The sequence below is a fragment of the Brachionichthys hirsutus genome, unplaced genomic scaffold (genome assembly GCF_040956055.1).
Source record: "Brachionichthys hirsutus isolate HB-005 unplaced genomic scaffold, CSIRO-AGI_Bhir_v1 contig_279, whole genome shotgun sequence".
NCBI lineage: Eukaryota > Metazoa > Chordata > Actinopteri > Lophiiformes > Brachionichthyidae > Brachionichthys > Brachionichthys hirsutus.
The window spans coordinates 1-60,027 of record NW_027180631.1 but is presented as its reverse complement, the minus strand read 5'-3'; the positions used below and the strand labels follow the sequence as shown (position 1 = coordinate 60,027).

Here is a 60,027-nt window from a genome sequence, read left to right as displayed (position 1 = left end):
TGGCCCATTCAAATGCTGTTTTCCGACGTCTCCTAGGTGATTTCCATTGAAACAATAACAGCAATCTGATTTAGGATAAATGATGCCTTTGTCTATTGTCTGCAAGAACAACAAGACCCATTGGCAGGGGAACCTCTCTCTGTGGAGCCCTTCCCAGACCTTTTCATGCAAACCCAAACCCATGTGCACAGTGGGGATAGGCTAAAATGCATTATCAGTTCTACGTACCGATGCATCCCCAGATCGTTGCCGAGGTGTGAAAGTAAAGATTCAGATTATTTTTTTTTTTTATTTATTTTTTTTTTTTTTATTTTATTTTATTTTTTCTCTTCTGATTGTGACCGTCACCTGCCCTCTTGGCAGCCTAGCCTATTCCTATTTTATTGATTTTATTACCTGCTTACCACCGTAGAGGGCTGTGCACACCGCAGTGAACATACAACATGAACAAACAAAAAGTGACAAAAACACAGTGTTCTGAGAAGAAAGTGCAATGGATTTATTTGTGCCCCTTAATTCTACCCCTTCCATCCAATCATCACCAAGAGTTGTCCCAATAGACCAGGTTCACATTCGTCTCTAGAGGAAAGTATGGATCACCAAGTTCTCAGATCTGAGAAAAAGAGAGAGAGCATAGTGAGAGCCACAAGCACTGACCCAGCAACCTCCACTAACTCAGAGATCTGTGTGCGGGGTTGACTCTCTAAACGAGTTTTAATAGGTGCTGGAGTGGTGGATCTGGCATGCATGAAACCTCCACCTAAGAACGGGGCAGCCATCCCGGACCCAACAATGGCAACATAAGCCCCCAGATCACCCCAAGCAGCTACAGCAACCCAAGAACGACCACCATGGCCCCACCAGAACCACACGCAGAAGAACCAGTCCAGGGCCCGGGGGGCGACTTACACCAACACAGCCGACGAAACCTAGGCCAGCGCAGCGGCACGGGGCACAGCGGGCCGGCCTGGCGCCCCACCAGCACCCAACACCACGCCCCCCCCCAACCACCCGCCCCCTCCCAGCACCCTCCACCCATCCCACACACCCCCCACAGTCCCCCAGCCCCCCCCACAGTCCAGCCCCCCCCACCCCCACCCCCCACCCCCGCCCCCCACCCCCGCCCCCCGCGCCCCCCCCCGCCCCCTCCCCCCCACCGCACCCCTCCCCCCCACCACCCAACCCACCGCCGAGCTCGGGCAACCCCCCAACCCAGCGAACCAGCGTCTGGGGAACGGGAGTAGACAGTGCAGGGGCTTCAGCCCTATCCGACCCTATACAGCCATTTGGGAGGAGAGTATTATTCCCTGGGATGGAGAGTAGGGAGCAGGAGGCCGGACCACCGTCCCACCCCAAGCCCAGCCCGCTAAGGCCCCACATGCCGCGCCAAGGCCAAAAATAAATAAATTGATTGTGAACCCCCCCCCATACCCTGTCTATATGGCTCCCCAGATCCCAGACCGGGGAACCCTCCCAACACCGTGAATGTGTGGACACCCAGGTGCTATATACACATGTATGTAGTGCGTTAAAATTTGGGGCAGGAGGGGCCAGACGGGGATGCGGAGGAGGGCAACGGCGCACTCCTGCCCTGCGCCCTCCCCCTTATCTCCCCGCCTAGCACCCACGTAACCCCATGTGGTGCATTAAAATGGGGGGGGGGGGTTGCAGAGGGACGCTCGGTGAACGCCCCCCAGCACCAGGCCCCCCAGGTGCATGTCCCTATGTGTATATTTACAAATGTGTTGTGCTAAGGTGGTGAGTTAAGAGGCGCAGCACATGAGGCCCCAGCCAACCAGGCGGGGGGAGGAGGGAGCCCGACCATAGTCCCCAGCCTCACCCATCCCACCCACATGTGTCAGAGGGCCCAACCATGCACAGGGCCTGGATCGAGCGCCGCCCCCGACGCATCCCACCCATCCCCCATAATCAAGCCCCCAGGAAGGAGGGAGCCGCGAGGCCCCGGCGGGAGGCAGGATGCCGGAAGAGGAGATGCGGGGAGAGAGGGGAAGGGGGAGACCACGAGGGGAGAGGAAGGGAGGCGAAGGAGAGGGGAGAGGGGCGAGGGGGAGGCAGGACAGGAGACGAGACCAAGGAGAAGAGGGCGAGCAGGGGACGGGGAGGGTGGAGGAGAGAGGTCAGGGAGGAGGGAGGGGAGGTGAGGGGGCCATGGCCACGCCAGGTCACCAGCCGGACCCCGGCCGCTACTACCAGCAGAGGAGTGACAGACTGCGCCAGCTCAGTGCCATCCCGAACGCATAGGCCAGCACCCCCGCATGGCAGCCTAGCGGAACACCGGCGGCCGCCCGAGACGCATGCGCCACCCAGCAGAGACCCGAGGAGCCGGGTTGCACATATCAAGCCACGGGGACAGCCCCTGAAGAGTTAGCCCAGCATGCCAACAGTCCCGGAGATCAACCATCCTTGTGTGAAGAACATTGAGCTGGAGACTGGAGCTGAAACATAGAAAGTTAGAATGGCTGGGCGACGATGTATTTCTGAGGTCCACTCGGTCCTGGATACAGAAAACAGAAACAAGCAGCATTACCATTTACATCGTTGTGGTGGCTTTCGCTAGCAGGCAGAATCAGGTTGTAATATTTATATTTAATGATTTAATAAAAGGAGACCAGCTTTCTGTAAAATATTTAAAATGTTTTTTATTTATTTTTTTGGAAGCAGAGATTTTCTCCATTGATATGTGTTCTATGAGGAGATTCAACCAATGATTGATGTTTAAAGACTGTTTATTTTTCCAGTTAACGAGGATTGTTTTCTTGGCGATGGCGAGGGCTGCGAGTGTGGGGTGCGTATATTTCTTAGAAATAACGATTTCTGCCAAGTCACCGAGTAGACAAGAGATCGGAGATAAAGGGAACGTACAATCTAAGATGGACGACAGTCTATGTGATACTGCGACCCAGAAATCCTGGACGGGTGAGCACAACCATAGGGCATGGAAATAAGTGTCAGCAGTATTTTGGGAACATTGAGAACAGATGTCAGATTCAGAGAAGCCCATTTTCTTCATCATATATTGAGTAATGTGTGTTCTATGAAGGATCTTATACTGGATGAGTTGAAGATTTCTGTGTTTTGTCATTTTAAATACATTTTCACAGATTTGTGTCCAAAAGTCATGATCTAGGGTTAGTGACAGATCCGTCTCCCATTTTGAGATGGGAAGAAGTAACGTATCTGTGCTTGAGAGGAGTTTATAAATCTTAGAAAGGGTCTTTTTAACTGTCGGGGAAATCTTTGTGACTTCCATAACAAATACAGGTGGCTGAGGCGGGCCCCGGAGCGTTGGAATTCTTTTCTTAATTGTATTCATTACCTGAAGATAGTAAAGGAAATTTCCGCTTCCGAGTTCATATTTTTGGGACAATTTTGTAGATGACATAAACGTATTGTCATGAAAGAGATGATGGAGTTGAGAGATTCCCTTCTGTTCCCACATACCTACATGGAAAGGTTGATTACTAGCCTGAAAGTCAGGGTTATTCCAGATTGGAGAGAACATGCAGGGTTCCAGTTTAGAATTTGTAACTTCTAACGCTTTCCACCAGGCGGACAAGGTGGAAGAAATCATCGGGTTTTTAAAACAGTTATGCCGTTTAATGGTTGTTGTGATAAAGGGGAGATCTGCGAGTCTAATATCCTTGCAGTCCTTCTGTTCCAATTCTAACCAGTAATTAGAGTCTCTATTCGGGTGCATCCATTGTACAAGATATTGTAGCTGGTTAGCCAAGTAATAATTCATAAAATTTGGGGCTTCCAGGCCTCCTTTAGATTTACTCCTCTGAAGGGTAGATAGACTAATTCTTGCTTTTTTATTTTTCCAGTAGAATTTGGTGATGGCTGAATCCAACGACTGGAAGCAGTTGGAAGTTGGTTTAAATGGAATCATTGAAAATAAATAATTTATTTGTGGTAAAATTTTCATTTTGATGGTGGCTATTCTTCCCAAAAGGGATATCGGGAGGTTATTCCAACGCTTCAGATCACTGCTGATTTTATCCAGAAGTGGGGTGAAGTTTAATCGGGTTAACTCAGACAGTTTAGGTGAAATATTAATGCCCAGGTACTTTAAATTGCCCGTAGGAAAGGAGTAGTTTGGGTCCTGGTCTGCAGGGTTCCATGACTTTTCTGTAATGGGAAGTAATGTTGATTTTGTCCAATTGATGGAATAGTCTGAAAGTTGTGAAAATTTAGCTATCAACTTGAATACTTCCTGCAGCGAATCCGAGGGTTCTTGTAAATAAAGCAGGATGTCATCAGCATATAAATTGATTTTGTGTTCTGACACCGCAGTGTTGATTCCCTTAATCCCGTTATTTTGCCGTACTGCTGCTGCTAGGGGTTCAATAAATATTGCAAATAATAAAGGAGAGAGTGGGCAGCCCTGCCTGGTACCTCTCTGCAAGGTGAAGCTCTGTGAGGTAAAGATTCAGATTTAATGACACCTGTTCTTTGTTTAGTATTGAATGTTTCAGGTCTCTTGTGTAGAGCATCATGACATTCCATGCTTCATATGGGTACTTATGTAATATATGAAAACATCTCTCACACCTTCCGGACATGCGGCTCAACAGCCGAGTGAGAAGAAAGGGTGAGGCTGTATCTGCATTTAATTACACAGCTAAATTTGAGACGGATCAGATGAACTGACAGCGGAGGAGGTGATTGTTTTTTTGAAAACCTTCGGACGGAAGTTTTTATAATATGTTTTGCATTTCGTTTGTTGTATAAAGTTGAATAATGCTATTTCGTAAGCTTAATGGAAGATTGGGGTTATTAGCGTTAATCTCTACGTTTCTGTTTCCATCTCTCACAGCAAACACACAATCCCCTGGTGAAGGGAAGCCCATTGCGAGACAGCCTGGAGGTGACAGCCCGCATCAAAGTCCTTCCAAACCCCCCTCGGTGAAGGTGATGAGGGGCTCTGCGTCCGCCATCTGGGCGCGACCTCGGAACCTTGCACTGCACTTTGCTGCACTTTTTCTGCTGTGGACTCTGTTTTGATGCCAGCTCCCTCTGTGAATCTAACCCAACCACACACATGCACACGCACACACACACACACATATAATATACATATCGCTCATAGTAAACTTACTTGTCCTCAACGCGCATGGATGGATGGTAACAATGGGAAAGGAGATGACAACATGTGGAATAGAAGAGGACGATGTTATAGGAGACTGTTTGGGGGCTCAAGCAGGACTTCTTTGTCCTGCACCTCCACCAATGTGGGGGTGTGAACAAGCTAATCACATGCACACTCACTTATAAACATTAGGCCTGCTGCTTCTTCTAGGTATGTGTGTAAATAGACCACCCTTTGTGGTCCAGGATGGGACTGCATCACTTACTTAAAAATGCTTACACCTATACAGACTCACATATGCAATAGAAACACATGTGTCTTCCTTTTTTTATGCTGCTGGTTTGTACTTGTCATTTCAGGATGAAAAAAAACAAAAACAAAAAAAAACACCATCACATTGTTGGCCAACCAGGCAGAAGAATTCAACCCGACTCATTTTCTCTTCGAGCATTAAGGAATGTGTGATGGATTGAGAGATAAAACACAGGTGCATGGCCCAGAACAGAAAATCTGATGTACCTAAATGATGTGCGGCTTGTCAGGGATTAGAATGTAATGAGTTCACTGGTGGAGCACAGGCACACTCGCATGGCTGACGACATTGTGCAAGATAAATTAGGTGCGTACAGTATCTCGCTGTATTTCGGTGAAAGGAGTCGATGGAGTTTGGGATTCAACAAATCGACTGTGCCTGTCTGTTCCACACAGAGAAAATAACGCAAAGGTTTACTTTCTGCAACAAATAATAATAATAAGACTCGAGCCCATGACGTAAATAGACACATTTCCAATGTTTGAAGTCTGTTCACTTCTGATTCTACTAATGTTAACTGTGCATACAGTTGTGTGTGTGCGTGCTTGTTAAATTGCACATTAATGCATGTATAACTAGCAGGTTATCAAAAATTCTATCAAAACTCTAGGAATCTGAAATAAAAGTCAGGCTGCAGATCCCCAACACTTATCCATATACGGCGTAGCATACACAAACATGTACTATATATTTTGTATGAGGTTTTGTCCACGATGCTTGATGTAGCACGAAAAGGTGGCCGTTACCGTAGCCCGATTATTGCCGATCTGTGTGGAGAGTTCATTAAATGAACCCCTTTGGGTGTGTAATTGGATTTAGTTAAATAACTTCTTAGCTTTGTAAACACGTTCAGGAATCAGAATAATTGCATGAGTAATGACATGTACCATACACCAGCAATCTCCTGTTCCATGTTAAGATAATGTGCTTTTTTCAAATGTCCAGAATTGTAATTAGTAGTAATAGTAATTTTAGACAGTAACATTCAAGCTGGGATGAGTTCATCTTCACTGGTTTGCCTGAAAATGTTTCTTCTATTACTACAGTCCTACAGTTTTCATGTACAATACAATTAGATTTGTATGGTGCAGGTTAGGGTTGTAATTGATTGAGGCACCTACTTTTGAAAATAAATCGATCCAACCGGGACAATGACGGCAAAACATTTGGGTGGAAAAAAGGAAAGCTGGATGTTGCCTTGCTATCGTCCTGTACATTCAAAGAGGTTAACGCCGACCGGGAAAGGGTTGAGTAAAGATGATGAACTAATTAGAAGGATAACTTAGCTGGTGAATGCACAATCCCAATTCTTCATACAGAACAAAGTCCGTCGAGAAATGTGTTGCATTCGCCAGTTCAGTTCAGTTCAGCGTGCGCCGCTGAAAGCATCTGCACATATTCCGATCATCGCGTGCATTTGTAGGATTTGTAGCTTAAGCCACTTGAGTTGCAACTGCAACCTGTCTGTATGTCCAGTCATCAATATCAAGATACGTATTTATGCATCTCTAAAACATTTGCAAATCTTAAATCTTGGATTTTAAGACTTTTCATACACAAGATTCTGAATGCATATTTTTAGATTCACACAAAACTCCACACATCGTTCCATGAATATTTGTTACAAATCTTTATTGCATACAGATGGACACATAGTTATGCAACCCTCCCCACAGCTTTGCGCCAATAATGGTGCATGGATATATCATACATTATCTTTAATATCTCTCCAACCATTCTCCTCAGATGGCCTCCCGTTGGTTACTTGTTATTGCTCGTGTGTTGATGTGAATGATTTCCGTGCCGTACTGATACAGGAAAAGTACCGACTGAATGAGGATGAATATAGGGTCGGTGCTTTGGAGCTATACGCCTGATAATGCCTTCGAGCTACTCAACAGCATCCAAGATAAACCGGTCTATATCCTTGCATGGGTCCTTGTACTGTGACACACATCTACCATTGCCTCTATTGTAAACACCTTTCTCTCCTCACTGAAAAATCATTCATTGTTGACGCTGCCTGAGTGGGGGTATAAAGGATATACGGTTGCACAGGTATTGACAGTAAAAATGTGCCACATTTTGCATCCTGTAACCATATTTGTCTTGTTCACATTTCCATGTAATGTTTTTCTCCGACTGGCGATCAATGCACCCACAGATCACTTACAGCCTTTACCATTTTATGTGTATAAATGTACATATAAGTAATTTGCCATTTGTTGTGTCTCATTTCCCTTTTATCTGCATGATGCCTCATTACAGAGCTTTACTTTTCTTGATAGATTATCCTTGAAGTCACCAGACACAGCCATGAACAGCACAGAGTTACTCGAAAATATATTTCTTAAAGTCAAATCCTACCAATGTCGCACTCATGATGCCTTCCGTGCCTCCCAATGTTTCCCCCGATTAATCCTGTCGTAAGCCATGTCAGGGCTTGTTCAGAACTTCCTTGTTCATTTCTTGCACCTGTTTCTTCCGTTAACTATTAACTTCAAAGAAGAAGTGTGGCGCTTTCCATAAAAAAATATGAAAGGACTTAAACGTAGGCTCTTACATGTTTTATGTTGACATCATTCCCATTTCCCCTTTCCTGAAAATAGAATCTCAATTTAGGGTGACAATTTTACATGTGCAGGGATACTTTGAAGCCATTTGTAAAGGTTTAAAAAAGTATGTACTGTCATAAAAATGAAAGGAAATTACAACCAATAACCCATATCCTGTTTGGCACAAACCTCCAGGAACAACTTCCTGCAGAAATCGTTAATGCATTTATGTTTTGCACTGTGATTAATGCATGGATTAAAGAAGCAAGATCAGTAGGTTAGCAAGCTTTAGAGGCTCTCAAAGGCATTTATTATTAATAGTATAAACCACAGATCAAGGATAGCTTCTCCTCGGCTTCAGTCTTTATGGAAATACAGCTCTAATTTCCTCCTGGCTCTGGCTCCATGTTAGAACACAGACTTGAGAATGATGCCGATGTTCTCATCTAACTCAAAGAAGCGAGTGAGCTATTTTCCCGAATTGTTAAACTGTCCTTCAAACCAAGACGGCTTCATAGCCTCTGCTTCCTGTGTCTGGATACTATTTCAAATGATGGTGCGCAATGGAGAATTATGGGGGCATAGACAGAGCGAGCCCTCTTAGTCTGACTTTCTCTCTTTGAATCCAGGAAGCCTTTTGCTAAACATGCCACTCTGTGTCTGCACCAGGAATAGATGCTGAGGGGGGGTTGTGCAGCGTGCAGATGGCATGGAATGGTTTTTGGTGTGGCAAACAGTCAACGGTGATGACAGCGGCCGTCGACAGTGACAGTGTGCTCGCTCAGCTGATGTGCGGCTGACCCGTTGGCTGCTTGTGCAAGGGGGACTTTGCCGATTCATGAGCTGCAACTGCCCTGAACTATTCTGCACAATCAACTACAACGTCAATGGCATTATAAATCCAGCTTAGATGGTCTAGCAGAGCATGAAATGTGGGTTTCTTTGCACTTAATATCAAAGATCTACCTGTTGTTTTACCAGACAATTAATTCCACATGCCAAAAAGGGTGTGAGCGAAACATTAGCTAATGTTTTAGAAATGGACTTGAGAGTATTTTATTGACTCCACAATGATTCTAAAAATATTTCATGGCCATGGATCAGGCGACAGCGGCCCCTCTCAGCGGCTCACCACACCTTCCACTGTTTTAGCCATCAGCCTTGGAGCCCATAACTAAGAACACTTTCTGGCAAACATGTACAATGTCCACTAGCGCTTTCTCACTCTCTTTGTCTCCCTCCCACACACACACCGACACGCACACACACACTTTACCAAACACAGAAATAATCTTGAACACACACACACACACACCGATGATCTCATCCACACACCCTGTCCCCACAGTTGTACACTTCCAATTGCTTGCTGCCTATATTTGATCCTTGGAGTCTATTTCATGCTTGTTGCCGTGAAACTGAGGGACAGGCTGACTGTAGACGAAAGCGGAGACAGTGCAAAGACATTGTGCCTCCTGCTTTGCTTGTGCTGTAATTGCATTTCATTGTCCCAGTCCTTTAATAACCTCCACTGACTGATGCAAAAGAGCCATGGATTAGTTTAAAATATGGACAATAAGGGCATCAAACTCAGATGCTGAAAGGAAGTTTGAAAATACATTTCATCTGGGTTTTCTTTCTTCACTTCTCCTTTTAAAGAAGAATTATATCTTTCAAAGGGGTATGGATGAATCAGTGTATTACGCTTTAGATAAACACACGCACATTGCGAGGAGCAGCGTAACTTAGAATTCAGTTAACTCAGGTCACAGCTGTCTGTGTGGGCTATTTTAAACGAGCGCGTCACACAAGACACAAGTCTGCTCTTGCTTTGGCAAAGACTAGATCTCAAAAGGCATGCTCAGAGAAAGTCACCAAGAAAGAGAAATTGTTATGCATAACTGACTTTTCGAACAGATGTTCGACCTGATTGTGGAGTAGCAGGGTGCCAGCGGTGGGCCAGACCCCTCCAACCGGAGATTGTCTTAACATTTCTGCCTGAGGATCGGTGTAGCAAACTCCAACCATGGGGAAGTAGTTTCTAAACAGCAGACCCGGGTAGATAAGGATTGGTGAACTATTATAACCTTTACATGACATTGAGAGAATTGAAAATGCAAACTTTTGAAAAACACTAGAAAATGGTAGGATAGGATATGATATAAAAACTTGATGTGATCGTGAAGCTTAATGTTGCCCTGCAATTACTGTGGTTTACGTTTATGTGTGAAGTGTGTAAACTACACCGTAGACCGGGATCTCTGGATTTGATGCCTGCAATACATCTCTAAAAATTATAGTAATTAGGTAAAAAATAAGGACATTTTTACCATTATGCTATACATCATTTTCTTTTTTAAAAAAACATTCAAGAAATGAATCTAATTTTCAAAGTTGGTTGATATATTTCAATTGCTACCCGGATTTGATGCTTCATATTTTCAGATGATGGAAAAATGATTGGATGTGAAGCACACAAGGGACCTGCATGGTGAGACAAGAAGTTCATTCCTGGCTTGTGAAAGAAACGGAATTGCTGGGTCAGGATGAGTTGTCATTAGAATATATTGTGCTTTAATAAGGTCGTGCAGAGGGGCTGAACATTAGTCACCATGAAAATCTGGCTGTTAGGAAAACAGATTAACTACGCCGCCACATGACGATGACCAGCTGGGGACGAATCTGGCCTCGCACAAACCCCAATTATCCTGGAGGAGTCTGCATTTTGTGTGTGTGTGTGCGTGTGTGTGAGATTGTGTGTGTAACATGTGTTTAACGCTGGCCAGCATCTCGTGTTGACTTCTCTGTCAGGCTCGCTCTGTTTGGCGTGCTAGAGGCAGTCTCCTTCCTGGTGTCCCAAAGATGGATGAGCACTGGTGTGAATGTTCAACAGCTCCCTTGGGTGCCGTTCCACCTTTCAAACTCTCTCTATCTCTCTCTCTCCTTGTTCTTTCATCTCTATCAGGTTGAACTTGATATGACGATAGTTGCTCTTTGTTTCAGTATTATTCTTAGCCTTTCAAACTTCCTTTTGTTCCATTAGAATTTTCCCCCATGTATACCGGTATTTTTTTTTAAATCTGAATACCGGATATGCATGAACGTTACATTTGGAGCACACATGTTAACTAAATGATTTGTTGGCTTATATGTGCCCAAAGCCTGTTGGCCACATGTTTCTGACCAAGGATGAATGATCTTGCTTGTGGAAAGAAAAATCATTGATTTGCTCTGATTAGGGATTCAGGGATGCCTGCTGCTGTCCAAGAGTGCAGCTCACGAGAGAGGGAAAAATCAATGTTTCAGGGCCTCGTGGCTTTCACACCCATACATCTTCACACTTCCATAACGCATGATCCCTCTCGCTCACACTGTATAGGATTCGGATTAGAGTATTGACACAAAAAACATATTGCAGGCTGTCTTGATTACTGTCAGGGTACAGTAAGTCTATTTCTCCAGTAGCTAATGGTTCTGCTTTTACTATTGGGAGTGGGATGAGAATTGATAAATTGAGCTCCAATCAGTGTGTTGTTGGGAATTTCAATGAATTTGCCTGTTTAGCATGATTAAATGCTAAAAATCAGACGTTTCCACATCCATCCGTTCTCAAAATATAAATTTATCCTCTTTGTGCAAAGCTTAGCGACTTGTTCCATCGAGCTAATAAGTAGCTAGCCTCTCTCTCTCTCCACAAAAGCAGGAAAAGCCATCTATCCATCAAAATCCTGGTAAGGTATCACACATTCTGACCCCTAAATTCTTAATAAGTCAGAGTTTAAATAATTTAGCCACGCCGTACTGTGTGGTATAGTGAAGGAGAAATGGTTCACAGATTTCCCTGATTTTAATGCTGTCCAACAATATCAATGGAGCAAGTCGTTGAGCTGTTTTGTTCCCATGCTGTGGCAGGCATTCATTTAAACTTTCCGCAGCCAATCTGTCTTGTAACAATAGTTCTGACAGTGCAGTGCAATGACCCGTAGTTGCGTTATGATATTAATTACACTCGTTGTAAGCCTTCTGTTATGAGTCAAAAAGTCAAAACTCCTGAGTGAATTCACAGCAAGCAGGATGAGGCAGTGTGGATTTTCACGAAAAAGCAAGAGCACAAGAGGATATGAAGTCAAACTGAAATGACATGGAACATAATATATATACACTGATTCAAATAGAAATAAGTCTGGTAATAATGAGATGGAAAAGATAAGACACGATGGAGATTTAGATTAGATACTAGATTGTGATTTGGATCCGCCTGGGAGCATGAGACCGTGTGAGGGTTGGCTTGTTGATTTCTGCTCTTGCACAGCTGCGGAAGCACTGATTGACCGAACGAGGCACACCTGTTCCACATCTTCCCCGATCAGTTCCTCCCTAACCTTGACTCTTTTAACAGTTCACTGCCAGATTATCCTCTCAGATGTGACAGTAGCTTCTCTCTTTTCACTCTCGGCTGAGGCAAACACACATTTCACAAGTTTGCTGCTGTATTTAAATTACATTCCCATTTAGAAGGCATTTTTTGTACCAGTCATGAGACTAACATAATTTTTCTTTCCTGCTTTGGGCTACTGGAAGTGTGCATGCATCATTCCATTTTTCCATAAAATCCAACCAGAGGCAAGCTGCTTCTCACCAGACACATTTGCAGGCTAGAGTTGTTTCACAATTTGCTTTACAATCTCATATGAATGGGAAGCTGACAGAACCAGCTGCCTGAATGACAATTTCCCCATCAGCAGCTTCGCTCTGACCGGCGAGGGAAAAAGGCTTCAGATGGAAACCGGTGGCAAAGCAGTGCAGCTTACATAAGTGGGTTATCTCAAATTGAAAACAATTTCTTGAGAAAGTTGGATAAAATATTTTTGTGCTTGCACAGTTCTGAGCCAACAGTGATGTATTTCACTTTTGGTGCAATATCTCATTAAAAGAAATTGGATAAATGTGAGGAGGTGGAGTATGATAAAGTGCTTCTGCAAAGGGGAGGCCTGAGAGGAATGTGGAAGGAATGTCTGGATATTCTGAAGTGGTAGTGGGAAAATAATGAAGAAGTCATTGTGGGGGGGCTGAGAAACACACAGTCACTGGGCTTCCCACTGTTTCCAGGGTCCACATGAAGGGAATGGCTGCCAATCTGGATGAGTGTAGACTTAGCTTGAGTTAGCCGACTCTGGCATATTTTCGTCCAATCTTAATTTCTGTTATGATGGCAAGGTCAATTTTGAAGGTCATTCTGGGAAAATGTTCTCACCAAAACCTTTTTTTTTTTCAGCAACAGGCACGTAATTTACCACTGTGAATTTAATGATTACATTGATTCATGTATTAAAAGACAAGGACATAATTACTGGCCTGAGAGTTGGTCATGAGAGGTCATCTGAGACTTGCAGTTTTTTTGTCCTCGCCACTCATAAGCTAATGAGTTTTCACGGCAAGACGAGGCGAGTTAATTCATCCTCTAAGACAAATGATAAATAGAGGTGGTGAGGCATTTATAAGAGAACAGCATGCGGGAAAATGAACAGGGTAATTGGATGGAGTTGGTGCAGGAATGAGAAAATGTTACTGCCAGATGGACGCAGAGTTTGCCATTGTATAGACAAAGGGATGAGACAAAGTTCTGTGTTTGGCACAATTATTCAAGTGGACTTCTGGGGGCGTGAGGCGCTATGCTGGACCACAAGGGGCATGAAGCTCAGCCATAACTTTCTGACGACGACAGACCTCTCAGGTCAAAAATCAGACCATCGGCTTCCAAAGCAAGTGTGACGCAACAATACTATATTAGCTTATCTCTGCTCTTGTTTCGTCGCCGGATGACCGAGATTAGTTTGTTTTCTAGCAAGTGTATTTTTTCCTTTAATCAAAGCAAGTATGTAAAATCAAACAATCACACCTTTCTTTATGTGTTCAATCTTTTACCGAAACAAAATTTGAAGCAAAAAAAAGCTGCACAGACTTGGTCCCTTGCAAATCTTCTGTAGTTTGAGGTGCTTTTGTACATCTGATGATATTTCTCCTCGTTTGGAGTCAATTGGAATGAGGCAGAACCCCCATAGAGAAATATAAACTGGATATCACGGGAAGCGTTTTTCCTAAATGTGAGCATATTGCTTATGACTACAGCACCAGGAATAGGACCAAGGATAGGACCCTGTTGGTCATGAGTAGTTCTCGCCTCCTTTTTTTACACCCCTCCTTTGTCTCCGGCACAATCCACTATGAATGTGAAATCTCTCCCCACTACTTTCTTCCCCAACTCACTTTTCTGTCATTCCCCTCATGTCATCCATCATCATATTCTCTCCTTCCTTATCTTGCCTCAGAAGTCCGCCCCCTCCTCCCACTTTGCTCTGCTATTTCTCATTTTTCCTCTACAATATGATCTGTCAACCCTTTCCAGTCAACATCAAAATGTCTCCTGTCATCATTTGTCTCTGGCGACTGGGGAGGGCTTTGTGTGCATGGAGATATGCAGATTTGCAAAGGCTGCCTTTGCACAGACAGGGAGATGCTCTCAGTAAATGTGACCAGAGATGAAGCGGCGCTGCAAAATGGCTAAGAAGCAAACGAGACAGATGATTTAAGCTTTGGTTGCGTGGCTTTATCAACGGGAAAAGGTCGGCAAGGCTAAAGTGTTCTCACAGGGCAGAACAGTAACCAGTGTGTGTGTTCACAAGAGACAAAATAGCAACCACCATCAGAAGACAAGAGATGCTGAAGGAGGAAGGGAAGAGAGAAACCCAATAAGTATAGCGTGCACACATTCTAGCACATTCAGCATGGTTGTGCTGAACTCGGGCTACATTAAAAATAGACAGAATCAATGTTATCTGCACCAGCGAAGGAAGAGGAAACGGTGATCTCCCTCTAAATGCTGATTTCATCTGTTGAAACTGCACACTGCTAAGTGCATGGAGACCGAGCTGAGGCCTGGCAGTGGGTGTTTGTCTTATCCCGATGTGCACTGTGAAGGTTTATTAACTCATTATTTAAATGTGAGAACAGTGTTTGTTTTGAGTAGAAGTAAAGGTTATTCAGTTGAATTAAAAGTATATCAAATCCATGAAATGAAATTAATTTGTTAAAACATTCACACCCATGGGCAATTTAGAGTATTTGGAAGGTGGGAGGAAGCTGGAGAGGTTGGAGAGATCCCACACCGGCGTGGGCTGCGCGCGCTGATACTCTGAAGTTCAAGAAAAATAATTCAGTGGAACAAACTGGATTGAATTCTCCAGAGATTGAAATGCAATAAAAGCAAATGAGTCATAATGACTAACTTCAGAGTAGATTTAATTAATGTGAAATTAGTGACTTGAAGTTCTTGGGAGAATTAAATCTTTCAGCATACTTTTATGTGCTGTTAGGTTTTATAGCGATACCCTTCTCTTTATGCCGCAAATGTCTTTAAAAAATCATACCTTGAGATGTAAAGTATGAAAAATGACAGCGATGAACCATTTTAAAATAACGGCATAAGCAAATAAAAGAACGAAAGACGATTTGCTTTGCTATACGGAGATTGTTTTTGATACCTGTGGAAGTTAGATGTTCTGTGAACACAAAAATATCTAACTTCCATATCTGATAACTGCACTAACGATTCATATTTATTACACCAAAAAAATGTTTTGCCATAAATAATGATGTATGGATTTATATTTTCTGCGGTGACAATAAATTCCATTTTATTTTATTTTTGTATTAACTTAAATTCAACACAGCCTCATGTTTCAGGAAAAGAGCAAACACAAGAAAGCGCTGGAGCCTGGTTTAACAGCAGGGAATATATGTAATCAGCATTAATTAGCCAGTTCTGCTAAAGTGTATTGATGCTGATGAGTTGCTGTTATGATTAGCTTCACCTGTATAATTTTCTACAGAGTACATTAGTAAAATACTATTTCCTGTGTTTTTCCTGATGCCTTCTAAGCACAGAAACACAATGATCACTATGCATGTTTGCGGTTCTTGTGCAGAACTATTCAAACAAGTAATATTTGGAAGGAGAATGAGAAATAATTGATCCCTGCAGGGAAATTGTGGAGAATATTGTGTTAGTGTATTTGAAGGTGAAGGACATATTAATTATTCAAATGCTTTTGCACCCAGTGTTTCCCCTCGGATTCCCCATCTCTTTATTCATGTGTTTGGACAGCGATTATTCTCTCTCACACACACACACAAACGTATATTATTATCTACAGGTATGGAGCATAATTATAAAGATGCAAGCAATCGTGTCTTTTTTCACAGCATCTGTTCAAACTTAGTTTGAAGTTTAGTTTTCCAGTTGGTTCCCATGCAGCTGTGTGGAAACCGCTGTTAAGTGTCCCCACAGAGTCTGGGTGTATACTTTCTAATGATGAAATTTATGTCACATATATCTTAGCCTCGACGCAGATGTAGAATATATGATTCCTATCAAATAGTCCCACCCATTTTGTCTATTATGAAGCTTTAGGGGGACATAGCCTGATTTTTTTATTTTATATTTATCATCTAATAAACCAAGTTTTGTTTGGACAAATATTTAAACTTCAAAAGTCTAAGAAGAATAACTTATGTTGTAAATGTGCTACATAGTCTTGATGCAAAATGGAAACATTCAAACACTTATACAGTATACCTTTATCAGGTATATTCACCATATCACTCAAAAGTACAATTGACCCTTGCTTAGCGCCATCCCTTTAATTCAGAATGGCCAATCAAAGCATAGCATTGACCAGCTCAGTCTGGTAAGTTTATACTTCTGCGACCATACTACTTTAAATCCATGCTAGAGCTGACATGTTGATGGACTAGCAGTGGCCAACTGCAAAGGGGTGGGGCTTAGCAAATGGTCTCATTGAATTCTCCGGCACCCTTACAATTGCTCAGGGGCCCCCAATTTGCAGACATATTCTTAAATATGCAGAAATAACACATTTATATACCAACAAAATGTTATTGTTTTTATATTTTTGACAAACGTGCATAAATCTAGCCTTCCTTTAAAGAGAAGACTGTTGCTGAGCATTCACAGAGAAAAGCCTTTGTTACAATTAAATTTGTTTCAAGCCGTCTTCTTTACAGCTAAGTGTATGTTTTCCCAAAGCAGTGGTAAACATGTATACTCAGTATTTCTGTATAGAAACAATGTAATTTTCACTATAAAATCTCGTCGCACCCTGAACATTCTCACCACATAATTGCAGCATCTGTCCACTAAACTGACAATTGCTCAGTTATACGAACTCTCAACCATGCACTCTCCCCTCTTTTTTTGCTGCCACTCTAACCCCCCGAACACACACACACAACCTCACCCTCCCACCCCTTCCAACATCCTGCTGCTCATTAGAAGGCCTTTCATGGTCAGAACCAATAAAACTTCAATAGAAGACAGCTTGAAGAAAACATGGCTGTTCTGTGGCTTTACTGAGCGTTAATTGCACGATCCCCATACCAGACAGTCGAGGGCCAATCGGTTGCATCCATCAGAGCTGCCGACCTGGCCACATGTGTGCCACAGTCAGACACATAAACTCACATCATCCGCACACACACACACACACATATGCATGAAGGTCATGGGCATAGAAACCCATATATAATACAGACAGACACATTATCACACACACCCTTTGAGGTTTGTCGGCTTATTAGCCTCTGGCCACGTGTGCTTAACTCTGCCCAGTGTTTCCCCATTGCAATAAAAATGTGAAGCAATAGTGATTCAGATGATCAGAAAATGCCGTCTGCCTGCTGCTGCTACATTACACAATTCCCCAACTTCCAAAAGATAACAGCAATTGTGCCAACTCCTTTGCAAATAAACATGCACAGGCAGCGATGAGATGCTGTGAACGGAGATGTGATTAATTCTTCAGAGCTGTAATAATGGGAGGAAAGTGTAGTCATTTGTTATGGTGTCATGTAGTTGTAGAGTTTATCACTAATAACACATTAATTATTATTATTGATATAATGGCAACATGTCCTAATGTATTCATAAACAATGTCGGTATTCATAAATAGAATGATCAGGATGCAGGAAGTAGCTGCTTCCTCTTCTGTTTTTTTTTCCATCTTTCTCTCACAGCGTATGACTTTTTTTTGTCTGCCACGGGACAGCTGGTTATTTCTGTCTGCGTTACAGTTTTTTTCCTTCTTCATGTGTCGCCGCGATAATGTGAAGTGGTATCTTCGTCCACGAGCAAACCTTAAAAAGCATCTCCCACAGGAGTGACCCAAATACCGCCTGATTCCGTTTCACACCCAGAGATGACTAATGGCACATTATTTCACATGAGAACACTGCATGGTTTGCCTGTGTGTGTGCGTGTGTGTGTGTTGCTCCATCATATACACTCTAAACCAATTATCCAACAGCAGAATATTTCTGCAGGTCTCTGATATCACAGGAAACAAAAAAGACATGTTCTCTTTTTATCTGGACTTGTATGTAAGTACATTATTGACGTCATCTGGGTACATTTCTTGTCTGTGCTATTAAACAACACACACGTTCAAGGATTGAACGCATTCAACAGGTGACAGCTGAACAAGCGCACAGGTACGGACTTGTCCTTTAATTACACGGTGAGGACTGACACGATGTTGGGACCTCAAAGTGAAGAAAGAAGTGGGACGTCACTGTCTTGGACTGGAGAGTGGGTTATCAAGGGACCTATCGGCCACTCCCACGGTTCACCTGTAACACCTGGCTGGTGAAGACCATGCAAGCTGTCAGGACGCGTTCAGGGCGCATTTCCCCTCGGATCTAAAACACTTCATGAAATGCAAAGCGTGGCTCATTCAGGACCGATAAATGAAAACGACAATAAATAAAATCATGTTACACAGTTGTCTAACGTTATTCTGAAATGCGTCTAAAAATAACATTTAGATGAGACTGAGTGAAACAGAAACGGCATGGAGAAAAGAGAAACCTCTCGCTCTCTCCTCTCCAGTTTGCTCCCTCTTACTCCCTCCTTCCGTTCCTCATCATCCTCTTCCTCCCCCCCCATTCCGCACAGTGGCAGCGATAGTGTGGCATCGTCCCGGGAAGCCTGACTTGGAAACAAGCTTGCAGTGGCTGCCTGTGCCGTCTCTCCTCCCTCAGATCCCCTCGGGTCCAACATAGCCGGTAGGCGCACGGCTGCAGAACCTGGGCGCGCAGCGTCGGCGTAACACACACACTGCTATTTTCTGAGATCACTTAAATAATTTATTCTGAAAATGTCACACCTAATTCTTTCATTTTGTGTTTTCTCTATCTGTAGATGAACCACAACAACAACAACAACAACCAGCGTATAGTTCATAGGAGGTCAGCGCTCGTCCTGGACAGAGCGCGAGAAGATAGCGCGTCCTTGGGCGCACATTAAATAAGCTCCTCTCCAACCCTGTTTGCGTCGGCCTCTGGGATTGGGGAGAGTCGGGATCTCTGCCCTGTGACGAGGCGCTCCTTCGCCGTGCAGCTGCGCGCGGAGAGCAACCGCACGCACACTCAACAGACGCACCGAAAGGACAAGGGGAGATAAAGGAAGGAGATATTTTACGCACAACAGCACGCAGCGGCTGTGTTTAACGCGCGGGCGCTCACTCCGCGTTTAGGACTCAAACACAGTCGGATTTGCACTTGACTAACTCCACAATACAGCAGCCGGCTGGGATGGATTTCTTCATCGTAGCGGTTCTGACAGCGTCGTCGCTGATGGCACCAGCCTGCGGGGACAAAGGTGCCAGCAAAGCCCGGAGTTGTTCGGATATCAGACAGTTTTATAACGGGAAAGGATTCTCTCTGGATGGTGTCCCCCAGTTTGAGATATCAGGTAAAAAAAAAAAAAGAAATCCTCTAAAATAATTTGGCAAAAGTGTATTATCTCTGACAGCCAGAACACACACGGACGAATACTTTATTGCATTAATTGTGTTGGTTATGTCATAAAGTTGCTGTAAACTTAATGGCAGTGAGAACCAAAACCTCTCTGCGGGTACCCCTGAGTAATGTTGGTCTATTTTGGGGGCAAAGTTGCACCTGCAATAGCACAAATTATTCTGTCAATAGTGGGTGTTGGTGTGATTTAAAGAAAGGGGTGAACATGCCTGAATCCCGAGGACACTGAGACTTAAATATTTATTGTTAACAATCTCAATTCATCACTTTTTGATGTAAGCAGAGGAGCCCTGCCTCTCTGCTGTCTGCCTTTCAAGATGAGACACTGCTATATGTAAAGGCATGCCACAGGCTGTTTGATCCTCAAAAAATACGAGAGTCCCTGAAAATTTGTTTGTAATTTGAGATACCGGATCAGCTTCCAGTTTCCACGTCGCTCTCAACTTAGCTGCTACTGTTTCTCCCCCCCCCCCCCCCCCCCCCTGATCTTTCATCTTCTTGGAAGTACCCCGGCTGTGTCCGCGGAATTCTTCGTTATGAATGACCGGCCACAGTTAATTTGACCATGTGCCGTAATCACGCCGTTGCTCACCATGGTTTTCTGAAGTCAGACAGTCGCAAGCCCGCTAAGCAGTTTGGATGAATACATTACATGTGTGCTCGCCTTGGAATTTGGTGCGAAACATATGGAACACAGACACTCACACAAACCCGTAGACAGTTTGCTGCAATGTCAGGGTCTATGGTTCCAGTATTTTACATGCAAGGACAAGACAGGAGGCGGTGAATGTGTATTTATACTCCTAACTACTTTCCTGGTCACATACTTTAGGGAAGTAAAGTATTTTAAACCTGGATATCAAAAAATATATTCTGACAGAAAGAAAATAATAATCAAGAAACACATGTCTAATATTTGAAGTACTTTATGTCCTTTCATTCTCAAGAAATGAGTGACATTGTCTGAAACGCTACAAATTCCCATCAGCTGCCGTCTGTAAGATGTCTAGTTAATTTCCCATAAAGTTCCTTATACGTGTGTACAGATCCCTGTGAAGACTGAGATGTCTGTGCATTGGGACACGCTGTATGGGTGCTAAGACGTGTGGGCGACTTCCTGACGTTTTCATCTAAAGGTCACACACCCAGGGAACGATCCTAAAGTAGAAACCGTTCTATTTTCTGATGCCGTACGGGCTCGCGAAACAGCAAAAGTAGCAGGAGGAACGCTGTGTCTGGACAGACAAAGATTACAATGTGCTATGGATTTTGCTTCACGTGGTTTTAGCTCAGACTTCAAACTCTCTTGACCTGCTTTTAAGCAGCACAAATGGAGCAGCGCATCCGTGAGGAAAGGATAACTAAGGCAAAAGGAACACAGTCGATCTTTCCCAGTGGCAGCGCTGATAGGAGAGATTATAACATTTGAAGGTGGAGCAGCGATGTGATGAACCTGTTAGCTCATGTCATTACACCGTATATCATACTATGAAGTATATTTTGCTTCCAATTTAATTGATTGGCCAAACTAAATAAATCATTTTGATAGGAATAACGCCAGCCCCCGGCGCCTTAAAAGTCCCTTTTTCTTCCAAATGTCTGCAATCCATAATGCCTTAAAGACTGAGTCAGTCTTGTCATGACATCGACCATTCCTCTTGTTTCAATCAATGATGGTGGATCTTACTTAAATCTGGGGTCAATGCATTCTCTTAAATAGAGAAAATAAGGGCGAGAGACAGTGCAGCGGCAGCCGGGAAGAGATGGATAGAGAACCGTGAAGGGGAAAGGAGAGAGAGAGAGAGATGGAAGGAAATATTTGGCTTTGACGATATTTCTCTCCATGTCCCTACGTCTCCTGTCTCTCAGTCATAAATAACTGCTCATTCGCTCCAGTCTGGCATATTAAACACCTCGGTAGAATAGGAACGCTTGAATTTATGTCTTTAAATTACGATGCGCCAGAATGTTGTGGATGATCGCTGACATTTTGCGGAAGAATATTCCCTGCTAAGATGCTTGGACTCTGATCAACCTGATGCATTAGCTGAGCCGGAGTCAAGGTCACAAGATTATTTCATTTTACAACAAGAGACAGCTGCATCCAAACGTCAAAAGTGACACCCAGTTGCAGCACTTTTAACATGTTCTCTTATACTCTGCTGGGCAAACAATGAAATGCATTTATTATGTACTTCTTATGCAAAAACAACAACAAAACAGTCTTGACAAGGATTAGGAGCTACATGCATCAAAGTTAAGGAATCGTAATTTCATGTTTGCCCACCGCCCACATCACATTCCCAGCATATTGATCATGCTCAAGTCACCGGTGAAGAACAGCACCTAAATGTTTCTCACACATCGGTGCTCATCCTGAAACAACTGGGATGGTTCCCTGATCTTAACTAAGCCCAAGAGGAAAAAGCCACGTAGAAGAAAGCTCCTGGGTTCGGCGGGACATGTAGTGTTTTTGCGACCATGGCAACAGTATCAGCAGGGCAGAAAAGAAAAGCAACGGCTCACAAGTAATCAAGTGATTGATGCTCATTTAGAAACTGTGTAATCAGTTTTGGAAAGTGCTTTTTTTTTTAGTTGGTGTGACCAAAAATGGATGATTGATTTTTTTTATGAGGCTCATCTGCCCCCTCCCTGTCCCGCCCCATCATTACAGTCCTGACGACTTATCTTTGTGTCCTCTCTCTCTCTCTCTCAAAGCAAAAGGCACCCCGTGCTCTTTGAAAGCAGCTGGCATCCAATGAGTATTAGATGATTAGCTAGAAGACAAGCTGCATGACACATGCAGAGAGGCGACGAGCGTTTTTCTACAGTTTCCCAGACTGCATTTGTGCTGTTGTTGATTGCTGGTTGATACGGGTAGACTGCGAGTCCCCTCGGGGCTCTGCAGTGTCATCGCTAACCACCATTTGGCTAATGATACAGTGGGGTTGCTGCTCACCAGGCCTGCTATAGGAAATATTTCACAAAGACCGGCTTGCGGCTGGAAAAAAAAAAAAGAAGAAGAAAAAAGAAGGGCTGATCGTCATGGTGGATGACATCGAAACGTTTGGGGAAGTTTTTTTAATTTGTAATTTCTAAGTTTAACAGTTGTTGCTATGTAACAAAACAAAAAACACAGAAAATCTCATTTATAAATTATTTCATCTCTTTGACGGAGGGATAATAAAGTAACGGGATTGTCTGGAATAAAGGCAGGCTTTGTTCCATGCTGTATGTCTCTGAACCTCTGTATACTTATACATTTGTGACGACCTTGCACTTCTTCTCCACTCCCCTGCAAGGCTGCTTGACCTCATTAAAGCACTCTTATTAAAATATTTAAAGAAATATGTTCGGGGTTAATTAAGTAATTTCTTTCTGACCTTCAGTACCAACATTGAACAATTAAAAGTATTTCTTAGATTGATTTAATTTTTTTGCCACTGTGGCCTCAAGACGAACCCACAAAATGCTACAGACGTGTGTGTGTGTACATGGTGTTGACAATCTCAGGAAGTCAGACACCATAATATTTTCATAACATTTCCAATATGGCATGAATCTGAAATGAACAGCATCACACTAATGTACAGGCTGCACCAGCAGCAGGTTGGATGGCAGCTCAGTGAAAAACAAATGCTGCCGGGCCTGTTTAGAACCTTGTAATTAAAGAGTCATTATATCAGCTTCTTTTATTCACACAGAAAATAAAAATTCACCTCCAAAGAACACCTTAAATTGTTGAAAAGATTTTTTTCCCCTGCAGGGGAAAATTAGTAAAAAAAAAGAGAAAACTACACAAGAAATATAGACAAAGTGATAACCTTTTATTACCGCCGCCGGAGAGGTTATGTTTTCACTGCCTCTGGTTTGTCTGTTAGCAAGGCAACTCAAAACATTCTCTACGGATATTTATCAAATTTTCAGGAAAAAGTCAAAATCTTACCAGGAACAGTTGATTAAAAGTTTGGTGGTGATCCAGAAAGAGATCCTGAATTATGGATCACTTTAAAGATTTTCGGTAACATTGCACTCAATGGAGCTTCAAAATGTGTTCCTCAATATCTGGGATGGCTATTGACCGATGTTCATGGAATTTGACACACCCTCTCATCTGTTCGTGGTTGGTGTATAGAGATGCCTAGAACAATTTAGAACCTTTTGATGATGCTCCAAATCACCATGTGGATGGTCCAAATCCAATTTGGGTAGCAATGAGCTGCTTGGCGGTGGTCTGCGCTCTGAGTGATTTTCTAGTTTTCAATTACGATAGCTGTGTGGATGTGTGCGTGTATCTGTGTGTGTCCGCGCGTGTCATCGTAGCCGCTGTGGACGGTTGTCTCATCTCCATCCCATCCCGCTGCTCTTATTCTCCTTATAGCGGATAACTAATTGATCACACGGACTTCCATATTGGCGCCTTGTGAATTGAACTCATTAGCTGAGGAGGAGATAAGAGGTCCAAGGCTTATCTGAAGGTTAATTCCACCCCAGAGCCCCGCGCAACATGTGTCTGTGCAACAGCGCTGCAGTTTAAACTCTGCGACTGCGCTCCCGTCCACGTGTTTCTGCCGGCATTTGGAAGCGCGCACGTTTCACATTGCGCGAGTGCGCGCGCCAGCCAACTGAATATGCTGAAGTCAGTAAGAAGCCCTCTTGAAGCATTAAGCCAAAATGGGCTGCAGAAAGCATGAAACAGACCACAGTGTGTTTGATGTTGTGTGTGTGTGGGGGGGGGGGGGGGGCTGTGAATTGGGCTTGGTTTTGGACTTGGATTTGCTGGCTGTGTGTAGGAAAAACGAGGGGAAGAGTCACGACAAAGAGAGATTAAAATAAAAAAAGCGAAACAGCTCATTTTACACGCTCCAAGCTTCAATTCCTGACGTCATCGACGCTGAAACAATTCTGTCCAGACATGATTAGTGGCTCTGCACGGTGTGGGAACCTCTTCACGGGACCATCACGCAGGACATGGGCTTTCTCTCTCTTTTTTTTTCAAGGGGAGGATGTTTTAAGGTCCGAAATACATTTTGAACTTTTCTTTGTGTGTGTGTGTGTGTGTTATTATGCATGTGCATAATTGCTGTTCTTTTGTGTTTGTCCTTTCATCACTTATGTAAATGCATACGTGTGCCACCCAGAGCTGTTATGGCTCCTATACCCTCCAGCAGCGCAGTTATTTGAAGCAACATGAAAGGTGTTTTAACTCTGTGTGACATCACTTCTGCTCGCCTTTGCTTTCAGACAGATGGTACAGACTCAAACCAGGACACCCACGATACCATGTTCAATGAGGGCACTCAGTATGGAGTTTTAAAAAATGACACGCCCTAACACCAACACACCCATAAGCACAGTTTGCAGCTGCGGACTGGAATATTTGTTCGGAGACGTTCATTCTATTTGGTCCCATGCGTGGGAAATCCTGTGACTGCGATACAAAAATCAGCTGGACCAATAGACTGGAGGCACACAAACGTAGAATTTGGCTAAGATTTGTTTTTATATATATTTTGAAGCCCTGATCTCATTAATTGGGTACCGGTGCATCTTGTAGTTTTTAGCTGTTCTAATGCTGCCATTGTCTTAAAAAGTAGGTATTTTGAAATGCAATTGTTTTGTCTAGGGGTTCAGCTCACAATTACATTCATTGTCAGATCATGTGTTGATATATAGGTCAAAGTAAGATGAAGCCAATTAGAAGAGTCAGTGATTTATCTGTTGACTCAATTTGCTTTGACATTAGCCTCATATTTTCTTTTGGCATTTATCAAGTAAAAACATCAAATCGCTCTTTGTTCCAGCATCTCTTCATTTCCAGGTAAATTTAAGTGCAATGCCATGCACGGGGGAAAGAAGCACACCTCACAATTTTTGCTCCCTGGGCCATATTTTAAAGCGCAGCTTTTGATGCAGCTCACAGAATACACGGACAGCAGAGATCCGGCTTGTTAAAGATTGGGCTAGATGATGAAATCTTTACCCCGCTGTCCAGCTGTTGAATGCCTGACATATGGCCCGCCTCTTGCCGCTCTGAGGCCCGACACACACACACAATACAGATTTAATAAAGATTAGGACACACAGGAGCAACAGTGCATAACCCCACAACTACACACTTCACTCAAAGAGGAAGCCACTTCTGCTTCACTCGGTGGCGACAGCATCCCTTCTTCCATTCATAGGTTGATATTCACAGCGTCATCTCGAATCTGCAGGATAAATCAATGCAGTAGGAGCTGTGCAGAAACTGGACTGCATGTTATCTGTTGGTGTGTGCGAGGCCCAAATCCCAGGTGCTTCCAGACTTGTGAATATCGTCTTTGTCTCCTGGTTCCTGCTCGCTCCCCCTCAGGAGTAAACATGTTTCTCCATGATCTTTTCAAAAGCGGAAGCATGTTTCCACACTGGAGACTCACGACAGTCATGCTTTCCAATCCATCTCCACCGGATCTTCCACTTTGTCAGGCTTTTTTTTTTTTTGTGAATTTGGAGGATTTAGTTTTGAACTGCTCTGAGAAAATTGATCCAAACAATAGCATTATTTTTTGCTTTAATATCTTGCCGTTTGTCATTTCCTGAAGGTTTTATCTCCTTGAGATAAACAGTTTCACACTCGTTTCAATTATACGAATTATCGAGCCTTCTCGTCCTCCCAACGTCGTCTCTGCCTGTGAGGCTCTATTCCGTCTCATCTTCCACATCTGCTGTTGGACAGGAAGTTGTGAAATCATTTATTTTTCATGGGAAGTTTACTGCATGCTCACAGATGCGAGTTTGTGATTTATCTGGCTCTATATTTCAGCGATCTGCCATTACCTGTTTTTTTTATCGTCTGATCTTGGTTGTCTCCTGCTTTGTATAGTTTATGAGGCTGTATGTGAGGACACCCAGGTCTTTCCTGTCTTATGGTGATGCATTTTTCTTACACCTACTTTAGCAGTCTGCCAGCTTCCTCTGCTCTCAGTTTGAATGCAATTATATTCAAATCAGAATGCTGCTTCATTGCTTTCCTTTAGGAACAGGATGCAGTTTCTCCAAGCGTTCTCTGTGATCCTAACCCCCCGGTAAATGTTTGGTACCCTCACCCCAAACAGTCCAAACCAGAATACCCAAATGAGGTCTAACTGTGTACTGGAGCCTTTTTATATATCCATCTCCTTGTTTGTGGTAAAGCACCTTTTCTTTTTTCCAGAATCTGCACTAATGCTCATCTCCTGTTGGATTTTGTGCTTTCTAAGCACATTTTTCTGTAATTAGATGTGTGATTGGGTTTTTTTGTGACATCATTTTGTCAAGCATCAATTATATCTAAGGAAAGTCCCATGATTTGCTTATTTGGCTTTTACCATGTTCAGCCATTTAAATCTGGAGGTAGAAAAGTGAAGATGGAGGAGCGGGAATGACCAGAGGATTACTAAGACCTTATGTGAAGAGGGGGGCGTGCACAAAAAGCTCATAATTACAGTGGGAGGGTATGTAATTACTGTCAATTGTCATCCTCTTTTCTGGTACAGGACTGACTTTTTTATTGCCTAAATATTTTCGTTCTGCTTTTCTGACTTCCCTCTTTCTCTCTGTCTCCGCTCTAGTTAGCATTTCAGTATTCATCCTTTGTAGAAGAGCCCAGTTTTTTTTAGCTACTGTAATGTACCGTACCGTTTTACACATCGTCCTTCTCGCTTCCTTCCTCCCAGCAGGAAATGGTGAGTTAATGAACCTGAAATGACAATGACTAATTTATTTAGTCTGCATGCATTTCTTCTGCTCAGCTGTAGCAGAACAAATTTCAGTCCGTCTCATCCAAGTTGCATTTGTCTTGCTATCTGCTATCCCTCATTGCTTCCACTCTTCTTCTCCACTTCCTCTTCCTCTCCTACAGAGTATTCTCCCATATATATTTTACATCCTCCAAATGAACTCTGTCAACCCAAGTATGGCTGGCCGGCTTTGTGTGTTCCGAGTGTGTGTAGAATGTGTTTGTTGTGTGTAGTATACAAATATTTGATTGTGTCTTTATGCATTGAAATATATCCTGTGTTTAAATATACCTACGTGGGTATCTTTTCTCTCTGTGCGTCTGTGCGCTATATTCAGCAACAGCGATTCGACCAGATATTTAAAGAAACAAACTGTTGCCAGAAATAACACACAATGCACACATATAGAATAACAGTTGATGTCATTCGGTAGCTTGATGCTAAATTCCTCACGTTGACTGACAGCTGGCGAGAAATTGTTCAAATTCTCCACTCGTCTATAGACTTTCCAACCCGCTGGACAAATGTAGCCTGCAGAAACAGTCAGAGGTGCATGATGGCAATGATCCTGAACCACACATGCACAAAGGTGATGCAGTAAGTGCAACCGGTTGCAGCCCAGTGTTTCACCAGTGTCATACTGATTGTTTGTACTGAAAGGATGCTCGGTGCTTACTACTTAGTCTGCATGTTTTTGTGTTTTTTTACTTGATGGATATTTTAACGTAATCAGAAACTCTTCTATGTTTCTATTTCGCATCAGAGTGCTCTGCTTTATACTAAAAAGCTTCTCTGTAAATCTTTTATGCTCCCTCTGTCTTCGTGCTAAGATGAAATGCAGTCAAAGATGATGCGAACGGCTTCCAAAGAAATTTTCACCCACCTTCTATCACCAGTCTTTGGTGTCATGCAGCTTGTTTTATCTTAATTACAACAATTATCTATTTATATACATATCATTTCTCCAAAACAGCACATCACGTCTTTATCCAGCTCTTCATGTCTTCTGCACTTTCAATCAATTTTCATCTCATCCTACTATAGTGTGTGTGTACGCGCTGCTGACATACTCCATTCCTCTAGTAAACTGGTTAAGCATGTCTACAGCTATGGCTAAAGCACTTCCTCAGTCTGTGAACAGGAGCATTAGCATCCCCGTCACACTGCCCCCCCCCCCCCCCCCCACCTGCTCCCTTCACCCTGCTCTCCCAGAAAATCCCCACCTGCCTCAATCCTAGCTTTCGGGAGCCGAGGGCATCACTCAGTCAAATTGAATCACAAATCCTGTTAAAAATTGTGATGCTCAGAATGAAAGACTCGGGCCTGTCCTGTGATGTCTACTGACGGATGGCCTGGGCCTAGAGGACATTGGAACTACTGCGGCTGGGTTACCGAAAGACCTTCTCGAGATTTGTCGTCCTATAACATTTTTTTAAATTGATCGTCAACATTTATTGGGAAAAATTAAAGTTGTTGAATGTATTTTTGGCTGTTAAAAGGAAACGCTCTACTTTCCATGCATTGGTTACGGCCACATCTTTGATGTTTCCCATTAAGCTGTCCGCTCCTTGAATTTCTCCATCCCTTTTCAAGGTCTTTCCAGTGTTTTAGATGCAACTTTAAAGTTGAACCTTTCTTCACTTTCTCCAACCTTATCTTCAGACGCTCTCTCGCTCCCTCCAGCTTTCACCACCTTCTTTCAGCCCCTCTGTGTCCCTTCACATCTCCCTTGGCTTAATTCCCGTGATTAAGCACAGCTGTCGCGCTCAACGCAAAGCCCCTCTTTCTTCACATTGTTCTATAAATTGGCTGGCGGCCCTGTTGCTTTTGGGTGACGTCAATGACTTTTGTTTATGCCTGGGACACTGAGCTAAATCTACTGTCTCATTCGAGTCGGGTCATTCGACCGATTCATAAATGTGTGTTTGTGCAAATATGCAGCAGCGATGTGTGCTTGCATAATTAAAATCAATCATATAATTGCTTCCATAAACAGATCCACGCCCTTAAAGTCCTTAACAACTTTGACTTCAAGCATCCAAGGCCCTGTAAGTTAAACATTTGCTGGTGTCTACACCGAGGATGAGAAGGAGACAGGAGAGCATCGCTTAGCTCTCCAGAGTTGCTTTCTGCAGCAGGGCCATGGCGACCTAAATCACTCGCCTTAGTCTGTGTTTATTTACTGCAAACTGTGCAGGAACAGAACTGATGGGTGACGCAGCCTCTTGAGCGGAAACAGCATGAACACACACACACACATACATACACACACTTTTCCTGTTGGTTTACTCACTCTGGCTGCCATGTGCTTCACTCACTCCAGGCTTGAGGAAGTCATGAAACGTTTCCTTCAGAAAAAAGCATGTTAACTACCACAGTGAACTTAAATGTGTTATTAGCCGTATGTCTTCACTGCTCCACGAGGCGAGAGCCAAAATGGGTTGCAAATAGTATTTTTTCTTCGTATTATTTTCGTTGGCTGGCATACTTTTGATTGTGAAGCATTTTGTTATTTGAGTAAATAGTTCGCCAAGAATCAATCAGTTCAGTTCAGACAACTATCTATCCCAGGGGGTAATTCAGTTCATGCAGTCCACCACACATGCATACACAATCACAATAAATAAAAGAGCCAGTCAATTAAATGAACATTTTACAAATACACCAAATGTCTTCAATTTCAGAGTCTCGTTGTATCCATCTGTTGAGCGAGAGAGATGCAGATTTGTTCAACCACAATGATAACGTCCCATATAGTCTAATGCCCCACCTAGACAATTGTCCCATATGGTCTAGTGCTTAGGAGTCCTGGTTTTCACACAGGTGGCATGGGTTCTACTCCCCATATGGAGACAGGGCTGGCAGTATCTGAGTCTGCAGGGTGGCCTGTTCCCTAACAGTTTGGATTACCAACACGTTGGAGATTGCCAGTCCATCTCCTGAGCACTGCTGAGGTGCCCTTGAGCAAGGCTCCTGATGCCCAACCTGCCATCAGTAGTTGTCATCTATGATCCCAGTAGTAGATTGTGCTTTCTTACCCGCGGGCTGCTTGTGTACCAAAGACTGCAGGGCCGGATTACACGCGTTTTGAACTATATTTGACTTGAGTAACACGTAAAATATCTTCTGTGTTTTCTTCCATGGATGGACTTGAATGAATACTGAATGTATCTCAGACAGCCGTTGTCATGAGGTACATTCACTTTCAATCAGCTTCAGTCCGCCTTCTTCCATTTTTCACAAAGTTACCTTTTCCTAAAAGCACTTTGCTGTCTCTCAAGTTTCTTCTCTCAAGCAGGCATGGGAAGTTAATGTATGTTGAGGTCTACCAGCTTTCCTCATAGCTCAATGACATGACATGAACTCCAAACCTCCCACATTACCCATTTTGCAAAGTGCGCCAAGACCCCTTCTGTCTTGGGAACGCAGCGACTAATGTACCATCACTGCAATAAATACCCTGTTCCCTTTCTATTTTTACCCTATTATTTTATTTCCACCTGTGTCACAGGGCTTTAATATATGGTGAATGTTAATTTCCCGTCTCCGCATTTTGGGGGTCCTCTTGCTTGCCAGTCCCTGTTTGAAACCTGACACTTGGCGGAGGTCTGCGCTCCGAGTGCTTTTCTAGTTACTCGTGGATTACATTTTCTCTTCCAAGTGAATTTCCTGGGATTAGTTGGGAATTCTCGTCTCCTAGTTTGTTCATGAAGTCCTGCATGCAGACCAGTGACACACATTCACGCATTCTCAGACTCAGGACTGTCCCATTAATTGCTACAGTCCATCCTAAGATAAATTATCATTTTAAGTCACTTAAAGGAAATGGGTGAAGGAGATACTTTGTACTTTGTCCTTGAAGAGGTGCCACCGAGGTGTGTCTGTCGTCTTGCCAGAAAGAAATTACCTGCTTTGTTTAGCAAACAGATTCTGTCATTGTTTTGGGTTTTTGTTGAACCTCTAGTCGTGCACGGCAGCAGTATGTGTTGTTACAGACATCAGTCCTGGCAGTTACCTGGCATTTACCCCTGTAGTAATTATTATAGTCTGTCAAGAGAACCTACAGTGCTGTCTGGAGATACTCACCTTAATAAGACTCTGCAAAGTTCATGTTCCTCATGCTATAATACAAAGACCTTTTCTTTCTTTACCCCCTGTTTTTGCCTTTCTGGTATGTCTTATAAACACGTCGTAAACAGCCAAAATAACAACAGACCAGCGCGGTCGTAAAGTTGCATTGTCATAAGCCACATAGGTTGTAAGTCGACGACTACCTGTACAAAAGACATCGTAGAAAGATATACTTTTCTTACTTGTGTTCAAGTTTGTTTGCATCAGTCACGTCCGAAAGGAACTGAAGCTTGTCTTTTTCTTTAATATTTGCTCCACTGTGGGTCCAAACAAGCCTGGCAGGTATTAAAATTTCACATGAAATGTTACAGAAAACTGATTGGTCAATGCCAATACAGCTCAGGAGTTGGAGCAGGCTGCCTGCTAATTGTTCTATTTGGTCCATTCATTGCTCCAAGTCGTTTCTGAAGCATCCGCTGGCAAAATGTTAAATGACAAATTGTCATATAGTTGTGAGTAGAAATGTTGTGGGGAAGACTTTGGACAGAAAGCCTTACAAGAGGCATGTGCTGCAGAGCTCTTCAGGTTTTTCTTTATTCTTATTTTTTTTTTAAAGACCTACAAATGAAAATTGCAGCGTAGCTTAATGTAAATAACCATTCTTTTCTAATCAGGGCACATAGCTTACAGACTTACTCTGTGTGATACCAAAAGATGCTTAAACACACACACACACCCACACCCACACACATACACCACCTGTTGGATAAGTGCACAAAGGTGTGCACAGATGAAAGTCGACAGCTATTTTATGGTGTCTGTTTTTCTCCTTTAATTTTAGGGAGAAAATGCTCATGAAGATCAAATAGGGCATGATCTAACAAGTGTGCTGGCACAGCTCAGTGGTAGCTGAGAGATTTAAAGTTAATTAAACATGCTCTTTTGCTCTTTTACCTCATGACTGTTGCCGGTGCAAGCAAGATCTGGTTGGTGTGATGGTTGTGGGTGGAATGCATGAACTTGACCACACAATGGACAGCTTTGTAGGTAACTGTAATGTCGGGAAAAGGTTACATCACGACAGACAAGTGCTGGCTTTAGTCCATGTAGTCGAGTCCAATAGTCCTTCTCATAGGGTTTCTGACACCTTCACACAGCTGGATGGTGAGGTAAAAGAGTAAGGAGAGGTGGTGATAGAAATCTCTCCTGCCAAAGGAGGTGGTGCAATCTAATGGACTGCTTATACTTTCGGGCTGGTCCAGAAAAATGTGGAGGAGAAGGTGTATTTTAATCAGAAAAGCAGTATGTCAAATGTATTCACACCTTTCAGCTCCATCGAGAGAAAATGAACTGAAGGTGGTTAAAATCTCTTGCAGAGTGCAGATCTTTAGCCAAAAGCCATTGCGTGTATAAGGTAGGCTTATTTTGGATGCTTGGACACCTAAAATAAAAGTGTCCTGACAGCTCATGCTCAGGATTTTTTAAAATACTGTATTATTTATAAAAATAATTTCACTGCATTTAACCTCAAATATATGTAATAGTTAAACAGTATAGGTGTTCAGTTTAAGAGCCTTTCAGAACAAAAGCCACTGTCCTATCTGTCTCCTTCTGGCCAACCTCTCAGCTCTCTCTCTCTCTCTCTCTCTCCCTCCTTCCTCTCTTTCCTTATCTCACTCTGTGAGGATAACCATCTACCCCTTCAGCATTCACCAGACCTTTCTAATGACCCTCCCGAGTGACAGAGGACAATAGAGAAGCTGTCCCACTCTTTCAGCGGCACATTTCACTAGCTTGGGAGAAATGGCCTGTGCTATATTTCCCCCGTCAGCTAAAGGTCCATTTATGCCATCTCTATGTAGATGAATGGGTGTCTAGATGTCCGTATACCTGCTACTGCGAGATCTTCTTTGGTGTGTCCATACACATTTACCATACCCTGGATAAAGTGTAGCCACACTGACAACCATTTCAGGAAGTATCGCTTTACTTTTGACCGTCTCAACTGGCTTGTCCGCTTTTAGAAAAGATCTGTATGCCTCTTGAAGATATCCCTTGATATGACACCAGCAGTTTTACTGGTTCATGCATGCTAATTTCCAAGCAGTGTGAAGCTACATTAAAGGCTAGGCATGCATGTGAATATTCAACGGTCCATTGGAGCTACAGTCTATCCATCATATAACTTGCCTTTGATTTGCACAAAATAATGCGCCACCGTGTTCCACATTGGAGCAGAGCTTGCATAAACGGTCTACATACAGTCTCCCAAATGGCATCATGAAAGTCTTCATGTCTGACAGTGAGAACTGTTTGAAATCTGGAAACAAAGAAATAAAACGATTGAAGAATGTTGGGATAAAATAAATGAGAGCAAGCCAGGAGTTTCGGATTCCATGTTTAGAATACAGCGATGGTGATGGGAAAACATCTGAATCTCTGATGACAGAGGAATTAGTTAACTGTGTATCACAGAGTGAATGAAGGGTGCAGATTAATCAAGCATTTAGGTATTCTCTTTCCAAATTCAAATCTATGAAAAGGCCATTGAATGTGGGATTAGGTGACGGCGTAGTGAGTGAAAGCATTCCTTTACACGTCTTGTGCATTTACCTGTCAGAGCAGCGCAAGTAAGCAGCTCCCACATGGGCCGCACGCCAAGATGAAGAGCTCTAAAGAAGGAAAGGGCTGTCTATGAAAATTAAAAGTCACTCTGTACCTTTGTTCAAGAACACAGTTCTAGATTATAGTACAAAACAGCAACAACAATGTGTCCTCTGATTTTTAGTTTCTAGCTAAATAATTCAGTCGTGCATGTTGCATCCCAAGTTTGACCTTCTACGTTCACCGCTGGTCAATTTCTGGTTAAGAGTAATTTGCTGTGGATCTCAAAGATCTTTGTGTAAAGAATCGGTGGATTGTGCTACACAGAGCACACATTTATATGGTGCACATGATCTGGCACTGCACATCATTACGTTTGTTACGGGAGGGATCTTTGTATGACCAAACCGCCTTTCAGTGTCACGCAAACGCACTAATTTATGACAAATTACTGAAGGATTTGAACTGTTTCCTTTGCAGATGCATGTGTAAAAGTGTTTTTTAATAAAGTCTTATTTTTTTTTGTCACAGGACAAGTAGTTCTGTCTGACCTCATCCAAAGGATCTTCCTCCCAGGAGGAGCAATCAAAGATTATTGCTTGCATTCAGACAATCAAGAGCCGTTAGCACAGCTTCATGAACAGCTTCTGGGTTTCCAAATGAAGGACGTTTACTTTCCATGATCTATATTTATGGAGTTTATTTCATGCATAGGTGTATGGAATATAAAACAACTGAATCCCAATTAATGTCCAATTTAGGCTTTTATGCTATTCACAACTTAATATAAACATCACTTGAGATAATAATTAAAATATTTCACGTTAAATATAAATAAAGATGTCCTACATCTGAAAACCGACCTTTGTGTCCATCACTCATGAACCTCACCTTTCATTTTGAGATGTCTGCCGGCTGAATGCATGAAGACACTCTGAAAGGCAGCAACCTATAATCTACTCAGAAATGAGTGGCAGGCAAATTTTGTACATTTGTCGTACGCTTGTGCATTTTATTTTACCTGCAAGTAAAGCATCAATTATGTGTCATCTCTGAAAAGCAATTTCCCTTTACACAAAGAGAAGAAAGGCTAGCAGCAATAATCTGTTGCAAAGTCTGAGTCACAAAGTTGATCAAAGGTTGTCAAATTCTCTTTGTGGGGGGGGTATGGAATTAGATGTCTCTAATAGTTTTTGTAAATTGCAATTCTCGAGAAAAAGTTGCTGTTTAATAAATTGATTGTTAAGTGCCCAAATTATATGGCAGAAGCTGTTCAGAGCATGGGAGGCACGATGTGTCAGGTCAACTCAAATTGAGTCGAGTGAGTCATTGAACTAGATACATAATATATGATTATGTCTTTCAAAAAAAGGGAAAAAAACCCAGAAAGTAGTCATTTTTGACGGCGCTGTTGCTTTCCAGCTTTCTCTTGGTTGAGGTTTTTATTTCTCTCCTTCCTACCTGCGAGCCCATCTAGTAAACATCTGCTCCCCTGCTGCGCTGCCCATTTAGCCATGTGATTTCCATCTTCGGTTTGTCTGTCTCTCATTCTCTCAGCCCGGCTGTCAGCTGAATCTGATCTGTCGTCCAGACGCCTTGCTGACTAACAGTGATGAAGACATGCCTGAAGTGTTAGCCTGTCCTGACCTGACTTCAAAACAGACAGCTTGGCACGCTCGCCACGCACACACACAACTGTGCCAAAACAGGGCTTTCTTTGTACAGCTTTATTTCTGCCATGTCGCGCCCTTATTCAGATCAGGCTTTTAATATGACTCACTGCTAATGACACTTAGGCCATCGTAATAATGCATCCGATTGTCCGTTAACTGGAACACACACACAGCGGAATACAAAGTGCCGTCTTTTGATCCACTGATTAAAGTGCTGCTGTTGGGGCTTTGTTGATCAATCAGACCTCAGATGGATTATGTATTTGTCTCTTTTTTTTTTAAACGCTCAAGGGCAGTGAATGTGCATAAAAGCAACCCCCTCGCTGCACATCCGATAAGTTAATTAATTTAATTCCAAATTACCAAGGATAGGAAATAAAGAGATGCTGATACTCTTTATTTATATGTACGTCAAATAAAGGACGTTAAATAATATAGGCAATTCTGTTAAAAGTTGATTTTTTAACGGCAGCTATAAATTAAACACGACCCAGATTCCACGGACAGATTTCCAGCCAGAGGTGAAGGAAGGAAAGGAAGGAGAGAGAGGGGGGGGGGATGGGACTGAGAGACATTCCTTAGCTCAATAACTGAGGCAGAGGGTCGACCTGATCTATAATCACCTATAACGTTCAATACCGTCTAACTGTTTTGACTGAGGACTACAAAAGAACGATTTGACAACCTTTATATCCGCTTTGGAGGGAGCATCAGGGTGGGGTGGGGGGGGCTTCCGGCTTGAAGGCTGGTGATTGATGACCTTTTCTGACAGCCTTTGTGCTCTGGCAAAAAAAAAGAAGAGGCAGATTAAATAGAAATGCATTCAGACTTTCCATCATGCGGGCCATTTCTGCTCTATTAAGAATGGATTTCTCTATATTTCTATCAAAAGAATGAGAGCGAGAGAAAAGACTGCGCACATTTCTTTTGTGGCTGGAGGCTCAGTTACAGCATGGAATCGCAGGAGGTTCAAATGTTCTTCATATTATTATTACTGATTTAAAAAACCCCAAAATATTATTATTACAAAGGTTTATTAACACGTAATTGCTGCACTAACAGTGAATCTCTCTTTACACTGTTTATTGGACGCACACCTTAACTTTGAGTTATTGGCACTGCGGTTCTCCCTGAAATGTTTACTGTCAAACTTCAAGAACACACAGCGTGAGAGAGGGAGGGAAGGTGAAAACAAAGAGGTGAGCTTCAGGGGGAAAAGATCTCGGCACGTAAAACAGCTGCGTCTGCAACTCAACCTTCAAAATCGGCGTCGACGGGATAAGTCGATGAATCGTGTGTCGTCCCACAATCGATGGGTAGAACGGACAGTTTACGTTAACAAAACAAACACATTTGATCGTGGGTTCTCTGGCTTCCTCCTACAGTCCAAAATGTGTCTCTTTCTGTGTGCACCTGTGATTAACGGTCACATTGTCCACCGGGATGGGCTCGAGCCTCCACTGAATACAGAGGACGGACGGATGGCTGGATGGATAGTTATCTTTCTAACGTATCTAGCCAATAGCTCCTCAGCACCGGAGGATGCCTTTAGCGACTGCCATCTACTTCTGTCACATTACAGGGAAAACTTCAAAACTCTGCCGATCGCCGCAAGACATTCTGAATGGATAACAGCAGCGCAAGTACAAGAAATAAATATATTAATTGCATGAATTTTGATGTCCATTTGCAGATTGCATGTTTCAGTGTCTGGAGAGATATGCTTGCTTTTCTGATATGTTTCAATATATTATTCAACGGTTGAGTTTTATTCTTTTTATTTGCTGACGTTATGTCAGGGGCTTAATCATTTTTAATAAAATTGTACGAGATCATTGTTTAAGACACTGGCTGTAAACCCTATATTTGGATAAGATACAGAAATGTATTTGAATTTGTGCTCCATCAAAGTCTAATATTCATTATATATATTTTTTCTCCATGTATTCCACCGATGGCAGCCAGATGCCTGCCGGTAGCTTGCAAAGAATCTGCTCCTCCTAAATTTTTCTCTTTAATATTTCTTCAACCCAGCACTCCATCTCTTTTATGTGCTCACCCTCCTGTTTGACCCCGTCATGTCTTTCACTCAGCTGTATCAGCCAAACAGCGTCTGTGTCCACGTCTCTGACTCAGTCCTGGATGAATGTGCACCGGCTTTTGTTGCTCTGACAGGCCCTGACAACAGCAGGCCAGCTTTCATCTGTCTGCCTCTCCACCTCTGAGCGGTGCAGAGCGCCGGGGAACTGGCTGCTCTGTTTGCTCTTTCTCCATCAGGAGACGGCCCAACTGTGAGACACACACAAGCACATGCGATTTCTGCACACGCCATAATGTGTCAAGGATAAAGCAGCCGCACTGAAAGAGTTATTTCGGACATATTTATCCTTTCTAACAAGATACAGTCAAAGGGATATCGGATTTGTGGGACAAGTATAGGAATTAAATAGAGAAAATGAAGACTTTTTTTTAAAGACCTTGTGTTCAATGCCAATGGTGGGAAAATGCTAAATCTCCAAATTCAGCAATCAAACTGCAGCGATTAATATTGAAACTGACAATGTTCATGTTCTTTTTTTGTTATAATTTTCTCAATTCCTCAATGCTGAACGGATTTGTCTTAAAAATACAGATCTGTGCCAGAACATTGTATTTTTCTTCGATACCAGATGTTGTGCTTGACTTGTGTCCCAGATCAATTTAGAAAAGTTAACTTGAATCTTAACAGATCTATGCAAAAACTTTGTTGGTCCAACGCTTTGACTTAAATGCTCACAAACACGATGAAGGAGAAGAACGAAATCCAAACTTTGGAAATGGGAACAGACAAAAATAATAATAAATGCACCGTCGACTTTCACACGGGAGGCGTCGTCTTTCATCCACATCTTATGACGGGATGAGTCTGATGTGTCATCTGTTGACGCCTAATGTCAAAGTCATTGCTCACCCAGCTACACACATTCCTCCACACAAAGAAACGGGGTCAGATCTGTGCTGCCTGTAGCGCCTCCTCTTATTCTGCGATAGCCCCATGATGCAGCGCATCTTAGACCAGATCAGAACCAGATCAACTTTCTTAAGATCAACTTTTCTTTTTGGCTGACTTTTACCAACCCCCATCTCTTGCACTTGTTTTTTTTGCACAAACACACTGTAAGTCAAAACACAGACAAGCTCATGTTAAGACATGTCCTAGGGTGTAGCTAGGATGGCGTGCCTTTACTTCTTCTATGCCATATTGTTGAACATGTTATTCTTGTAGGGTCTGAGTAAATTACGTTCTCCTGTCGGTTCAATTCAATCTACAATAACACAAAAAAGGGTGGCCAGGTGCTGCTGCTCGGGAAGTGACAACAGCACATCAGCGGTTTAGACTGTACCTTCCAAGCAAAAGAGACAGGCAGCTGGCACTCACACACTTTGGCTATTCACTGGCTACTTGGAGTTGTGTGTCTGTGTGCGTGTGTGAGAAAACTAAGAGAGCCAGACAGAGAGGAGCAAACATCTTTTGTTGTGTTGCACTTGTGCATGCATGGCATCCTGTGCTCGTCTTATTGCGGGCAGTGGGAGCAAGTTCTGCAGCAACGAAATGATAAAACCGGCTGTAAAGCATCATGTTTGTTGTAAATCACAGATCACATCAGAGAGCTGGAGCACGACCCGCATCATTCATATACGGCCTGACCCCGCACACGTGTCGCACACGTGCCACAGATCCCCCCCCCCCGCTCCGAGTTTAGCCAGTTACTCTTGATCGCCCACTCAGATCTTCTCTTCTCGCGCATTTGTAATGTTAGAAATTGCCGTCCCTAATCCATTTTAGCTCTAAATAATCACACAATCAGTGTTGCTGATGTTTCACATCTGTTGTTCACAGAGATGAAATAAACCATCGGAGAAACTGGGATACGATCCATGATGATATTAGTCACTCGTAGGAAGGTGTTTTATTTTGAAAGACATGTGGCGATGGCTTAGTTTTCAGTTTAGTCCAGTAATTTAAGTGCTGTGTTTTCTTTGACCAAGACTAGAGCAAAAGTTATTGGTCAATAAATGCATAAAAACTGTGCTTTCATTTTCATATACTTTTATTTATTGTGTCAAAACACAATATCTCGTCTCATTTTGTCATCTCATCCTGCCCACAGTCACGCTTCATTTCCCTGATCCACTCCGTTTCTCTCTGGCTGACCACCGTTAAAGCTAATCACAGCCAAAGCTATTTAACTCGAAGCAAGTTAATCTACTCCCTGAGGCCGGCTTCATCCAATTATCACATTATTCCTTCCTCCCGCAGTCAAAATGAGTAGTTTGCCCAACTTCTCCCAGCCTATTAAAATGGGTCTGATTCAGAAGAAGTTATTTAAAACATTCTTGCTGGCTGCAAAGAGCGAGATTCAACTTTGTTGTTCCGTTGGTCGGAATATCCTGCAAATGATTGGCTCTCAGCTGGCTGTGAAATTACTGCAAAAAAAAAAAAATAAACCCGGTGCAGACTTGAAGAGGAGAGTGTGGCGATCAGCGGTAATGTGTTATTAATGTGCTGTGGCCGCCACCTTGTCTGGCTTGAGGACGCTATTTATGTGACTTCTCTACTCTCACATTACGGGACTGGCGAGCGTTTTAGGGTCGAGGTTAAAAACAGTCACCCATAGGTTGCTCTGTGGATTCTAAAGAGAGATGGACCCTGGAGACAGACAGACAAAAGAGCTAACTGGTATGCAGGGTGGCAGCGGTTACACAAAGAGCATAATGTCACCCGCATTAAACATTTGTCTGGTCGGTATGTCAAAATGTCAGTGTGTACAGTTGGTGGATCAGTCACGTAAACTTCTGTTCCCAAATAGCCCTTCCAAAAACACACGCATGCACACACGTTAGCACACACTCTCACTGATGGCTGGATTAGGCTGCTAATCTCCCCCTCCCATCCCCACAGCATGTGCGCTCACACATGCCACCATGGCAGCCGTATTACACGCCCGCATACTGTGCATTGCGGGTTGAGGACACTGCGAGGGAGTGTGTGACAGCAGGTCAGCGCGGTCACGCCATTGTGTCAAATATGCTTCAGAATAGACGGACAGAGATGGAGCAGCTGCTCCCATGTGAGGGACCCTGAATTCCTATTTGCATTGAGACCGCCATTGAAATCATAAAACCAGAAACTCTGTTTGACGACCGCCTCCATTGTTCCGTTTCTTTGCTCATTTGTGCTGAGAAGTTTTCAGCGGATTGTGATTTGTATTTATTTATTTAAAAGACAAATTTGCAGGGAAGTGCCGATTAGAGTTTGAGCAGAATTACATACATTAATTTGGACCATTTTCTCACTTTCTTCATTTTTGTGTGATGCAACCTTTTATTTTAGATTTTGACAACATCATAAAAAGTTATAATAGGCCATTTTGTAATCATTAATCCTCTTTTAGTGAAGTGCAAAAAAAGAGATATATAGATAATAATGGTTAGATTATATTTGTACAGAGATGTTCCAACCATTATCAAAGAGCCGATCAGTGTCCAAAGGGGCACAAGAACAGACGTGCAAGAAACGCCATAGGTTCCCATATGTAGAACCGTCTACTCTAGACGTTATTCGTATCCAGACAGTCACATCTGTGTCCTGAGCCTCTAGAGTCTACTCTAGTCGATCAGTTATCTGAGCGCTACGTCCAGTTTTGTGAGGTAATGTCTGTCACTGTGGCTCTTTTCCTTTGTTTCAAAATATGCATGGTGTTGATGACTATAAAAAATATATAAAAATAGCATATTATAGCTGCACATTTCCATCGTACTAACGCGGAGACAAAGGGAGTTAAATAAATGTCACGTGAATGCAGGCACACCCAAAGTGTCCTCCATAAACACATAATCAAAGTCTTAATTACCCAGCTTGTGTGTGTCATTCAGCAGAGCACCTGCACAGCAGAGCATTTTCTGAATTGATGCAAGTCGTGGAGCGTTCAAACTTCACATTGAAAGAAATGAGCAGATGTTGTATGACACCAGTTATATGTATATTATTATTATCTTGCTTTAGAGCCAAAGAGCTGGAGAGAAACAAACTTATCTGGATGATGATGCGCACACTTTAACATTCCTGTCAAAACTTTTCTCGGCCTGTTTTTCACACCTTCACTAAAAGCTTCTGAAGGCCAAACTCACATGTGTTTTTGTGCACAGCTTCATTTTGCATTCACAGGCCACATTCTAATAGGATTCTATGTTCCCTGTGAACACTGATATTGAATAGTTAGGTAAATGCACACAATTTCAGTGAAAGAGAAGGGACCATTGTGTTCTTAAAGGCATGCAACGCAGGTTTTGTTGTTTATTGGTGGTAATAATAAAAGTTGACCGCTGCACCCAAATTCAATGGTTAAAAGAGAGAAACAGAGCACTGGTAGTAAATTGTAATATTGATTGTGTTAATGATTGTATCGCACAGCACAAATAAACATGCACACACCTCTGAGCAGCATCGCTAGAAGGCGGTGTGCTGCTGGAATTTGTGTGAATGCTACCACAGCTATGCTTTGCACTGCTGTGTGTGTGTAGCGAGGTCCCACCCTACATCAAACTGATGCAGAGCAGCTCTTAACGCAGACAGAGAGCACGTGAGTGAGTCAGAGGTAGAAATGTAGCCCCATCTCTATGTTTTTATAGCCCCGACTATGTGCAGTTATCGGCTGGGTGGTGCACATGCACCTCCCACGGCTGATCCCCTTACATGCCAAACCCAGAAACATATTCAGAAAAATAAGCTGCAGATAAACAGGCTGTTGCTCAATTTCATTTTTTTTTCGTGTGAGTCACGACTGATTATCACCTTTGTATGAGTCCATTCCTGCATTGCTTGATGCGATTTCTTTCCCCCCAGTGATTGCATTTAAGGTGTGAGGGGCTGGATAATTGGCAGGCTACCCCTGTGATGATTGGCCCTGCTGATCATGGCTGATTGGTGCAGAACAACCACTCTATCAATTTAAATATATTTGAAAATATCATTTAATTTATAGTGCAGCCTCATGTGTGATTTTGTTGTATTTCTATAAACCAACTGTGCAGTCATGCAAAATTATGAAATTAATTGCTGATTTCTTTCTTTTTTTTCTTTTTTGTCATGACCTAGCTTTTCAAGTTTATTCAGGCTGCGGGAACAACAGTCAGGGAATGCCAAAGACTGGGTGGGCTTTGCTTAATGCAAGAGTAAATGTATTCTGGTGTTTATTGAAAACCTTTTTTTTTCGCACCCATTTGAAGAGCCTGACCTCAGCTGACATTCACTATCTGTCAACAATAAGATGCTAGAGCATCTCTCTCTCTATCTATCTCTCTCGCTAATGTGTGCTTTTTAAAAAAGCATTGAGACCAAATTAAAATGTCATTTTTGCCGTACACAATTATACCCATTTTTCAAGTAACCCTTTGCCACAAAGGACGAACTCAGAGCGTAAACAAGTACCGGTAAACAAATGAGTGGAGCGACTACGTTTGCTGCCGCTGTCGCCGGGTGAATTGTGGCCAAACTGCCCTGATTAGCGGGAGTCTGTCTTAACGCAGCTTCTCGCAACAATCATCTGGCCTTTTCTGCTGATTGCTCTAGTATCCTCTTTTATGACATTGATTGTGTGTGTGTGTGTGGACAGGTACTGTAATTGTTTGTGTGTCAGAGTGAGTTTGCAGGAGAGTCTTATCTAGTCGTTAAATTACTTTTTCTTTACACTTTGATCAAGGGTGGGTTATTCACACACACACGATCACACAGACACACACAGACAAATGTGCTTCATCTTTTTTAGACTAATGTGTTTGTAAAATTATTTGACCGTTATGTTAGATTTTCCATTTTCCCTCTGTTCCTTTATCTCATATTTGAGTCAATTATGACTCGGGATTCTGAAACGAATCAAGTTTACTGAGTGTTTTCAGTAGTTATAAAGTTGCTAAGGAAATACTCCTACCATGTATCAGTTAACTATGTGTCATGCTTTATATGGGATTAATATATGTGTGTGTTTACTACAACGTGTATAGAAATGAAGCAGCTAAGAGTGTTTGGTGTGGCCTATGTATTGTAAGCGTGCAAGCATTACTAAAATATCCAACAGCTAGATTAGACAACTGGAAATGTGCCGCTGTACAGGGGACCTTTTCTGCTAGTGTGGCAGATGAGTGTCCAGGACTTTGTGTGTATTGGTAAAATTGTACTAGTGTGTGTGTGAGTCTGTGAACTCTGAGTGTATAGCAATATTGACCATCTGAAGAGGTTGTTTCCGGCTGGCTGCATCTGGAGGACTCACACCTCCTACTGTGTGTGTGTGTGTATTCTTTGCACCAATGCCCTTTAAACCACAGGCACCAAGCAGATTACGCTGGAGGAAATGGCTCCTGGCCCATCATACATAGACACACTACAACCAAGACAGGCATAACATCAATCTCCCCAGAGGCAGACAAACTGCATGCAGCTGACTCTCGATAGTCCTGTCCACCACCCTGTGATCAAGCTTCTCCTTCAGTCTTCCTATTTCTTTCCTCTGAACTTCTTCCTTCTTGTATTTTGCCAGGTAGAAACTCAGCCCCAATAGGTGAGAGGATGCTCAGAGAGGCAGAAGTCTTCCTCCTCCTTCTTCTACACATTGGCTGTGGTGTGTGCGTGTGTGCGTGTGTGTGTGTGTGTGTGTGTGTGGGGGGGGGGGGGGGGGGGTTACAGCAATCAACTCTGGCTGCACCAACTGTAAAAGAAGGTGACGTGACTCCTTGTAATTGGTAATCCAGAGCACACAGGAATCCCTGGCGTTTACAACCAAAATGATGTCAGGGTCAATAATATTGATGGCAGCACTTTGCCTATAGACTCACCCTTAGATGAGGCGTATCCTAACGGCATCCTGACGGACATTAAATCATTATTCCAATACTTCTGTGTATTTGCTGCTGTACCCAACACCTCTGTGCATGCGGCGCAAAACTCATTGAAGTGCTGATGATGCAGACATATTTGCAGTTATTAAACACAGATGATGCAAAGCTCCATTGAGGAGACTGAGGCCTGGAGATGATATTAATCGTGTGTTTTTTTTCCTTTTAACAAATAATAGTGCAAGCACAAAGATCTTGGGGCAAATGGGAAGTAATTGCAGAGAGGAAAAAATAGCAATCACAAAAAGTATTCAGAAAGTCTCTTAGTGCGAGAATAATTAAATACAATGCATTCTTTTATTCAATTACAGCAGTGTGTGTGTGTGTATGTCCAAACTTTGGTGAACCCATGTAACGGACTGATCAAGGCCATACAAGAGGACTTCAGCTCTTCCCTCAAGCATAGAAGAGAAGAAAGCGAAAGGAATGCTTAGTGCGGTTGGAATTACAGGAAGGCAGTCGGAATGCTTGTCACTGCAGGGCCTCTGGGCGAGGAGGTAGACTCAATGAGATTCAGTCAGATGCCTCTTCCATGCAGGCAGTAATGCAATCAGAATGGAAATGATAGAACCTGCACTCTAGCGCTGTATTACAAAGTGCCATCGGTGGCATACTCATATCAAATATCAGAGCTGCCGGTTATAATCCAGAGCAGGAGCTTGCCTATAACAAATAGTATTGTTGTTCTCACCTAATCTGGTGCCATCGCTTCAGCCGCACAATAAAAACATGCATCCTCTCAGCAGCATTTGAAAGAAATGGTAATCTAAAAAATACAGGCATCGGGAAATACTCAACGTTATTATGGATGACCGATGAGCTAAAGAACACTGATGGGTATAAAATGTGTATTTACAACAGTCCTTTATCCTCCCTTTGACTGACTGCATGTAAAGGATAACTTGTGTGTGTGTGTGTGTGTAGTCTTGTGTACCACAACCGGAATAGTATGGTAAAATATTTCAACGCAGATCCCGTGAGTTGACTTGGCCTCGTTGCTGTTGTGACGCTGTCATTGCGTCTGGTTTATTCTTTTGTACTCCGCTTTTTTTATGTGTGTGTGTAAGCCCACACACAGGAATGCATGCCTATTAAAATTGTATGGGAACTCGGCTGTACGCCTGCCTTACATCTTTCCGGGCGCTCGGCAGGACTGCTAACAAGCTGGGATTGAGGCTATTAAAACAGCCGTGGCAGCTAATCTGTCCGCTCATATGTATGTTTGCTGTTGTGTTATCCAGCAGCAGCGACTGTTGATTTGTCCTTTGCCGAGTCGTAAAGTGAGCTGATGGATCCCCTCAATGCTAATGTTCGTCTGGTCTCCATCCTTTCACCCATCACTCTTCTCTGTCTCCACCCGTCTTTCTGCTAGGGGAGCACCTGCGCATCTGTCCCCAGGGTTACACCTGCTGCACCAGCGACATGGAGGACAATCTGGCCGTCCTGAGTCGCAGGGAGATCGAGGGACGACTTAAAGACTCCGGCCGGTCCTTACAGACCTACCTCGCCGGACAGTACAACGCATTCAATGGTGAGTCGAAGTTTATGAGATGAGACGAGATAAAAGTTTGCCATCAAAGTGACCCAGTTTTGAATGTTTTAGTTTTAGTGGTGCATTATTTTGTCAGTTTTTTATGCGTAGCGCTTTCTGTTTGAAAGTAAGGTCCTTGATTCTGACTGTAGTTCCTCATCAGTTACTTGTTTGATGGGAAGATAAGGCTTCATAAAAAAAAAATAACTGCCAACAGTTCCTGCGTTCGTTGCTCATTTTCTGCAGCAGGTTCTGCCTCTGATTTGAAATAAGCCAACATTTACCGACTGACCTTTGCGTCTGTGACACTGTGAGTCCGGGACACACAAACTCTTCTCAGCACTGCAACATTTTGTTGTCATTATGATTTAAAAATCAGGCCCGTATGAGAAAACAAACGAGACACAGAAATAGAAAGACACTTGCACAAGCATTTTTTTTAGAATGCTTGTGCACAATTATGTGTGTCTAATGACCTGCTCCAGTTAATGTGCCTCTTGTGTAAAGTGTGTCTCTGTGGTGCACTTGTTCCCCTCGGCCAATCCGGTGACAATGGATCTGGCAGCAGGGGCTCGCCGTTTGCATAGTTAGCCTGACTCTTTCACATCACATTGATTAGTGTCCAACCGATATTTCATTACTTTTCCTCTAAACCCCCCCCCCCCCCCCGTTTTTCTTTCTGGCGGCCCCTGCTTTTCACTCAGATGGAGCGACAGTCGCTCCACCAAGCCGGTACATACGCTCGCATGTTCACGCATAAGCTCAGCTAAGATGCACCCGTGTCACCCTGCGTTGCCTGCACTCTGCCATTCTTCAGGGAAAGCACCTCATTTAGCCAGTAAACAACAAAAACTGCAGACACGCACATTCAAGCAGCACTCAGCCTCAAGCTCTAAACATTCCTAAGAAGCACATCCAAAAACGTGTGTAGATAAATACACACAGAGGCTTCCAACACCAAATGTAACGCGTCTTCCAATGAAGTCATTGGAAGCTTGCCTTGTTCCCTGTATCGTTGTCACACACTCAGTTTCACATGATTTCAGATAGCGAGATTATCCGAGAACGTCCTCCCCCCTCCTCCAGCTGGGGAGTGCGTAACGAGCAGAGGGAGTAGAAGTAGAAGTGATTTGTGACCTTGAGGTCTAGAAACCATCTGTTGCCGGCTGCCTCCTCTGAAGATGAGAGCGTGGAGATGAAGGGGGTTAATTGGACCTTCATACGTTACATTTGCTGCGACATGATCAGTGGCAACTTGGCAGGATCCAGCCATTCTCACCAACAGTATCCTGCTGTTATCCTTGGCTGTTTGTAAAGATCAAAATGGCCCCTCATTTAATAATTTGTGCTTTTGCCATCCCAGGAGTCAGACTGGTTGCTGGATGCAGCTTTTATTTTTGCAGGATTAGACATAAAATATTCTGTAGAGAGGTTGATTGTTATGACCCAAAATGACTCGTTTCCCAACCACATCCAAAGCGGAGTTCTTTTGTTTACATGGCTACAGGAGCGCAGAGTGACCACCGTTCCCTGCACATCTGGCTGTGTTTAGCAGGGGTGTGGGCTAGCTAGCGCCATGTGGCTAAGTGTAGGGTGTTACTGTTCCAGCCCAAGCAAGCCAGGCCCTTTTAGGTTCACGGACTTTGAAAAGGAGCCCGAACCAAGCCACAGATTAGAGGACTGTCTACTCACATGCAGTCAGATCTGGGGACACATGTGCGCATACAGCATGTGACCATAAATATGTTTGTTTACGTGCTTGTGAATTTGTAATTTAGTGACTCTTGCTGAATCAGCGAGTTGAAAGCTTCTTTGTATAGTATGTGTGACATTGCCTTGATTGTCATTCATACCGTGTACATATGCACGAGTTGAATAACAGAGTGCATTAAACAAAGATGGAGGATGATGCTGAGGATTAAGGGGAGGACAGAGTGGAGACAGATGGTGGATACAGAGAAATGGATGGAATACCCTTCCATCAAGGGCAAGTGTAAGATATTAACATGTGCAAATATATATATACATGGAGAATGGTTAAAATGAAGAATGTGATAAAATAAGTGTCACACATATTGAAGTGCGAGGGTAATGGTCAGAAAGGACAAAGCGAGTTATGGCACTGGGAGGACCTCTTAGTGAGATGGGAACCAGCTGTTCCAGACAGATGGAAACCTGGAATCTGGCAGTAGTTTTTTTTTCTTATATATATATATATATATATATATTGCCACCATTATCGGCATCTGGATCCTCTGTCCAAACCTTGGCTCAAATTGCTTCTGCACTTTGCTTCATGCAAAAGCATGCTTTTCACCTAGAAGCAAGGGATCATTATTTATATATATATGACATGTTAATGATTTTAAAAGCACAACACTGCGTACAAACACTTCGTGCCCCCCTATATGGTATGCCAACAACTCCAAACATCTGTCCTCACCCTGCTGCTTTCACATCTTGAAAGGTCTACAAGACAGTGGTGAGAACAGCCTTGATGGACGGCTTAGAGACAGTGGCTCTGACGAAAAGAGAGGAGGCGGAGCTAGAAGTGGCGGAGATGAAGATGCTGAGGTTCTCCTTGGAAGTGACCAGGTTGGATATGATTAGAAAGGAGACTATAAGATGTACAGTGAAGGTTTGACGTTTTGGAGATAAGGTCAGAGAGGCCAGACTCTGATGGTTTGGACATGTCCAGAGGAGAGACGGGGACTATATCGGTAGAAGGATGTTGATGGAACTGCCAGGGAACAGGGCTAGAGGTCAACCCAGGCGAAGATACATGGATACATGAGGGAGGACATGAGCGTAGCTTGTGTTGGGGAGGACGATGTGAAGGGCAGGGTGAAGTGGAGAAGGTTGGTTTGCTGTGGTGACCCCTCACAGGACAAACAGAGAGAAAAATAATCAAATAATCCAACGGTTGATTTCTTTCTCAACCAAATTGTGCTCTTTTCTTCACATAAATAAATTGACATTGTTGAAACAGTCTATATCTGTGTTGATGTTTTCCTTCAATAAAAGCAACCGATTTTATTCACTCCCAAGTCCCACCACCCATCGTTCAATTTCCTGCTCATAGGGTCACCTTTGGTGATGTCATAAAAGATAAGGCTGTCTGTTCCCATTGTGGCACTTGATTGGCTCAATTTATCTTCATGCATATCACGTCAGCGTAGCTCAAGAGTACACTGGCCTGATTATGCCAAATGCATTACTCTCTTGTAGCTATGGTGCCAAGAATGGATAAAATGAAAAAAGGTAGGACGCAAAAGAGAGAGAGGAAAAGAATGATGATGATGGTGAAGATGTTTTATGTTAAGCAGTGGGAAAAAGAAGATGAGATAGATGTGGAAAAACAAAACAAAATGATGGTTAGGGTGAGGAATGGTCTGGAATTTGGTTTGGAAGGAGCGGAGCGGGGAGAAGCTGAGAAAGAAAACCAGATGATGAGAAAAAGGCCTGGGTAAATTGTGCATAATGCGAGGCAGGGCGCGCCACGACAGAGAAAGTCGAATAAAGACTTCCACAGAGAGCCTGTTGATAAATGGCATTCATTATGTGATGTGTCGGCGTGTTTAATGTAAGGGACCTTTTAATAGCATCTAAATGCTGGCTAAGGGCCTTGCAGAGCTCTTGGGGCACAGTATGCGTGTGATAAATGTGGTTATTGATGGAGAGTAAGACTGACACATAAACATTCTAATGGCTCCCAGATCATCATTTGTGCATTTCAGTGCACCCAGGACAGCAGTGTTTGTTTATGCCTGGTGTGTTCCTACTTTCATTGTCCTTGCACAGGAAAACAACAAAGGGAGTGGCTGAGGATCATGGGTGCTTTTGGATGGTTAGAAAGCCTGAATCATGGCTAGTCTTATCTGAATCATTACCCTTCACTATCTTGTGGTCTTTTCTTCCCTGCCTTATTATTTTCTTGCTGGCTCCATTAACCTCAGCCATGGAGGATATATTTTTTTGGCTCCTTTAAACAATATTTCAGGACCTAATTACCATATTTTAGCTAATTTCAGAGGGGAAATTAGTTTGGCCCCTCAACCAAGGAGTCACTTAATTGTATTTTTTCATGTAAATGTGGCCATCGTATTGCTATTCATGAAACATTTGTCATTGTGGACTATGTTATTTTGCCCAGTAGAGAGGTTTTATCATGACAGGCAATATCCGTTACAGGCAAATATTATTTTATGCCATTTTTTCTGTTGTAATTGTACCAATTTCACAACGTCCCCAATGACCCTCGAACAAGATTAGGCTTGCAGGTGGCACTGCAACAACATAATGCGTTGAATCCGCCGTAAATCACCACCCATGAGTCATTTGAGTGCTGCACAATTCAATCCGTAATCATCCCAAACAGGATTTGATTATTCTCCAAAATGTTTCACGCCTATCATTCAATCAGATCAGATCCAGCGGCAACTCCAAATGTGCAATTATTGTTTTGTATAGTCTGATTTTCGCGCATTCAATGCCACCTTACTTTCTCTCCTCCCCTCCTTTTGGCATATGCCTCATACTTGGCTCTCTGCCTCGCTCTTGCCTGCCAAAAAACACCCAGCTAATATGATCATTCAGCACTTGTCAAACCAACAAATAGAATTATGGATGTCAGATTTCTCAGGGATATACAATTGTTGTTTTTTTTCCTCTCCCACTCCAGCCTTTTCTTTTCCACTCATCCTCCCTTTCAATCCATTTCTTGCATGTCAGTATCTAGTGCGCTGCCAAAACTCTGCTGATCTGTCATGCTTCTCAGGCAGCCTTCTATTTATGGCCCTTAATTGTATGTGAGAAAGTGTTTAAAGTTGCTGCTGTCTTTCTCTTCAATGTCATTGCCTGGGCAGACAAAGCTTGTCCAAGAATTTAGTAGATAAATTCTACGAAATGCCCCCCCACCCCCCACAGCATGGTTCCCGAGTGCTTTGAAACACTTCCTTCTGCAAATGTGAGATAATATTAACCGCCAGATGGTGGAAACAAGCACCAATAGGAGTTTTCACACCAGGCTGGAGAGTTAGCTGAGAACAGACGAGTTGTTAAAGATTCATTGATTTCTTGTCAGCCTGTGATTACTGAATCACCAACCAGTTCAAGATTAGTCAACTGACTAATGTTGCCGGAGGGCTATAGTTCTTGGCATAGGAAACTTTCTTCTTCTTCTATCTGGAATGAGCCACTTCTCAGTGGCGGCTTGTCAATACAGAGTGCCAGTTTGCTGCCTCTTCCATGGCTAGAGGAGGAACTCTTACTCACTGCTATTTAGATCATGGAAAATAATTCTGACATTAACAAGATGCGTATCCATCCGGTTCCTGCAGTTGTTGTTTTTTTCTGTGAATGCATTTATGTCCTGGTTGAGGAACACCGACCAAACCCGAGGCCTCTGAGGTCCCTCAACTTCTTGCAGAGCAGTAAATCGAGAACTTCACCTTGTAGCTTAGCTCCCTTTACAACGCAACAGACCTTTAGCGGGTCAGCATCAGCACAGACGCAGCCCCGATCCATCAAGCAATTCCCCATTCAGTTCTTCCCTCACTCACGAACAAATACTGCAACACCTGCACTCTCAACTCATGCCAATAAACCATGGCCTCAGAACTGGAGTTGTTGCTTCTCATCTCGGCTTTTTGATGAAGATAACAGGACCACATCATCTGCATAAAGCAGATTCAGGGACAAGTCCCAGAGATCTCAGTTAGCTGCTCAATATAATTCCATGATATCCTTCCAGAAAATAATTTTTAACATGTAAAACACGTAGTAAACCAATGATTGCACTTGTACTTATTAGCCTAGTATGACATTTGATTTTAGATCGTTTTGCGAAGAACATGTTATACCTCCTGCTTCCTCTGTTCTCTGGTTGAGTCTTCTTCTGTCTGGGCTACTTGGAAAATGATCAATGCTGTGTTCACAACATTGTGTGTTGATTTTGGAATTTTGCACCATCCAAAATATTTTTATCAGACCAATCCAATGATTAGAAAGTCACTCAGTGCAAGCATACAGGCAGTGATTGGCAGCTAAAGGAACATCAGTTTGCTTTAATAAGAATATTTTTTTTGATAACACAACTTTACAAATGAGACAGCGGTTTGTGTATGCACGTGTGTGTGTGGGTGTTTTTTAATCAGATTTAAAAGTGGAGGGAAAAGAGCGGGAATAGACTCAAATATAATCCTCTTACATGTCAAGGTGGATGTGAAGCTTAAAGTGATTGCAAATGAAATCTTTAACTCCCCTCTCACTGCAGGAAGAACGTAATTAAGACACACATTCTCGACTCAGCTTGTTTTTGAGTGTGTGTGTGCGTGCCTGTGCGTGTGCATGGCGTGAGAGGTGAAAGAATGTGAATCTGTTGGAGTGCGGTGGCAGAGATTATCCGAATCTACCGCCACAAGAAAAATGTCGCTGGGAATTATGAGAGCGTGGAATTTGCATGTTCAGTCCCCCCGAGCACGGCTAGAAAATATTAGACCCCAACCCAACTCCCGATGAGGTTATATCCTACACCGCCATGCGTAAAGCTATTCAAAGCAGATCTGCTGTATGTGATTCTGACCATTTCTACTTATGTGTGTAAAAACCAACTCAAACATTTAAAAAATGATGTTTTAAATGAGTTTAAAAATATTTTAAATGCTAATGAGGATCCCCCCCCTCACTGAAATAAAGGATACATAAATAACATTGACTTCTCGGTCCATTAGAGTTTTAGTCTTAGTGTTACTCATGAATAATTTATCAGGCGATAACAAAGTTAACTTGATACAATTCTAAATGACAGCAGCTCGCATCACTGACTCTAAAGAGCAGCTATCTGTGAAACGGCATCCTCATGACTTATGGTGCTGCACAATCCCACCCCAGCTACTTTTCCTCACCCAATACGCTCGAGTAAAGCCATCGGGCAGCAGACACGGGGGAGGGGGGAGTCAAAGCAGTAAATGGAGGGAGGGATGAATGAGAGGATGAGCACGCTGTACTCAGCGAGACACGCCGATGAAGAACGGGAAAGGTCATTTTCACATACAAGAGCACGCAAACACACATTCATGGCAGCTCAGCGTGTCACTAATGATGATCATTAGTCACTGCAGCTGAAGGTCAACGGAGCGTCGGACAGCATGGTACCTTTTACCAAGCTCTGCCCTCCCACAACACTTAAACACACACCCAGGCCACATTAGGAGTAATCATTCAATGGAAGAAATAACTTCTCTCCATCCCCAGAATGAAACCATTTCTGAAGACACCCTCTCAGCTTAAGCCAGACTGCAGACACTTTTACTGTATGGCTGACAGTAAACAGCAGGAATGAATTTTAATGGGCATTAAAAGCACAGATGCACCTGTCACAGCCACTGTGCACTCTGGATGGTGTGTGTGTGTGTGAGAGACAATCTGTCATGCTGTGTGTACTTCAGATCCACTGTCACCGTGAAGCTGCGTGTACATTTGCGTGGCGTTCTGCTGACTCCTCATGCATCGTGCATGTGATTCAGCGAGTGACAGGGATGCAGCAACCCTTTGGTGCTCCGGCTGGTCCAGAGCTTTGTTTTTCAAATAGCTTGAGCAACATCAGGTAAAGGGAACGGGGGAATGGGGGTGTTACCGAGACGAGGCATCTCGCTGATAAACGAGAGGCGGACAAATGGCTACAACGTGTCAGGGACGGTTATGTCACAACAGTATATAAAGGGGAAACCGTAAACAAGTGGGTTGGGATCTAAAAGAACAATTCAGAAGAGGCCAGAGAAGCTGATTTATTAAATGTGTATTTATAATAATAATAATAATAAGACTACTATACAACAAAAGATTAAAAAAGGTGCATGATTTAAAGCTGCTTTTGATTGGATTCTTACAAATCATTTTAAAATTGTATTTGTGAATCCACTCAATTAGGTGAAAGGCAAGTGATCAAAAACAACGAGGTAACTCAGTTATATGCACCCACATTAATATTGGATAATGGCTTTTGCCACCGACCCAAGTCTTCAGTTTATGGAAGATAATGTATTCTCTAATTTGCCATAATAAGTTGGTTCCATTTTTTTTCCACACACCCTTTTCTTTTTGAAGTATTTTCTGAGCAAAGACCAATAAATTAAGCAAGAGGAAGAATACAGAATGATTCCAAGTCGTGAAGCTAAGCTGTGTTGCTTAATGGAATTCAAGATGAGTCTTCACAGTACATTTTGGCAAACATTGAGTGCTAAATATGTCCCTCCAAATCGACAGCTCCGGTGAGAATAGACCCTTTTGTCGGGATTCTGTGAAAACAGCAAATGAAGCGGCAGCGGCGAAGCAGAGAGCCGGTGTTTATTAATGAGCTGGAAACCAGGAATGAGAAACGTTATCTAACAAGGCCGCTGCGTCGATATTGCAGACGGGTCAGGATGAGCTTAGCACATTAACGTTATGTAACACTGAATGCTGTGATTTTTGTCAGGTCGTGTGCACGTGGGTGATGGAGTTGTACGACAGCGTAGCGTGGATCATCTTTTTTCAGTATGTTGTGGTTGAACAACATATGCAGCATGCTGCAGTTTTTATGTGCGTTGAAATGTGTGGAAAAGCTAATTCACACACACACACACACACACACACACCAGAAATGATCTGAGCTCATCATGTAGATGCCGCACAAATTTTTGCTGACATGGATGGGCAGAGCATAGTTTTTATTGTTCCCGTTGGTTACAGAAAAGCTGGAACCTCATCAGATATCTGTAAAAGTACGGAGCCAAACTCACCTCTGACCCAGGAAGCCACGGAGCGGGATTAGCCATGACAGTATAATTAAACGCAGCAGCCTTGCAGCAAATTTTATAAATTGAGATTTTTCTGATTTCTAGACTAGAAGCTCTTTTTCCTTCCTGCATCATGCCACATTATGCATTTTTCAGTGTGCGTGCAAATGGAGCGAATAAAACATGATACAATAAATTTTGAGTTTTGATGTGGGCTTGTCGTTCTTGGTTACATTTGCATTTTTGTTTTTGAGCTCGCCTGAGTCAGCTTCATTATTCTCGTCTTTCATTCTGTCGGGCTTACAGCCTGCCTACCTGTGTTTCTGTTTCTGTTTACCTGTCTGTTTGACGGCCTGTCTCTGCCTGTTCCCTACATCTGTAAATCCTCTGTCGGAGCAGCATAGACTCCTCTCTAAAGCGCCGTCAAATTGTCTCACATCCCCATGAGGGACGCGATCGCCGACAGAATGAGTCAGCATTCGTATGCAGCGCGAGGCAGTAATAAGATTTGACTGCATTGATGCAGCAAGTACTGCGTAGTACACGTTAGATGTACTATGAGAAGAATCATGTCGAGATGTTGTGGAAACAAATAGAACGCAGAGTTCCAAGTTGAAGGGCTGGGCTTGTCCGGGATTTGAACCCGGGACCTCTCGCACCCGAAGCGAGAATCATACCTCTAGACCAACAAGCCATCTGGATGCCGTAATTTCAGGTCAAATATTTATTCTGCTTCTGAACCATAAATGTTCCTTCTCTTTAGGTTATTTCCTGGAGTTGCTAAACCACTCTGCGATCAACCTAAAAGAGACTTTCACTCCCACCTGGGGGTCCACATACGCCCAGAATTCCCAGATCTTCTCTGACCTGTACACGGATTTGACGCACTACTACAGAGGGACCAAGGTCAACCTGGAAGAGGTGCTCAACGAATTCTGGGCCCGACTGCTGGAGAAGCTCTTTTACCAAGCAAACAGGCAACATTTCATAGGTATACCGAGCTCTCGTCCACGAAATACCACGCGAAGAGACCTTTATTCTACAGAAGTGTCACTTTTACGCATGCAAATACTTTTCAGACTGTAATAAGTGTGTGTGGTGATTACAGGTGAGGACTATCTGGAGTGTGTGTCCAAGCAGATAGAGACACTGCGACCTTTTGGCGACACACCCCGTTTGCTGAAGATTATGGTCACGCGCACATTTGTGGCAGCGCGCTCCTTTGTTCAAGGGCTGGCGGTCAGCGGGGAGGTGGTGCGCAAGGTGTCCCAGGTAAACCCCGTCTCCCCCCCCCCCCCCCACTCTTTCATTGCTTTACCTCTATCAAAAATCCACTTTCCTCCCAGACACACACACACACACACACACACGCTTCCGTGACAATAGAATAAGGCAATGGCAGGTAAAAGTTAGCTGCTCAGTAAATTATGGTCCAGACTGAACAATCGGGGCCCCTGCAACAATAGTTAATGTCACCTTTAACGCGACAAATACCTTTCAAAGCTGTGGCAAGGGTTAATATCTCCCAGGAGAGACGGCACCGTCTGTGCATGAGACAAGAGTAAGGTTAAAATCAGAGCAGTACAAGAGAATCTCTTCAGCTCTATGGAAGGGAGGGCTGATATTGACAGACCACTAAAAAGCACGTCTCAGACACTTGGCAAGGAGAGTGTTGAGAGCCCTGGCCCCCTGTCAGATGTATAATTGCATCGTTGCACCAGAGTTGAAAATTACAATTCTGTTTTGAGATGGAAAGAAGTGTCGTGATGAGACTGTGTGGAAGTACTGTACATAATATATAGAGCAAGAAAAAAAAAACTTTTCCTGACAAAATAGGCAGCGGCATCGGTGTGAGACTGCAAGGATGCACATGAAATAACAAATCTATTGGCCCCATCCTCTCTCAATCTAACTTACGTTCTGGTGAACGCCGTCTGCGGAACATACTGTATCGCTTCCCCGGCATCATCAGTTAGATGTCGTGGCCTTGCCTCTCTGCCTCTCCTCGGCACGGGAAATAGGTGTGACAAGGGAACCCGAGGATGTCTCAATTAAGTTCCTGGATGCAGCAAGCCATGTATCCACATCAGTGTAACATCGGGAATAACAATGAAAACAGCTGGTCGAGCATAACAGGTAGGGCGTGAATAACAAGGTGCAGAGACCGACAGTGACAAGTGACACTAGAGCATCCTGCAGAGACATGGGGATTGCTGACTATAGCCTCGACTCAAGCAATCAAAATGATGGTGAGCGGCCATCGGAATTAGCACAAGCAGCATGCTAAAAGGATGTTGCTATTAATAATGGTCGTACTTATATACCCGTCAGGGTATAGCTTTCACTTCCTGAAGAGCTCAGCTGATAATATTTCCCGTGTGTGTGTGGCTACTTCTTAATCCAAATCTCATTCTTGTACAGTTTTTTCTGGTTCTGACAGCGAGCAGCACGTTCCTGAGAGAAATCTGTCCAGGGAATCACGTGTGAATAATTAGCAAAACCTTACAAATTACAAAATGTCATCTGCTAAATAGCACATGTGCCGCTATCATTCTGAACGAGGTCATGGATTGTTTTGTTCCATTTACACCCATCAAAATAGTGAGAAGGCTAACTTAGCATTAGGTATTGGTTTTTTTTATATATAAAAAGGACTTTAGGCTTCCACTTAACTATGCAGAATGGCTGTCGTTTTTTCCTTTTCATATTCATAATGATACACTGTATTGCACTTATGCATAGAGGATGGGCGCCGCAAGTCAGACGAAAGTAAAAGGGAAAATTAAACGTTGATGCCAACATCCTCACTTTATCCTTTATTGTCCGTCACTCACAGTAAATCCCAACATTTACGTTGATATTCCACAGAGCTGTGTCCCTGCTGCCTCCTCCTCTTAACATGAAGAGCTAGATTTACTTTTTTAGAGTAACTATCTTCTATCGAGTGCGCTCTAATGAGACAGCTCACTCCTATTTATAGCTATGCATTGCCACTTAAAGGACCCATATTTACCACACACTACTCAGGAGGTATTACACAGCTTGCATGCAAAGACGGAAGGGGGGAGAAAAACCAAGCCGAATCCTTCGTTTACGTGTGTGCTTCACATATCTTCCTGCAGGAGTCTGTTTGCTAGCAACTCAGAGGAACCATGACATGAATCCCTGCAAAGTCTTGGTTGGATCAGACATGAAACACAGTGAGCTGTACTGAAGGATGATGAAAGAGTAGCATAAAAAAGGAGGCTGAGAGCACAGCAAAGGAATAAATTGAGATGTTTTTGCAAGATGGAAACGCAATCTCAACCCTCAGATGAAGTCTCTTTGGTTTAGTACTATTTCTTCCTCCGCTGGTTGCGGTGTCTCACTTTTTTTTTGGGGGGGGGGGGGGGGGGGGGAGTAGGCGACACGGCACATATCTCACTCTGGAGGCAAAAAGTGTGTTGTCTGGTCTTGCGTCGCAACACAAGGGTGGAGAGGTCGCTCATATGTGCCGCTAAATACAGAGGAAAGAAAAACAGAGAGCGTGTGAGAGCTATGGAAGAGGTTGATTTCTGTGAGCAGTATAAAAAGTAAGGACAGGTTGTAAAGGTGAAACAAGGATGTTTAAGGGCATACAAACGGCAAAGAGAGTATATATATTAAGTATTGCATCCCTGTAATCAGCCAATGTAGAGATGACATGAATCTTCATCGTGTGTGTGTGTGGATGCTGCAGTTCTTTTGTGCTGGGATTATCAGCATCAATTTTAAATGGAAGATATAACAGATCCCAGACTGATGAATTTCTTGTACTATTTTGTGTGTCCTCTTGTGGGTTTTTTCCTCCTCTGCCAATCACTCTCTGCAAATCTAATTTGTTTGTTTTAACCCTCTCCCTGTCGCTCTTTTCATTATTTATTCTCCTTCTCGCTTACTGATCTTCATTCATCAAGAATTCATATGACTCATTGGTGGTTAATTAATGAGCGGATGGGCAGAAGAAAAACAGAGTAAGGAGGATCTGACTCTGACTTAAGCCTGGAAACATGGTTATTGCTTTTCTGTATCACGTATTTCACTTCATCTCCTCTTTGAGCAACGCGATCTAATTAACGAATTCTCTTTATCTCTTATGTATCAAAGATTGCTTCACTAAATTTAGGCTCATTATGCATTTTTTATACTTGCTTCAAGATTTTATTTAGTTTATTTATTTAGTTGTGTCAAAACAAATAATATATGCTGAAGTACACTGTGATTGAATATCATCTATCCTGATTACCGGTAATGGTAAAGCGCCGCAGTGGAGTTCAGACACCGGCGGCGGCCGATGACGCCGCTCGGACCAGTGAGGTCTAAGACATTGTGAAATGATGCAGATGGCGAATGTGCGAAGACTGGGTGGTGGTGAGGGGGTGGAGGGTGTCCATAACAGCAGCATGTGTGAAATAGAGGGCCATTTAAAGCTAGCGGCATACACACACACACACACACACACACACTCCCGTTTAGCCATCAGTAGGGGATATCAAATAAATCCAACCAATAGACAGGGATGAAAGTACCCTTTGTGGAGGTAAATATTAAAAGAGCTGTAAACTGCTAACAAGATGGACAAAATAAAGACTAGATCAAAATGCTGAACAAGCATTTCACAGGGGTTGCCTCTGCCGATGCAATTTCATGGTCAGAAAATGATCATTTTTATGTCCAGTTATGTCGAGCAGTCCTGATTTTTTTTTTGAACTACTGATTGGTTTGTAAAATATAGAATCTATTTTCCTATCTGATACGCATCAATGCCCTACAGCCGCTGATGCTGTGGTA

At 43.1% G+C, this 60,027-nt stretch overlaps 1 protein-coding gene and 1 non-coding gene across 2 annotated transcripts; one reads left to right on the top strand and one right to left on the bottom strand.

Annotated features, from left to right (window-relative positions):
* Window positions 1-19,646: 19,646 nt before the first annotated feature.
* On the top strand, window positions 19,647-56,529 carry LOC137916237 (glypican-1-like; the record flags this gene model as incomplete). The annotated part of the gene is made up of 4 exons (XM_068759317.1): window positions 19,647-19,806; window positions 46,283-46,441; window positions 55,982-56,209; window positions 56,327-56,529. Coding segments are annotated over exons 1-4 (750 nt in total), but the record flags the coding sequence as incomplete, so codon positions are not given.
* Window positions 55,841-55,912, bottom strand: trnap-cgg (transfer RNA proline (anticodon CGG)). Its single transcript has one exon. It is a non-coding gene; the product is annotated as a tRNA-Pro (tRNA).
* Window positions 56,530-60,027: the final 3,498 nt, after the last annotated feature.